At 43.0% G+C, this 72,089-nt stretch overlaps 3 protein-coding genes across 3 annotated transcripts; 2 read left to right on the top strand and 1 right to left on the bottom strand.

Annotated features, from left to right (window-relative positions):
* LOC8071608 (probable apyrase 3) lies at window positions 31,845–35,700 on the bottom strand. Its single transcript, XM_002449312.2, has 8 exons — window positions 35,383–35,700; window positions 34,055–34,183; window positions 33,905–33,961; window positions 33,656–33,748; window positions 33,010–33,215; window positions 32,832–32,923; window positions 32,288–32,686; window positions 31,845–32,148 (listed from the first exon to the last, which is right to left on the bottom strand). Exons 1-8 carry the CDS (start codon window positions 35,659–35,661, stop codon window positions 32,018–32,020), a joined length of 1,386 nt encoding a protein of 461 aa, XP_002449357.1. The 5' UTR covers window positions 35,662–35,700; the 3' UTR covers window positions 31,845–32,017.
* On the top strand, window positions 36,744–38,746 carry LOC110435406 (polyubiquitin-like). Its single transcript, XM_021460917.1, has 2 exons — window positions 36,744–36,832; window positions 37,948–38,746. Exon 2 carries the CDS (start codon window positions 37,949–37,951, stop codon window positions 38,594–38,596), a length of 648 nt encoding a protein of 215 aa, XP_021316592.1. The 5' UTR covers window positions 36,744–36,832; window position 37,948; the 3' UTR covers window positions 38,597–38,746.
* On the top strand, window positions 48,626–70,849 carry LOC110435407. Its single transcript, XM_021460918.1, has 2 exons — window positions 48,626–49,049; window positions 67,826–70,849. The coding sequence occupies exons 1-2, from the start codon at window positions 48,887–48,889 to the stop codon at window positions 68,137–68,139; spliced, it is 477 nt and encodes a 158-aa protein (XP_021316593.1). The 5' UTR covers window positions 48,626–48,886; the 3' UTR covers window positions 68,140–70,849.

The raw sequence follows: 72,089 nt of genomic DNA, 5'->3' as shown, positions 1-72,089 counted from the left end.
GCCAAACCCTCATACAAGGTTTGGAAGAATCGGCTGACCTGATCTGGATTACCCTCTGTACCAGGCAGAACTATGACAGCTTCGCCAAAGTTCAAGGGAGCGCGTGTTGCTGATTCCTCTTCGTCCAGCACGTGGTTCTCGGCTATGTCCCTTGGAAAACACTGTGCGAACAGGTCAAACTCAAGGCACTTGTGCAGATGGAGATTGAGCCACATGTTGATGAACCACCAGGGAGCTCCCAAGTTCCCGATAGACTGACCGAGCAAGAGTTTCCTAGTCACTTGGTGAAGGAGGTGGTAGGCTGCACCAAGCAGGTATCGGCCGAGGGGAAATCGGCCACCATTGGCCAGATTTTCAGCTGCCGCTAAGTGGACCGAGGTTGGTCCTGCCGATCGCCCGCAAAACACGAACTTATCTAGCCACATGTTCAGGAAGCAGGTCTGTTCTTTTACATTGATAGGGCCTGTCTGTCTATATTTCTGAATATACCCTGACCAGCCGCCGATGTAACGGGTTTCTACCTTGGCACTAGGCTTGGTGTCGAAAAAGTGAGTGCTATCGGCAGAAGACACATCCAGGCCGGTAAGCATAGCCACATCGGCAAGAGTAGGGGAAGCAGGGCCATGGCCGAAGACAAAGGCATTGAGCGTGTCTGACCAGAAGTATGATGCAGCTATCAGCAGTGACTCGTTTCTATGCATATCGGCAATGGACAACCTAATGCATTGATCTAGCTTTCTCTCACCCCACTGGACTTCATTTGAGTTGCTGACCCTCAAAAACCAATCTGTCCATCCTACAGTAGGGCTAGGCCAGGAACGGAAGGTGTCCTTCCATAGATCCAAAGAAAAGTTCTCGGCCCTAAAAGGAATCCTATTGGTTTCTATGTTAATGAGATTGGTTGGATCTGGATCCCCTAATGGGCCAAGGCATTGGAGATGTGGTTGATCGGTGGGGATGACAATTTTATTGGACAATTCCTAGTGGTTTTGGAGGTAGAGAAGGAAAAACAAAGAAAGAAAAAAAGAAATATTCAGTAAGATGGATTGCGGATGAACAGGGGTGCGAGAAAAAGTACGGAAGATGGAGTGAAGAACTGACCTCCGGGACAATGAAGTTGACGGCCATCTTGTCTCGGGAGGACGATCGGGGGCTCCGGAGTTGGTGAAGAAGAGGCTTCGTCGGGGATCTTGGAGACCTTGAAAGGCGCCGCCGCTGGGAAAGTAAGGTTGGAGTGGTGGAATGATGTGATGGAGGAGGAGTACCCGAGAAGGAACTATTTATAGGACAAAACGGGCAAGGGCAAAATTGACTTATCTCTTCGCCGTATCCGTGAAATCCGAGGGTACTCAGGAAGATATGGTAACTGTTCGTACGGTAATCAAGGGATTGTGCAGGCGATTTGACAGGAAGTGGTCATTATCCAGAGATATTTTACTGTGCGGGATCTCCTGGTCGGTCCATCGGCAGCGTCTTGTAACGGTCATATTGCCGATGAGCGAATAAAGTCGAGATAGCCGTTTGGGAAGATAAGATACGGGTGTCCTGGTCAGTACATCGGCAAGTCCCAGTAACGGTAATATTGCCGATGCGCGACTAAAATGGAAATGTCCGTTTAGGGAAGTTGAGGATTTCGAGGGATCTGCGGAAGGATAGGATCAGAGTTGTTCAGATTAAGGCTGTCGGTTGCCAGATTAGGAGCATTAATTGCGGAAAAAGGCATCATTACTGCAGAGAATTTTGGAGCATTAATGATTTCATACTCCGAAATTGGGGGGCATGTGTTGACACCATTTTTGGGCACGTGTCCATGATCGGTAAAGTGTAGATCGGCAAGATAAGGCGGTAGTGCTTGGTCTACAGGGTAGGTTGCCGATGGAGATGGTTGCCGATGGAAGGATGGTTGAACGTGACTGAGTCCATAGGTGATGATGTGCCTGTGCCGATGGCTGCGATAGGGGAGTCTGCCGATGATATAGGGGAAGAGCCTAGGAGTTGTCGATCGGTTTGAGGAGGTGTTCCAGTTTGTTACGGGGGGATAATTTTATATTTTCCTTAGTTATTTAATCGGTCTCTATACGGATTCTGTGTAATTTGGAATTCGAGTTCTAGTCGTATCTGATTGTAGCTCTTTGAACAGGGTATAAATGTAGACCCTAGGGCCTTGTAATGAGACATCTATCAATCAATCAAACACAAGTTTTTACTCATATTCCAGCATCTACTTTTTCGACGACTTCGTCATATTTTCCTTTTTACTATGAGTTCTTAGGAATTCGTCGACTTAAGCTCGATGTGTTCTCGAGTTCCGCGTGAGTACCTCTTGGCCGTGACATCCGGGCGCATCGCTGTTGTCGGGACCAAAGTATTCGAGTTACCTTCCTTACCGATAGTAAGGTCAAATCGGCTGGCACGCCTTAACGTTTAAATCAGGTATTAGCCCTTTGTGTTTGCAGATCACCTTTTGCATCAACAGTTGTTGACACCGTTTTTTGAGCACGTGTCCATGATCGGTAAGGTGTGGATCGGCAAGAGTAAGGCGGTGGTGCTTGGTCTATAGGGTGAGTTGCCGATGGAAGGATGGTTGAACGTGACTAAGTCCATAGTTGATGATGTGCCTGTGCCGATGGCTGCGATAAGGGAGTCTGCCGATGATATAGGGGGAGAGCCTGGGAGTTGCCGATCGGGTTGTAGAGGTGTTCCGGTTTGTCAAGGGGGGATAATTTTAATATTTTCTTTAGTTATTTAAATCGTTCTGTATACGGATTTTGTGTAATTTGCAATTCGAGTTCTAGTCGTGTCTGGTTGTAGCTCTTTGAACAGGGTATAAATGTAGACCCTAGGACCTTGTAATGAGACATCTATCAATCAATCAAACACAAGTTTTTACTCATATTCCATCATCTACTTTTTCGACGACTTTGTCATATTTTCCTTTTTACTACGAGTTCTTAGGAGTTCGTCGACTTAAGCTCGACGTGTTCTCGAGTTCCGCGTGAGTACCTCTTGGCCGTGACATCCGGGCGCATCGCTGTTGTCGGGACCAAAGTATTCGAGTTACCTTCCTTGCCGATAGTAAGGTCAAATTGGCTGGCACGCCTTAACGTTTAAATCGGGTATTAGCCCTTTGTGTTTGCAGATCAGCTTTTGCACCAACACATCTTTTGGCACGCCCAGTGGGACCGATTCAAGATCAAGATCAACATGTCAACCTCTGAGTTTGATCAAGAGAACGTTATCCCCGTGACGGAAGCCAATCTCAAGGATGAGCAGAAGCAAGCTATTGCTAAGGCCATGGAGGATTACAAGCAGCAATGCCTGAGGTCCTTCAGTATGAACAGAAGCGGTGAGGTGATTCAGAAGGATGCACTGCCGACACCTCGGCAGGTTACTTTTGAAGCCAACCATGGCAAACTTCAAGAGATGGTTGACAGCGCTATCAACCATGCTTTGATCAACCAAGCTGGCGTATTGTCTAACACGGTTTTCAATGCCGTGGCAAGAACTTTCAAGGAAGGACAATTGCCACCAGATTATGTGGGCCCCTCTTATCATCAGCCAGGGTCACCGGTGGTCACAGCTCCATCGGCTGCTACAGCCGCTGCGGGTTCACAAACTACTGTTCCTCCAAGTACGTTGGGAGTCACAAATACGCAATCTACGCCGATGACGACTAATCCGTAGACTTCAGATGGGCAGATTAAACTCGCTACAGATCTGTTGGCATCGGCAATGTCAGGATTGACTCTTCCTCCTAACTGGTGGGGTTATGGTATGCCTCCAGAGTTAACGTCGGGTACATCGCAGACAACTGACATGAGAGGCAAGACTCCTATGGCATCGGCACCTCCCAATATGCCGATGAACCAGAGTCCCCGGTATACTACAACTACTACTGCAAGGCCTCACACTGGGAATTCTCAAGCTCCAATGTTCCAGATGCCTAACGCATCGGCAGACTCGATGCCGGTGCAACAGAGGTTTATGACTCAACCATGGTATGTTAGTTCAATGATGATGCCCAATTACCAGTCATCAGCAGGGCCTATGCCGATGAACGCTAATAATGGATGGCTTGGGCAGCAAGTCTTTCCGCAAACGCCCCAACAGAATCACCAGGCCACAGGGTTCCAGCAAGGACAGGTCTATCCCGGGTTCCAGAATCAGGGGATCCCTAACCAGCCAATGAATCTCGGGCAGCAAGTCGGTGGACAGCAAATTGGCGAACAACAGCTTGGTGGTCCACAGATTGGGGGCCAGATGATTAACCCAATGTTTCATGCACATCGTGCACCACACCGACACGCAGAGGCTTACCAGCAGGTGCCAGATCCGCAACCGCCCCATCGGCAAGATGCCGATGCGTACTGGGCCGATAAGATTGCTGAAGTAATGAGAGACCAATTCGGGATAAAGCCCAAAGTCAATACTTACTCTTATCGGACACCGTATCCTCCCGCATATGATTTGATCCCGCTTCCTCATCGGTACAAGGTACCGGATTTTACCAAGTTTTCTGGACAGGATGACACGTCGACCATGGAGCACGTCAACAGGTTCATCATTCAATGCGGAGAAGCTGGTAACAGGGACGAGTTTAGGGTTCGCTTATTCTCGTCATCGTTGTCTGGATCGGCTTTCACCTGGTTTATATCGTTGCCTCCCAATTCAGTGATTACTTGGGCCGATCTGGAGAAACAATTCCACAAATACTTCTTTTCTGGAGTCCATGAGAAGACGATCACCGATTTAGTCAAACTAAGGCAACGCAACGATGAATCGGTTGAAAGTTTTGTGCAGAGGATACGGGAGGTCAAGAACAAATGCTATAGTCTGGTTCTGGATGATCGGCAGCTAGCCGATTTGGCTTTCCAGGGTTTGTTGCCACACATCAGGGATAAGTATGCCTCTCAGGAGTTTGAAAGCTTAAGTCATTTGGTGCAGAGGATTTCTGATCAAGATATCAAGCCTTTCGAACCCAAAAGAGCATGGAACAAGAAGGTATCATTTGTTGATGAAGCAACAAGCTCAGACTCTGATGAGGAACCAGTCATCGGCTTGGCAGAGTGGGTAAAAAATAAGAAGCCGATGTCTTGTCCTTTTGGACATAAAGAACCAGAGAAGTTCGCGTTTGACACCACTAAGGCCGATAGGATATTTGACTTTCTACTTCAGGAAGGTCAGATCAAGCTGTCTCCTAATCACGTCATCCCATCGACCGAGGAGTTAAAGAGGATGAAATATTGCAAGTGGCACAATGCAACTTCTCACGACACCAATGAATGCAAGGTTTTCAGACAGCAGCTGCAATCGGCTATAGAGTCTGGGAGAATCAAATTTGACAGTTCCAAGACCCAGAAGCCGATGAAGATCGATCAACATCCTTTCCCAACAAACATGTTCGATACTAAGGGAAAGGCCAAGGTCTTAACATCGGAAGCAGCCGAAAGAAGTGCATCGGTGGATCCTCAGCATCAGGTCACTACTGCCGATGCAAGAGGAAGAGGCTTGGTCCAGGAAGGTACCAGCTCAGGGAGGCCTCCCCGATCTAGCATCATTATAACCCACAGAAGACTTCGGGAGAATTGGCAACAACGTGAAGATCGGTACCGGCGCCAGCAAGAGGACTATCGTCGGGAAGAGGAAAGGCGCCGGCAAGAATGGAATCGGCACAGGGATCACTGGAATGCCCGTTCTTCATTCATTGCTGGGAAGAGAATATCAAGCTTCCTACTGTTAGAGATTGCCCTGAGTGCAACGGTTATGATCGGTATGATAGATTCGATCGGCGCTATCACGATGATAATCGGCGATCTAATGGGCCGATCAGAGGAAGAGCATCTGTTCACGATCGGCTGGGGGGCAGGCTCAGCGTGCATGATAGGCTTGGTGATCGTGTTCAATATTTTCCCAGGAACTAGGAAGAGCTCGAAGAGATGGCTAATGCACGGGTCCCCGACGAGTTCATATTTTACAGGGATGCCAATACGCATCGGATGGAGTCAAGGGAAAGTCGTCGCCCGGTGGCAAGGCAGCAGCAACTTCCTCCATGGTGTCCAGAGGGGTTGACCAGGACACAGAAAAGGAGGCTGCAGCGCGAAAGGCGAGAAGGTTTAAGCAAGGGCAAGAGTTCTGGCCAGTCTGGGGATCAACAGCAATCAGATCCTAAAGGGGAAGGTCCGTCGGCAGATGTCAACATGGTCTTTATGTTGCCGATGGAGTTCCTTGCGCCATCCAGTGATGGTGAGTTAGAATTCTCCGACCAGATAGCTCAATTGGCTCTGGACCCGATGACAGCTATCTTCGAGAAGCCTGCCGATGATGAAAGGCAACATCTCAAGGCCCTGTTTGTCAAAGGAAGAGTTGATGGGCAGCCGATGACCAAGATTCTAATTGATGGTGGGGCTGCTATCAACATCATGCCATATGTAGTGTATCGGAAGCTTGGAAAAGGGGATCAGGACTTAACCAAGACCGATATGATGCTCAAAGACTTCTGATTAGAACATGTTCCTCAACTGCATAATGAAGAGGCCAATCGGTTACCTCAGCATGCCTCGGGATATCAGCCTATGATTAATACGGTGTCTGCAATTGGTGTCGATGATTGGAGAAAAGAGATCATTGACTATTTGAAAGATCCATCTAAGAAAGTTGAAAGGCGGGTTTGGTTTCAAGCTACTAAGTATGTGCTCCTCGAAGATGAATTGTATTACCGAACTATTGATGGGATTCTTCTCCGATGCTTGGGTGATGATGAAGCTAGAAGTTTGATGGGAGAAATCCATGAAGGGGTATGTGGAGCACATTAGTCGGCTTTCAAGATGAAGTGGATGATTAGGAGGAATGGATATTACTGGCCGACCATACTTGAGGATTGCTTTAAGTATTTCAAAGGGTGTCAAGGCTGTCAAAAGTTTGGCAATATTCAAAGAGCACCCGCATCGGCTATGAATCCTATTATCAAACCTTGGCCGTTCCGGGGAAGGGCTATTGATTTGATCGGCCAGATTTATCCACCATCTAGCAAAGGGCATAAGTTTATTCTGGTTGCCACCGATTATTTCACTAAATGGGTCGAAGCTATTCCTTTGAAGAAAGTCACATCGACCAATATGATTGATTTTGTAAAGGAGCATATTATTTACCGATTTGGGATTCCTCAAACGATTACTACCGATCAAGGCACTATGTTTACATCAGGGGAATTTGACGAATTCGCAATCGATATGGGAATTAAAGTGTTAAACTCTTCTCCTTATTATGCTCAAGCTAATGGGCAGGCCGAGGCATCTAACAAGGGAATTATCAAGCTTATCAAACGAAAGATTGAAGATAATCCTAGAAAGTGGCATACATTGTTGAATGAAGCCTTGTGGTCATACCGGATGGCTTGTCATAGATCGACTAAAGTTTCGCCTTATCAGTTGGTGTATGGGCATGATGCAGTATTGCCTTGGGAAATTAAGGCTGGATCTAGGCGATTATCTTTTCAAGATCAATTGGCTGCCGATGATTATGCTACTTTGATGACAGACGAGTTGGATGATCTAGCAGGGCATCGGCTGACGGCTTTGATGAGTATAGAAGAAAATAAGAAGAGAGTTGCTAGATGGTATGACAAGAAAGTAAAGGCTAAGGAGTTTGCCGATGGAGACTTGGTATGGAAATTGATTTTACCGATCGGGACTAAAAGTTCGAAGTTTGGGAAGTGGTCTCCCAATTGGGAGGGTCCCTATCGGATAAGACGATCGGCTCCTGGTAACGCCTATATTTTAGAAACTCTCGAAGGAGTTGAATTTCCCAGAGCATTAAATGGCAAATATTTAAAGAAGTACTACCCCAGCATATGGGTCGATGCATAAAGATTTAAATGCCGATAACACTCCTATCAGCTGGATTAAAATGTATCTGGGGCCGGACTTAATGTTTCAAAAGTTGCCAATAACAGTCCTATCGGCTAGACTAAAACATCAAGAAAACTGGAAATGCAGAGAAGCAAAGATGTGTCACCGATGAGAGCTTCATGAGTTCAGCAGCGCCTGGATCGCCGATATGGCGCGCAGCCGGATTTGGTTGGCTTCTTCTATCTCCTTCACGTCGTCGTCGGCAGAGCCCTCTATCGGCTTCAGTTTCTTTTTCAACTGCAAAGCTCTGCGACCATGGGCGTTTCGTTCTTGTTCAAGAAGCTTGATAGTCTCTGGCAGTTGACTTTCTTCCTATTGGGCTTGGGATAAGGCATCCTCCACCTGCTTGATCTCTGCCAACAGGGCTTCCCGTTTTGCCGATAGGTCGGAGATTTTTTGCTTCAGTGCATCTCCTGAAGACTTCAAGGTAACGATGTTCTTGTGCTTCTCATCGGTCAAGAGCTTCTCCTTCATCATCTCCTCAGAAAGCTGGGTCTGAGCGGCTCTATCGGCAAGACGCCGGGTGGCCCTCTGGTACTGCAGCTGATGACTTTCCAGGTGTGTGGCCTGAAAAAGGACTTCCTCGGCATCGGCAGGAATCTGGCCTCTGAGAGTCTTGAATAGAACCCTGGCAGGGTCAGAGTCATCGACCAGTTGTGTCGTATCCTGATGGAGGAGAGCCGATAGTTCTTCTAGCTTGGCCCTGATCTCTACCGATGCGATCCCAACTGCCCGGGAGGAACTCGCTTCCTCGCCTTCGTCCTCGGAGATATCAATAGCGAAGGAGAATAGGCTGTCAGGAGAATCCTATTCCTGAAAAGGAAAACAAAGTGAGTTATTCTATGGTCGGAACATCGGTAAATAATATTGATGGAGATTGGGTGACTTACTTGCTTCAAGGCGATCTCTTGCCTTTGACCGGAAGAGGCCGATGGAGCCACGGGTTGATCGGCCAAAGTTGCCGATGGAACTACATCAGCTGAAAATTGACGTAAGTGGTTATGAGATGGAAAAATAGGTTCATCGGCATTAACTTTGTAAATGTGTTACCTTGAGGAAGGGCAGTACTTGTCTAAACGGAAGAAACCACCGATGCTATAATGGAACCTGCTGGATCGGCGGCTGGTTCATGAACATCAGCCGATGTGTCTTCTGGCTGAGGTACTTCTTGTTGAGGTTCTTCCACCTGCAGTGCTTCTTGCGTTGGAGGGGAAGATGGTGCTTGCTGAGTCTCTGCTTCTGGAGGAGAAGGAGAAGATTCCACCGGAATGGGAGATACCGGAGGAGGAGGAGTTGCCACTTTCTGGCGCTTTGTTTCTGCCCTGGTACTCTTGGTACCCTTTCTCTTTTGCTGGCTGGACTGGGGGGCATCGGCACCTTGGCTCTTGGTTCTTGCCGATGCATTGGTTTGCTGTTACAAAAAAAGGGGGAGAAAGAGAATCTGTGACTATCAATATAGCCGATGTAAAAGTAAGATCGGTATGAATGAAGAGGTTTAATTGTTACCTTAAAAGCCTGTGCTAGAGCAGAAGCGGCTACCGATGGTGATGTCTGAGTTCTTCTGGTGGTGACTTTCTTGAGGCGTACGCCTCGATGCACGATAGCGGCCAGGATAGGAGTGTTATGGCCGATTGAAGAAATTGGACCTGATGCAAATAGATCAATCGGCTTACCACTCCTGCTGACTGATGGAGGGATGTTGTCGACCTGTAAGAAGATACAAAGAGTAAATTACCGATGGAAATAAGGGATGAAAAATTGAAATATCAGTTCGGAGTACTTACGGTGCCATCAGGAACTTCATATTCGGGGTCGATCATGCCACGATATGTGAGGGCTGACCTGCAGAACAGATGTTCCTTCCATTCTGCCCACCACTGCTTGTACGCCTGAGTGATGAAGGCGGCTGGAACCCATTCTGACAGGTCTACGTCGGTATCGGCACTTGAGGGCAGTTGAGCCACTCGGATCCATTCAAGGAGACGGGTGATGGCTTCCCTAGGTTTTACTACATCGGCATAACAGAGGGCAATCGGCAGCTGGCCGAAAGCTAATTGACGAGCTAGTGCTGATGGGTTGTAAAACTCGTAGGTCTGGATGGAATTTTTCCCACTGCCAAAGAAATTCACCGGTATGGCTCTCGGAGTGATCAGTGCCATCTTTACTTCATGATCCGTATCAAGAGCCTCATTGAATGGATTGAAGACTAGAGGAAACATGGAGTTTGGGTCATCATAAGCTAACCATGCTCGTTCATCTCTGGTAAAACCTTCATACAAGGTCTGGAAAAATCGGCTAACCTGGTCTGCATTGCCCCCTGAGCCGAGGAGAACTATGACGGCTTCACCGAAGTTCAGAGGGGCACGTGTTGCCGATTCTTCCTCGTCCAGCACGTGGTTCTCGGCTATGTCCCTTGGGAAACGCTGTACGAACAGGTCAAACTAAAGACGCTTGTGCAAATGGAGATTGAGCCACATGTTGATGAACCACCAGGTACCTCCCAAGTTGCCGATAGACTGACCAAGCAAGAGTTTCCTAGTCACCTGGTGAAGGAGGTGGTAGGCTGCACCAAGCAGGTATCGGCCAAGGGGAAATCGGCCACCATTGGCCACATTTTCAGCTGCTGCTAAGTGGACCGAGGTTGGTCCTGCCGATCGCCCGCAAAACACGAACTTATCTAGCCACATGTTCAGGAAGCAGGTCTGCTCTTTTACATTGACAGGGCCTGTCCGTCTATATTTCTAAATATACCCTGACAAGCCGCCGATGGAACGGGTTTCTACCTTGGCACTGGGCTTGGTTTCGAAAAAACGAGTGCTATCGGCAGAAGACACATCTAGGCCGGTAAGCATAGCCACATCGGCAAGAGTAGGGGAAGCAGGGCCGTGGCCGAAGACAAAGGCATTGAGCGTGTCTGACCAGAAGTATGATGCAGCTATCAGCAGTGACTCGTTTCTATGCATATCGGCAATGGACAACCTAATGCATTGATCTAGCTTCCTCTCACCCCACTGGACTTCATTTGAGTTGCTGACCCTCAAAAACCAGTCTGTCCATCCTACAGTAGGGCTGGGCCAAGAACGGAAAGTATCCTTCCACAGATCCAAAGAGAAGTTTTCGGCCCTAAAGGGAATCCTGTTGGTTTCTGCGTTAATGAGATTGGTTGGATCTGGATCCCCTAATAGACCAAGGCATTGGAGATGTGGTTGATCGGTGGGAATGACAATTTTGTTGGACAATTCCTAGTGGTTTTGGAGGTAGAGAAGGAGAAACAAAGAAAAAAAGAAATATTCAGTAAGATGGATTGCGGATGAACAGGGATGCGAGAAAAGTACGGGAGATGGAGTGAAGAACTGACCTCCGGAACAATGAAGTTGACGGCCATCTTGCCACGGAAGGACGATCGAGGGCTCTGGAGTTGGTGAAGAAGAGGTTTCGTCTGGGATCTTGGAGACCTTGAAAGGCGCTGCCGTTGGAAAAGTGAAGTTGGGGTGGTGGAATGATGTGATGGAGAAGGAGTACCCGAGAAGGAATTATTTATAGGACAAAATGGGCAAGGGCAAAATTGACTTATCTCTTCGCCGTATCCGTGAAATCCGAGGGTACTCAGGAAGATATGGTAACTGTTCGCACGATAATCAAGGGATTGTGCAGGCGATTTGACAGGAAGCGGTCATTATCCAGAGATATTTTACTGTGTGGGATCTCCTGGTCGGTCCATCGGCAGTGTATTGTAACGGTCATATTGCCGATGAGCGAATAAAGTGAAGATAGCCGTTTGGAAAGATAAGATACGGGTGTCTTGGTTAGTACATCGGCAAGTCCCTGTAACGGTAATATTGCCGATGCGCGACTAAAATGGAAATGTCCGTTTAGGGAAGTTGAGGATTTCGAGAGATCTGCGGAAGGATAGGATCAGAGTTGTTCAGATTAAGGCTGTCGGTTGCCAGATTAGGAGCATTAATTGCGGAAAAGGGGCATCATTGCTGGAGAGAATTTCGGAGCATTAATGATTTCATACTCTGATATTGGGGGGCATGTGTTGACACCGTTTTTTCGGCACGTGTCCAAGATCGGTAAGGTGTGGATCGGCAAGAGTAAGGCGGTATAGGGTGAGTTGCCGATGGAGATGGTTGCCGATGGAAGGATGGTTGAACGTGACTAAGTCCGTAGTTGATGATGTGCCTGTGCCGATGGCTGCGACAAGGGAGTCTGCCGATGATATAGGGGGAGAGCCTGGGATTTGCCGATCGGGTTGTAGAGGTGTTCCGGTTTGTCCAGGGGGGATAATTTTAATATTTTCTTTAGTTATTTAAATCGTTCTGTATACGGATTCTGTGTAATTTGGAATTCGAGTTCTAGTCGTGTCTGGTTGTAGCTCTTTGAACAGGGTATAAATGTAGACCCTAGGACCTTGTAATGAGACATCTATCAATCAATCAAACACAAGTTTTTACTCATATTCCAGCATCTACTTTTTCGACGACTTCGTCATATTTTCCTTTTTACTACGAGTTCTTAGGAGTTCGTCGACTTAAGCTCGACGTGTTCTCGAGTTCCGCGTGAGTAGCTCTTGGCCGTGACATCCGGGCGCATCGCTGTTGTCGGGACCAAAGTATTCGAGTTACCTTCCTTGCCGATAGTAAGGTCAAATCGGCTGGCACACCTTAACGTTTAAATCGGGTATTAGCCCTTTGTGTTTGCAGATCAGCTTTTGCACCAACAACAGTATTCATGTTCTCCTTCAAGTTTAAAGTTATAATAAAAGTTAACATTATCGACTGTCAACAGCAATAAAATAGCTTCTCTGAATTTTATAGGTTTGAATGCAGCAACAATAATATAGTTTGGATATTTTCTGATCAATATTTAACTCAGCTTACAAATCTGATTCTAAAAGCTAGAATCAATAATAGATTATGCCGGTTAACTCAATGAAGTTGATTCACATCATATAATATATTGAACAGGTATAAAATAGGGCTCTAGTTGCCATCAAAACCTATTAACAAAAGGCTTGACTCATGAACCAGCAGGATAGTTCTAGTTGCAACTTCTATCTCGGCATCAGTAGTAATCAACAATAGTGACAACTGTTAAGTCCGCAAACAGCCACAATCTGCTTGCAAATGTCATAGTGAATTCACACAAATAACAGGAGCTATCTTACCTCTTGGTGGGCTGGTTGGCTTCCGGTTCTTTTGCTTCTTACCAGGAGCCATTTTGGATGTCACGGTGGGGCAGACGGCCTAGTTGGAGCAGGTGGGCAGCGTCGGAGATGGATGTGACACGGATCCGCAACCGATGGGGCGTGGAACAACGTCAGAGTGGGAGGGGGAGTAGAAGGCAGATCAAGGGCAGCCAATGTTGGGGGCTTCCACAACCGAGGGAGGGAGGCGGATCAGCAACCGATGGGGGCGTGGAGCAGCGTCGGAGTGGGAGGGGGGGGCAACAGAAGGTAGATCGAGGGCCAGCGACGAGCGGGGGCTTCCGCAACCGAGGTGGTCGTGGAGCAGCACCGGAGTGAGGATGGGTGTTGGGCTTCCGAGGGAGGAAGAGGGTCGTGGAGTGTGTACTGGCTGCGGCAGGGGATGAACCGATTTGGCCTAGGCTTTAACATGTCACTGCAGTGGCAAGATTATCATTCTACCCTTGGCCTAAATGAAGAAGTTCTGGAATATGTATGGGCAAACATATCATTTCGCAACTAAAATTTAGGTGTAGCAGGAAGACACGCGCCTAGGTTTTTGGTGCAGCGGGAGGATACTGCTGGTAGAAAATGGGGGAAAAATAAATAAAAAAGATTTTGATCCCAGGGAAGACCTAGGCTAATCGCCCGAGTAACGAAAGACACGCCTCCTAATCATGCATTTTTTGTGTAAAATCGTGCGCCAATGCGATTTCAACCTAAGACCTCGTCATCGCACATAGCCTCCTCTACCACTCCATCCATCGCTTAGTTGCGTTTATATTAGAGTTTAGTTCCCCACATATTATCCTAAACCGAGCCTACATTGATTATTTGAAGCCCTAAATGGATTCAAATTGAAATGTTGTCAACTACAACGTTTGATAACTTCTCAAGATCTACAACTTTTATATTAGTAGTTTCTCCATCCAATGTCATTTACAAAATTTGAATTTTAAATTTGAGAAATTCAAATGTAGTTTTCGACGACAAGATGATCTCAAATGAAAAAAATTATCAACTATAAAGTTTCATAACTTTTTGAGATCTACAACTTTCATTTTGGTAGTTTTTTCAAACGATGTCATTTGAAAAGCTTAAAAAATCCACAACCAGCATAGAGCTTTTTTTAACTAGTGTTATGACATGGCAAATGTTGTCACAATATACCATTCGACTACCATTTTGACCTTTTTTATGACGTGCATTAATTAATGTCACTAAGTTGAATTGGCTGCAAAACAGATGTCATAAACTAGTCGATTTAGTGATATTTTGGTCAAATGTCATGGCATAGATGTCATAAGATGACACATTTCTTGTAGTGTCACCTAGTCTAAAGGCTAGCGGGTTTCCATAAATTCAACTCACACTACTAGTTTATTCAATATTCTAATCGAATCAACATGCATGCGCTATTCATTGAAGTATAACTGGATCGGCTATTTAGCCGATACAGGGTCCATGAGGCATGAACAAGATCTATCTATTTGATCATAATCAAATTGAGATCTAGTTAAGCTTAACTTAATGCACTCGACAGTGGGGTTCAAAATACAGCTGATAACAAATAATATTAAGCTAAATCTTATTCCAATTCTAGATTAACTATGATCAAATAAATATCTCGAACGCACAACATGTAACAATCGAGATCGATAAACTAGTTGGTGTAGCCTTGATCGACATGGAATTGATAAAGTTGAAGCTTAATCTAATCTATCACATCTCGAGTGGGCAAAATATTGTTATAATAAATAAATTATTAAGTACAAACAATATTGATAACTTAATGAATCTATCAAATTGTCGGTCTGGTAGAGCCGATAAATAGCATAAATCAATTATTTGTAAGAGATTGAAGCAATACAGCCTTAAAAATATGATATAAACCAATAAATAGTTCAATTCAAGTTAAACATGAGATCAAATGATGCAGCCGTGGCAACTAAATGTGAACTTGATAATACTTACAAGCAAACCGAAGGTCGAAATCAATCGATGCAACTCGAATTGTTGAAGGTCGCCGGGGCAACTAAATGTGAACTTGATAATACTTACAAGCAAACCGATGATCAAAATCAATCGATGCAACTCGATTTGTTAAAGGTCTTGCCGACATCTACTTTTACTCGTACTCCTAAGGTTCGTGGCTGGAGACAAAAAGGTCTGTATTTGATATCCTTTACAGTGATCGGGTCTTTGGTATTTATAACCCGGAAACTTAATCATAGGTCCTAATAAAATATGACTCCTAGAAATAAAAAGGTAACTTGGACTCCAATCTCCTGTAATGAAGTCTGACACGTTCTCTTTCTTAACTTGTCATAGCCCAACACGTCCCGATCGACTATCACCGTTCAACCCTCTGTTTAGCCGATCCAACAAACTAGCCATCTCTCCTTCCATAGAGTGACCCCATAAGCAGTCCCTACTCGTAAAAATTTGAGATCAACACATATATTTTTTTGAACCAAAAGACCAGAGCTCCCAGTCCATTAAGAATAAGAGAAGTTCATACAACGACATGACACACCCGCACAATAGCCGGCCTAGCACTTGACTACAAACACACAATCACTGTTGAGCTTTGTGTAAAAACAACAAAGCAGCTTCGACTTCCCACGACATAACTTAACCTACCAACCAAGACACCATCACCTGCAGCCAACTGGCTCAACCAACACACTTAGAAAGACGCTACGACATTGTTGGAATTATAACGGGCTTGGGCCATTTTAAATTAAATGAATCAATAAGTTCTATGGTTCGTAACATAACATAGTGAATATTAATACCATACGGGATATCGACAAAATATTAACTTGACTTATATGGTCCAATTTTATTCATCTATCTATATTGAGAAGTTGAGAAGGTACAAAGGCGTGCCACACACGTGCGCGCTGCCACCACCGTCGGCTAGGCCATGGGTGTAGCAGTCAGTGTGTGTGCATGCCGTGTCGTGCCTTATGTTAGATTCATCTCCACCAACCCAAGTTCAAAAACTAGGCCGGACCCCTTGACCACGTCTTGATCGGGGACGTCCGGCCGTCTACTAGCTGGTGGCCCCCCATCGCACAGTGCATAAAAGAGAGGGCGGGGGCAGGCACGAGACACGAGGCTCATCACTACAGTACCACGAGTCCCCACCTAATCCTAGACCGATCGAGAGGGAGAGGTATGGTTCAGCTACTATCCTCTCGTCCTCCCTTCCTCTCTAGATCCATGAAGTTCTACGTTGTTTATCCTAAATAGAAGTAAATTCCCTACTGATCTACACCTAGTCGATCCACACAAGTCCATCAATGGTACCAGAGCCTACCAAGCTGTGTGGATCCAAATCGGGATTAGAAGAAAAGAAAAGAAACCAAAGAAATCCAAATCAGATGAACACAAACCTCAACCCTAGCCCAAACCCTAACCCTTGATTAGGGTTTCGAGAAAGATTAACACAGAAGGGAGAGACCCGATCCAATCCGATCATAACCCTAACCCTAGCAAGAAGAGGACAGGGGAGGGACCTTCACGGGTTCTTCTCGCCGAAACACGAACCGCTATCTTGCGGGAAGGACACCACCGTAGTGTGGGAAGAAAAGGCTGAGACGCTGGGCTCATCGGCACCTTGGTGCCTCATAGGCTCAGGCTGAAATGGGCACCACCACGGTGCCACTCGACAGCGCCGGGCACTGCTTCACCTGCACGCGTGCTCCGGCGAGGGGTGTCGTGGTGGCACCACCACCTTCTCTCTTTTCTCTGGCCGCCATGGATGACTCTCCTAGTCTCGGCTGTGATGTGGAGAGAGAAGGGGAGAAAGATAGCAGCAAAAGAAAGCCAGTAGGAGGGGAAGCGGCCGGACTTGCTCTGCTCTAGCTCCGGCGGCGGAACCTCACCGATGTTGACGGCCACCTTCGCCACCAGCGCCACCGCCGTCGGTATTGCTGCTTGAGGCACTAAGAGAGAAAAGCAGGGAAAGAATGGCTAGGGTTCTGGGAGGCAGCTGGCTCTAGGGTTTTGTTCCAACGAAAATGATGCTCGGTCGTCAGATGAGAATGGATGGATGAGATGTTTGGGCTAGCTTTCGGCCAAGGCGGGGGTGAGCTTTCCCGGCCCAAGCACAGGTGGCAGCCTGAGCGCGGGAGGCCACGCTACTGCCACTGCCAGTTCAAGGCCACCGAGTCAAGCGGGCTGCCGACCCTTGGTGGGCCGAGGTGGCGTGTTGGGTCATCAGGAGCAAAAGTGGGCGCCAGCGCCTCGCTGGGCCGCGCGTGCTGGGCCGTGTGCTGGGTGTGGAGGTGCACCGCGCGAGGGCACAGGCAGATGGGCCGTGGGCCATTTTCACTACTTTGCCGGACAAAAGTAAAGCAAGAAATAAAAGGATGGCTGCAGCGTGGGCTGGGCCGCTGCTACTATTTTCACGGGCCCCACGCTCACGAGAGTGCTGCCTCTAGGCCAGGTCGTTTCGGCCGAGGGCTGAATTGGCCAATTCAACGGTACAAAGAAAATTCCACTTTAATTTTTTCTAGAAGCAGTTTTCGCCCCTTTTAAAGAATTTAAAGTAATTTGTTTTTTTTTAAGCTAATTTAAAGTTATTTGTTGATGTTTATTTTCTACACATTTTATCGAACGGTATTTTGTACAGAGAACAGTAAAGTGCTTCTAGAAAATACTACTACAAGAGATTATTAAAGTTTCCGCTGCGTACTTGCAGTTCTTTATTTATTTTTCATTGTTAATTTGAACCAAAGAGAGAATTTAATTTTGAAAAATGAATAAAATTATAGATTATTATAATATTGTTATTATTCTAACCAAAGTTGATTAATAGCAATATTATGATGTTATTATTGTTTATTGTCATGCATTAATTATATTTCTGCCCAAAGGTGATGTAGAATTAGTGTAAGAGAATTAATTGTATGTCATAATTTATTTTGAAGAGAAGTCAATAGAATTCTGTAAATTATGATATTATCCTTTTCTGAGAAAAGTTGTTAAATAGCAATGTTATGGCATTGTTTATGAGTTATGTGCATTAATTCAAGGTGATTTAGAATTGATGTAGAAAAATGATGACTTATTCTATTTCTACCCAAAGGTGATTTAGAATATAAAAGGAAAGATTTAAAAGTTTAATGTGCATGTCTTTAACCAGACCACTGTAGGGTTATTTTCATGCTCATTATTATTGATCTTTTGTTTTATATGTTTCAGAAAATGATCTCCATGCTTTCATTCTTGAAGGTAGTGAGAAAAGAGTTGGGTACTTATGACTCAAAAGATAAAAAATGAAAGTTTGCATGAAAGAAGGGCCATTAAATAAGGAATAGTTTCCTCTTTAAAGAATGGCTTGAAAAGAAAGGAATTCAGGGACATTAGTCCAAGAAAGAATATAGAGCAACAAAAGTTTAGTTTAACTTTTATGTACCATCTATGTAAAACAACTTTATTTTTAGTTTCACCGATGAGAGTTGTAAAAGTTATATGCATGTTTAATTTCGACCAAAGTTGAATTAAACATGTTTGTTAAAGAGCTTTCGGATTTATTTCTAAAATTGATGATTGAAAATGCTAAAAGCCAGTTCTGGCATTTATGTCCCTTATAGGGAATTATCTCGCATGGCAGGAAAAGTTTTGGCATGGTACTCATCCTGCACTGTGGGAAAAGAACGTTGCTTCTGACCCAAAAGAAAAAAATGACATGCAAGTACGACTTGCAAAAGTACTGAAGGACTCTGTTGAGTTCTTGAAGTGAAATGAGGAAAGTGTACTCCTAAAAAGATTTAAGAAATAACTCAATTTTACATGACACAATCCTATGAATGAGTAAGCATTCAAAGTTTCCTCATTGTCAAGAGTAACTCGTGGTTTCAAAATTATGTCAATAAAGTTCATGCCACATTTTGAGGGGGAGGATTGAAAGATACTCTTGAAAGATACTCCCCATTCCCTAATTTATAGTATGCATTGAGGGTAAAAGTAATAAAGGTGATCTATAAATGATGAATATTATCATTGAGGGAGTACAACGGTTATAATAACGATACCCCTAAGTAGACAAAGTACAAAGATTCTTAAATCACCATATGGAGTTTCAATAGATTAAACCCAAATAAGAAAGCTAAAGACGGTGTAATCTAGGGAGCATGGTATGTATAGATCTAAGACTTGAAGAGAAGTGAGACTACGTGCTCACTCCATTGATTCAAGATCGATGAATTGCTTAATACCATGTTGATGTTGTATGACTTATACAACACCTGTTGTTGGCTCTTCAAAGAAGATGTACAATGTAAACAAGGATCTTGTGATACAGGAGCCTATAGAATCAATTGCCTCTGGGCAACGAAAGAGCAACAACAGTCCCATATGAAAGAAGTGCTCATTAGAAAAGTCAGTCATTTCTGTTGACTATAAAGTATACGCTAGTAAAGAAATTCAAATAGAGAATCATCCCATCTCATTTGAATGTCATGAGAAGCAATCACTCATCCGAATAGCAAAAAGCTATGAAGGATGAGATTAAAGAGATGAGTACCAATGGTTTTTGGGACTTAGAAGAAGTTCCTAATGGAGCCAAAATAGTAGGCTACAATGGGTCTACAAGATAAAGTGTGACTCCAAAGAGAATATAGAAACATATAGCATGACTTATGGAAAAAGGTATGAACAGGTTACAATGAGTGTTAGTGGCACACTACTGTTGACGGTAGATAAGTATCAATTTTATATCAACAAGAGAATGGAATAACGGCAAGAAATAATCACCAACAATAGAATAGTGTTTCAACTGACAGATTTCCAAAGGTTTTGGTGAATGTCTATTTCTGCAGGGGGTTATCAAGAAATGACTTTTGGAGGCCCACATGTCATGATTACATAGAGAGAAAAGAGATATCTAGCCACGTATTCAAAAGAAGGATCTAGAAGAGTCGGCAAGCCACCAGAACTAAGCGGAACACGAGCGGACCCCGGGTCAGGGCGGCCAAGGGGGGCGCCCGCCCTCTCCCTTTCCAATCACGAGAGAGGCCACGGATCATGGCCTAAACCGACTTAGAGGATCTCTAATCTTCGTCCATTAAGGTTGGTTTGATCCAAGGGCTACGGTTCATCCCACTGGCCTATATAAAGAGGGGTAGACCCTAGGGTTAGAGGAATCAGTTCAAGTTAGAAGTTGATCTTATTCATAGAATTCATTCTCTACTTTCTCCTCTCTAGAGCTCCAAGTTTAGAGGCATAGCTACATAGAATAGATCTAGTTGGAGGCAAGCGTTGCTTGGTTTCCAGATCTATCGGAGAGATACTCGGTAATTCTTGTAATCTTTCTTCTACTTTGTTCTAGTTCATCATTATATATATTATTTCATCTTATAGTAAAATATGACTTTGCTCTATTCTCTTATATTGGATATGACTTTGCTCTACTTGCTTATATTCTTAATTATATTGTTCTTAGTCTATTCTGATTATATGCTTGGCATAGTTGGTTTAGACTTATATTCAAATATATTTTCTTATAGCGCTTGCTCATTAGTACGATGGGTGGGTGGTCGACATTATGTAGGTGTGGTGCCTATATCGTGTTTATCTGCATTTGCATACTATATTCCGAGTCGTGTGGTAGATCGCGGGGGTGATATACCCGTTGAGTCCTTTGTAGTCCACCCTCCGAATGTAGTTTCTATAGACACTAATTATGGGTAGATGATTACTCTGTTCCTGATTTTCCTCAGTAATGTCCATATGTGTAGATATGACCTACTCGCGCTATGATTGCCGAGTATAATTGCACTAATCATAATATGCTAGACTATATAGTTAGAATAACATAGGAAACATCTGAATAGATCATTCTAATCAATGCTAGTGTCATAGACTGGAGTACTCTTGAGATAGCTCGCTATACACACGAGCCAACGCTCCTTGGGCCTAGGACCACCGGAGCCCACAACATATACCAAGACTTCATTAGGCCTAACTTATCTTCTATATTTCGGTGTTAGGCATGCCTTTTTGCTGAATTGACTATCCCGTTGTGTTATCTAGTCATCACCAAGAATATGTTTTTAGTGCTTTGGAGGGTTATCTAGGACAGCAGCCATTTCGGAATAAATATCGATTGGTTCTCATTCACCGCATTCTGGTTGCCTGTCCAATTCTTTCGGTCCTTCAATACCGTTCCAGAACTTAGACTTCTGACATCATCCCTTTTAATATTAGCTAGGCCTAACACAGCCAAATTAAAGAAACATAGATACAACCATTTGTCTCTTTTTTGAGGAAACAGTGGGGAAAAACCCCCCACCTTTCTTTTTCTTTTTTTCTTTTATTTAAACCAACAAAGAAAGACAAGTACAAGTACAAGTACAAGAGCACGAGCTGTGCTAAAAGAGCTAAAAGAGCTAACAAAGCTCAGAAAGAAAAGAACAACAACTTTAGGAGATACTCTTGAGCCATAAAAGTAAGGAATCTATTCGGCTGGGTTTGGATTTGATACAAATCAATCCAAATTCATGCTTAAAATGAGCTTTCCAGTTAGCCAGCGAGCAGGTCTTGCCATCGAAGATGAGGTTATTTCTGTGGCACCAAATGGACCGGCAGGCAGTAATCAAGACTTCCATGAACACTGGGTTACCAAAGCTAATTCTTGTATCAATGATCATGCCAAGGTGGGGAAGGTTCAAGTTCCACGTGATGCCAACAAAGTTCCAACACGCTTGACTGAAGGGGCAGATAAAAAAGAGATGGTACATGGTTTCCTCCACATCCAAATTACAAATGGTACAAGAGTAGTGTTGACGGTCCTTAATGCTCACATTTAACCATCAACTAATCATAGAAAAGGATCCAAATGCAACCAACACCTAGACTTAGAGTTTTATCTGACAGAATTCCACAAGTTTTGGTGTTTGTCTATTTCTGCAGGGGGTTATCAGGAAATACGGAAGAAAGGCCCACACGTCGGGTTTACATAGAGATATTAACGTGCCGCACAATTATCTACCATCTAGAAGACTCCAGAAGCCACGGGACCGAAGCGGAGGCCGAGAGGGCTCTGGCACTGGGCGCCCGCCCTACCTTACTGGGCGCCCGCCCTCCCCCCTGGACCAAACAGAGTCCAATTCGGGGACAACGCTCCACCGACCTAATACTTCAAGGAAAACCACACGATCAATGTCGGTTTGATCCGACGGCCCAGATTCACTTGAAGGGACTATAAAACCAGACCCCCTAGCCCCTGGAGATCATACCTCTTCTACAGAATCAAAGTTAGGGTTTCAATTCTTCATCCAAGTAGAGAGGATCTCTCTAGTTCTTCTAGTTCTACCTCTAGTTCATCTAGATCTAGTTCTAGTTCATCTAGTTCTAGTTCTAGTTCCTCTAGTTCTAGTTCTAGTTGTAATCTAGAAAATAGGGAGAGAGAAGAGGAGAGCGGAGGAGGAGCCGGATCTGTCGGATCTTCCTCAACATTATACTTTTGCAGCATCTGGTTCGTTCTTCATCGTTCTCTAGGTTCTTCAATTCATAATTCCTGAGTTCTTTAATTACTTTTATTTACATTCAAGTTATTTATTGGATTCCCGCTTGCATCAAGTGCTCTAGTCTTTATAACGCTAGAGTAGTAATTAATAGATTAGACGTGGTGTTTAGTCTTGCAATTACCTGAAATTGCACCCAATCCTGCGGATTGTTGTGGTAGCCTTAGGGTAGTGACAGCCCTAACGGTCGACGTATTCCACCATGTTCGGATCGGTGTTTGTAGGACCGTAATCAGACCTTCCTAGCCCCCTTCTCATCTCTTTCTGTGGTTAGTGCTCTGATGTCCCGATATAGATAATCTTGAAGTAATTCTTTATTCTTAGATCAACTAGAGAACTCTCATGAAACTTCCTCTCTTCCCACCAAAAACAATTATATAGTTATCCTTGGGCGATCTTGATTCTTAATTAGTACACTCACGTTCCCTGTGGAAAATCGATACTCTGGAATACTCCCGGGTGAAAGCTACATCGGTATCCGTGCGCTTGCCGATTTTTCTGTTTGCGTTTAAAATACCCAACAAGCTTTCTGGCGCCGTTGTCGGGGAACGGTAGCTGTGCTAGTTTCGAACCAAGTCGTCCGTGTATCCTTTTTCTTTTCCTTTTTTACCACACTCACCTTATCATTTTCACCGTACCACATGGATTTCACTCTAAGCATTAATGAGCATGGAATTTATTTCATAGCCACTTCATTTACTCCATGCTCATATGCAACATCTTCACAATCCATTGGTTTCTCCAACATCACCACATTCGAGATCTCCAACCCCCTCTTCCTTTCTATTCATAAAAACTTTAAAAGGGCGGTTGTCGATGCATATGTCTATATTAAATATTGCAGATCTCGTTGAGTTGATCTTGATATAGGTCAGCGTTGGAGGGGAAACCACTTCGCCGACATAAATTGATGGTTTCCCAAGGACAAGCTTAGTGTCCTAAAACAAGCACCGATCAGATCGTAACATAAGCTTTTAATTATTTGCAACACTACCTTGTGTATTGAGCATATAAGGATAATTGTAAAAAAAATTCCTTCGGGTATTCTTGTCACTAACCTTTCTAGGATTGGAGCAAGAAGATCGGATGAATGACAAGCACAAGGTATGTACAACCAATCATCATACAACATTGAATTAAATTCATCCAAACTTGAATTTTGCAAAATTCAAGCTTGGGGGAGTACTTTATATAAAAACATCATTTGCCATGTTGCTATGTTGGTTGTCCCTACCTTTGAGACATGCTCAATTTGTTAAATAGTAATCACACTACTTGATCTCCACTTGAGTAGATCTCTATAAAAGCCATCACTCTACCTTTGTTTATCCTAGTAAGTGTTAGTTTGGAAGTACTGTACATACTTCTATTGGTTTTTAAATTAAGCATGGTGCTTAGGTTAAACAGCCTTCCTTAATCTAATTAGACATGGAGTCTAGTTTGGTTATTGAACTAAAAACTGCTTGTGTAGACATTGGTATATTTTGTTGGACTAACCCCTGCAGGAAAACTTTCAATATCGACCTGGGAAGTCCTGAGATAAACTCACATTGGAGACAAAGAGAGACACACATGAAGTTTAACAATTTACACAAGGAAGGCATAGCTCACAAGAGATGATCCATGGAGGGTGCCACAAACACAATGCACAACCGCTAAGAGAGGAAAGCTTCCACAAGGTGATACTGTACCATCACTCTTCAAGTAAGGTAACATCTTAAAGTACTTGACTATCACTTTTATAAGCTTCTCCTTGGTTCTGGCATTCACATGAGTAAAAGAGACAAACATGTATGATTTACAACTCTAGATTAACCAACCCAATCGATTCAATATGTTTAGTCCTTCCACCTTTGTGATCCCACACTCTTAATCATATTAGCTAAAATGTTGCACACTCAATCTTTGGAAGATATAAACAAAACATATATATAGATAGATTATCTTTCCATAAGGTTGAGCAATCTAATCTGACAAATGTTAAATACTACACTCATGATTTTATTATCCATCAACTTTGTCTTGCTCACTATGCTTGAGGTTAGAGAAGAACAAATACACTTTTGGTTCTGTTGGTGTTTTCCACCAACAGGGCCCATGCACTTGATCTCTGCCTTGTCTCTATGAGTAGGTACACTTTGAGCAAAATATGAAGGAGTTTTACAACTCCCAGACTCCACCAAGTGAAGAACCTAGATATATGAGCACACACACACTGGAGATACTGGACACTCAGGCAATCACTGCCCTGAGATGCTTGAGGACATAACTACTGGAGTAACCCTATAGTGGAAGTAATTACTGACCTTCTGCCGGTCAAGAGAGACAACCCAGGACGCCCTGTCATCCCGATCTCCATCGACATGGTGGACTTCCTAGAAGCACTCTGCGACTTTGGCTCCAGCATCAACATTATGCCCAGGACTTTGTGGTGATAGAGACTGGTACTGATGAGAGGCACCCATCCTAGGGAGGCCATTCCTGAACACTTCGGGAGCTGTCATCTACGCTAGTGCTGCCAAGATCAGTTTCTACATCAAGGGGAGGAAGGAGACGTTTTACTTCAAGAACAAGACTACACAAATCTCAAAGCAATCCCGACATGAACCAAGGAAGAGGATCAACAGGGGGAACAGGAACAAGCAAATGTGGACCGAGTCAGCTAAGATGGTCACTGCAGTTCAAGGAGGTCAAGATCGTCGACTTAAGTCACCGTCCCTGACCAAAAAGGACGACCCAGTCACCTATCAGCTCCTATTCGGAACCATGCCTCTAGAACCGACATACATTCAGCTTCAGATAGCAGATCAGACATTCCAAAAGGTTGAAGATTTTTAGGTTATTGACATGGTAGAAGACGAGTACGATCCAACCATCATCCTTGGAAGACCGTTCCTCAGCACCGTTAAAGCAATCATATACATTGGAACTAGAGAAGTCCACATGCACTTCCCCTTAGAAAAGGTACGCCACTGTTTTACTGACCCTAACTATGTAGTTGAAGACTCTAAGCAGGTCAGGACAAGAAGAAGACGACGCAACCGCAACCAGAGGAGGCAAATTATCAAGGACGGATGGGTGGACTATGAAGGAGAAGTGGTAAGGTCTGAAGACAAACAACTTGAACAGAACTATCCTGAGATGACCGTAGCACCGAGTCAGGTGTGCAGAGAGAAGATAGTTATACATGAAGAGGAGGCACCGCCGGAACCACCGACTACGCCATCCAGCGAATCCCAGGACGACTCCCGTTCGGAGGATTTAAAAACACCGCACGCCTTGCCAAGAGAATTCAAGGATCAAAGAAGACTAGCAGACGAAGGACATCCTAATCGCTGTCAGGGTGCTGCTGACATTCAAATACACCTCCGCCACCTGCTAGCTACATCAGAAGAAATTATGTCAAAATCCAGCTTGGGGAGAGCATCCCCATTTATCCAGCTAAGTGTTCTACTCATCTTTATACTTTACTCAAATAATAAAAAGATGCATAATCATAAAAACCCAAATAAAGATTTTGTGCTTATATATATATATATATATATCTTTGCTTAGTTTGCTAAATAGATAAATAAATAAAGTTTGCTATGAACCCTCATGATAAGCTCTCACATGGAAATGATGAATAGTTGCTCTGCCATGACTAGTTCTCAAAATTGAAATCTCTCTCAAGTTTAGGCATGACTGTTATTAATTAAGATTTGTTCTAAACCTGAACTTGTGGGGAGAGTACTTGATCTAAAGTCTAAGTCGTTAACGGATACGATATGGGAAGGTTGAGCTACTGTTTATCTGTTCCTAGAGATGCTAGAATTCTGGAGAATTTTATCTTTGAAAATCTTTAAAATGTTGCATGATGAGTTCCTGTATGATGAGAGTTTAAATTCCTACCACAGCCATATATACATGCTTGTTAGACTATGAACCACACATTTACTTTTTACTGCCTATGAGCATTGAGTGTGGTCAAGCTGTGTAGACCCTTAGGAGCTTGTCATGTGGTTAAATCAAGATTCACTTGCACGTTCACTCACACATGCTACTTCTACTCCAGAAGTACCATCCACATATATCCATCCATTTCCATCTCCAGAACCACCCAAAAATATTCTACTCCTAATCCGGGAGAGAATAGCCAAAAACATTCTCCTATTTCTGTTTTTCCCTGTGAAAAAAATGCTCAAGTTATCTTGGTTACTACCACTTGCTATATTATTTCAGGAGATGAGTGCTCTAAAAAAAAGAAAGAATGCGAGGAAATAAAAAGGGGCAAGTGCCCGGAACCTCGAAAGAAAGAAAAAGTGAGACGAGAGGTAAAAATGGACAAGTGTCCGACAGTAGAATTAGGGGTACAAGATACCCACCTGAGAGAAAAGAAAAAGAAAATATAGAGCATCTCATTCTCCTCAAAAAGTTTCAAAAGAGCAAGAAAGGTATGTATCCCCTCAAAAGAGCATAAGTAGAATTAGACTTCCACCATTGTTATCACCATCATCACCATACACCATTCATTCGCCACACATGCACATCTTGATTTGACTTATTGACTTGTTCTTCTGGATCCATGGTTTGACTATGCAATAAATGTCTTGTAAGTATGTATTAGTTGTCTCCCACCTATGAGCTCCAGATATCAAAAGCCTTATTAGAGTAGGGTGAGAGAGAAGGCAATGTCACTATGCCTTATACCAAAAATACCACATACTTTGAGAGAAGGCATATACCAATACTGCCTTGGTAAGGATCCAGAAATACCACAAAAGAGAGACTAGAGAGAGTCATACAAGGAATCTCTGAGTTTTATTTGAAAATCTGCAAAAACTCCAGAGCTATAGTTGATCAAGAACATTAGACATGGTGCTTGACTAGACCGTTCTATCTTTTAACTGCTCAAGACACAAGTGACGGTTACAAGCCCCATGGTGAAAGGTAAATGAGTAAGTTTTAAGTCTTAACAGTTTACTCTAACCTAGAGATGAGATCTTGTTTGAACGCATGTATATCTTTAAGTTATGAAACCACTGCAGAAACTCTTGAGTTCATCTTTGCTCAGGGACGAGCAAAGGTTAAGCTTGGGGGAGCTTGTTGACGGTCCTTAATGCTCACATTTAACCATCAACTAATCATAGAAAAGGATCCAAATGCAACCAACACCTAGACTTAGGGTTTTATCTGACAGAATTCCACAAGTTTTGGTGTTTGTCTATTTCTGCAGGGGGTTATCAGGAAATACGGAAGAAAGGCCCACACGTCGGGTTTACATAGAGATATTAACGTGCCGCACAATTATCTACCATCTAGAAGACTCCAGAAGCCACGGGACCGAAGCGGAGGCCGAGAGGGCTCAGGCACTGGGCGCCCGCCCTACCTTACTGGGTGCCCGCCCTCCCCCCTGGACCAAACAGAGTCCAATTCGGGGACAACGCTCCACCGACCTAATACTTCAAGGAAAACCACACGATCAATGTCGGTTTGATCCGACGGTCCAGATTCACTTGAAGGGACTATAAAACCAGACCCCCCTGGCCCCTGGAGATCATACCTCTTCTACAGAATCAAAGTTAGGGTTTCAATTCTTCATCCAAGTAGAGAGGATCCCTCTAGTTCTTCTAGTTCTACCTCTAGTTCATCTAGATCTAGTTCTAGTTCATCTAGTTCTAGTTCTAGTTCCTCTAGTTCTAGTTCTAGTTAGTTCTAGTTGTAATCTAGAAAATAGGGAGAGAGAAGAGAGAGCGGAGGAGGAGCCGGATCTGTCGGATCTTCCTCAACATTATACTTTTGCAGCATCTGGTTCGTTCTTCATCGTTCTCTAGGTTCTTCAATTCATAATTCCTGAGTTCTTTAATTACTTTTATTTACATTTAAGTTATTTATTGGATTCCCGCTTGCATCAAGTGCTCTAGTCTTTATAACGCTAGAGTAGTAATTAATAGATTAGACGTGGTGTTTAGTCTTGCAATTACGTGAAATTGCACCCAATCCTGCGGATTGTTGTGGTAGCCTTAGGGTAGTGACAGCCCTAACGGTCGACGTATTCCACCACGTTTGGATCGGTGTTTGTAGGACCGTAGTCAGACCTTCCTAGCCCCCTTCTCATCTCTTTCTGTGGTTAGTGCTCTGATGTCCCGATATAGATAATCTTGAAGTAATTCTTGATTCTTAGATCAACTAGAGAACTCTCAGGAAACTTCCTCTCTTCCCACCAAAAACAATTATATAGTTATCCTTGGGCGATCTTGATTCTTAATTAGTACACTCACGTTCCCTGTGGAAAATCGATACTCTGGAATACTCCCGGGTGAAAGCTACATCGTTATCCGTGCGCTTGCGGATTTTTCTGTTTGCGTTTAAAATACCCAACAAGTAGCTGGTGAGATGCATATTTTTCCTCCTCAGCAAGTTTCTGGTACTAAGACGGTCTTTGAGGAGTAGCCAAAAGAAGAACTTGTGTTTCCCAAGATTATCGCCTTTCCACATCCATTCAAATAGGGGTGAAGCTTGGTGATTCCCAAGGAGCAAGTTGTAAGCCTTCTTAGGGATAAAAGTGGTGGACAGGTTCTAGTGGTATGTCCAACTATCTGACCTATCAGTATTCCAGTCGATTGAGTTGAGCAAGTTTTGCAGGGTCTGGAGTTCCTCGACAGCTTCTTGAGACAGTGGAAGAAAGAAGTTGGAGCTGTCATCATTCTGCATAAATTGAAATATGGAGCACTTCTTCCTCTTGGCAAAGGAGTATAATCTTGGGAAGGACTCCATGAGACAATTGGCTGCCCACTAATCAAACCAGAAGAGGATCGAGTAACCGTTACCCAGATGGCAAAAATTCATGCTTCGGTACATAGAATTCAGCTTCAGTGTATCTTTCCACCAGAAGGAACCTGAAGGATGTCTGGCATGTGGTGGGGTGTTATGGTTTTGATAGAGCTTGTCCCAGGTTAGTTTAACCCAAGGAGTATCAGCTTGATTATAAAATTTATCCAAGAATTTCAACAAGAGGGCTTTGTTCTGTTTATTGATATCAATGATGCCTAGACCTCCATCTTTCTTGTTTCTATAGGTTGCTTCCCAGGCTGCTAGGCATTTCCCTTTCTTGTTAATATCCCCTCCACTCCAGAGACAGTGTTTTCTGTATTTGTCAATCTGTTCGATGACCTTTGGGGGTAGGAGTAGGGTACACATATAATAAGTAGGCATGGCTGAGAAGACCGAGTTGACCAGTAAAAGCCTACCATGATAAGAAAGCATTTTGTTAATGCCAAACAATCTGGACTCAATCCTCTGAAGCAGAGGTGCAAAGCTTTGTGTTCCTAGTTTGTAAATACTTAGGGGGAGGCCGAGGTAAGTGAAGGGCATACTTTCAGTGAGGCAACCAAAAGTATTAGCAAGATGAAGGAGTTTAGAGTTATCAACATTGAGTGGGACCATGAAGTACTTGTGATAGTTGACGTGGAGGCCACTAGAACCAGAAAAAGATCTAAGCAAGCCTTTGAGATTGAAAATTGTCCTTGTGTCCGCAGGGAGTATAAGCAGTGTATCATCAGCATACTAAATTATGGGAAAGTACCCCCCAAACTCATCCGAGATGGGGTGCTTAAGAACACCATTATGCCAGGAAGCATTGCTAATAGTCTGTAGGAGATCAGCAACAATCACAAATAGAAGAGGTCATAGGGGATCTCCTTGTCTTACCCCTCTGCGGCATTTGAAAGATTTCCCTGATACTCCATTCAGCAGCACAGAAGATATGCCAGAGCTGAGGATCATTTCAATCCAATCTAGTCATTTAGGTGGAAAACCTTTTGACTTTAAAATTCCAAGATTGTAATGATGCTCCACCTTAGGCCTTTTCGAAGTCATGTTTCAGGATAATAATTTATTTTTTGGATTGGTGATAGACATGGAGGAACTGAAAAGCCCAGGCAAGACAATCTTGGAGTCCTTCCTTTGATGAAACCATATTGATTAGGGTGCACAACTTTGGTGATTGTTGTTTGAAGTCTGTTGGAAAGAAGCTTGGTCAGGCATTTCAGTGAGTAGTTTAATAAGGAGATTGGTCTATAGTCACCAACATCTGTGGGGTTGCTTCTCTTGGGTATAAGTGCTGTGTAAGAGGAGTTCAGACTGCTGATGTCAATGGCAGAGGAGTTAAAGCTGTTAAGATATCTCAGGAAATCCTCTTTGATGATGTGCCAGCATTTCTTAATGAAAAGACCGTCGAAGCCATCAGGACCTGGTGCATGACTGTTAGGAAGATCTTTTATAACAGACTCAATTTCCCTCAGTGGAGAACTCAGCAGAGAGTGAGGACAAGTTCTGACTCTGGAGAAGAGTGGAGAGGTTATAATGGATACCATGAAACTCACTTGTGCCCAATCTGTTGGTGAAGGCATTCCAGAGGATAGCAGCTTTTTGTTCATGATCAGTGACGAGGATATCTCCATCTGTTGATAGGCTTCCAATGTATTTTCTGTAGTTGTTTTGGGTGGCCATAGCTTGAAAAAAGGAGGAATTTTCATCACCTAGGGTGACCCACCTGATAGTGTTTCTTTGTTTCCAATATTTCTGTTTGCAGTCTAGGTGATGGTTTAGATGCTTCTTAACCAGAATTCTAAATGCTGATTCCAGGGGGAGAGACTTCTTTGATCCTCTAACCCATCTAGGAGGCTGAGAGTCCAGTTAGAGTTGAAGATAAGTTTGTTGAGGTTGGATAGGTTTCTGCTCCATTTCCTAAGGCCAATCTTGACCTGTTTGAATTTGGCAGCAAGGGTTTTTTCTGCGTTCGAATAAAAAGGAGTAAAGTTCCAGTGAAGATTGACAGTTTCTAAGAAGCCAGGAATGTCCACCCAAAAATTTTCAAATCTAAAGCCAAAGCTTTTAGGGATATTGTTCCCAATGTTTACAACGAAGGGGGTATGGTCGGAAACTGGCTTGGACAGAAGCTGAACATTGGTAATCGGGAAGGAAAGGCTCCAATGGGAGGAAACGAGTACCCAATCCAGTTTGATTAGAAGTGGATCATCCTGCATGTTACTCCGCGTATACTGCCTTCCACTGAAAGGCAAATCAAAAAGGTTGATATCCGAGATCAAGTCATTGAAAAGTTGCATTTCGGATGGGTTTCTCCCTGGTTTATTTCTATTTTCAGGGCTCTGTATAGATTGAAATCTCCAAGCAGAATCCAGTCCTCGAAATCAGATGAGTCAAGATTGATTAGCCAGGTGATAAAAGCAAGCTTGCTATCAGAATGTGCTGGTCCATAAACATTTGTTAGATGGAAAGAGCTTTGATCAAGTAAAGAGGTGATTTGTCTCTTCATTACATCAACTGTAGCACATTCTTTAAACATCATTATTTTTATCAGACACTGTGTTAAGCATTATTGATCATGCGATTTGGTTCAGCTTCTGGGACGACAAGGTTTCTATTGCATCGCCTAGCGGCCACGCTGCGTCAACGTAGTATTCTCCGTACTTCACCTTTGTGACCAGCGTGAACTCTTTGCTCGGCTCCAAACCTGTGCGAAAAAAATTGCCTATGTTAAAGTTTACAAAGTTTGGCTAAGAATAAGAACTAGAATTGTATTTCTTTTCCACGAATGTGGTAGTAGTTAATTTAACGATATGCAAGCTAGCTACATTGCTACTCCAACTCACCAAAGCCGTCCACAAGCAGTGTGTACTCGTAGACAAGGTCCATGCAGAGGTACTCCGTGTCCCAAGCATTGGGGTACGCAGCTTTGGCATCGTCAATGCTCAAGGAGCAGACCTTGAGCGCAGCATCTGCGAATGCGGCCGGAGTGCTCTTCCCATTCGGCGCGTCGCCGTCGATGATCCCGACTTGCGAGGCCCTGTCGTAGAAGTAGGACGCGACGTAGAGGTCGGCCTGACCGGCGCCACCGCCTCCGTTCCACACGCCATTGAAGGTGCAATTCTTTGTTTCGCAGTGCGCGCCTAGGTTTAGCGCTGCAATTGCTTCGTCTCTACACGTATGATAGGATGCGCCTTCTGGTGGGGCTGTTGCTTCATATTCCTCACCATTGTAGGTGTATGTACCTTTGTTGAAGTCGTAACAGTTGGGGTTTTTCAGTGTCATGACAGTGCAAACAGAGTATGGTTTAATCTATACTCAAAATTCGTTTATCTTCATGAGATGTCGACGTGCAAACAGAGTACAGTTATTCCTAATTACGTCACTTACCACTGAACCCACGCAGAATGCAAGGACTGAATGGTCCATTGTTCACCTTCAGAATCTCTGCACGAGCGGCTAAAAGTCCATAGTGCAAGTAACTGCGCAAAGCAAATATCATGCCCGGTTAATTTTACCTTCTCTAAAATACACATCTATCATAAGTATGAGAGTAAGGATTCGAAACCTGTGCACGTAAAGATTGTACTGTTTTCCTTTGAGGTATTCCTTTGTAACATAAGGGTCCTGCCCCTGGGGCACCACAGGAGCGTTTGCAGACGCTTCATCAGAGATGGCATAGGCCATCTGCACTGATCCACCTCCAAGGTCAACCACACCTATCGTATCTGAAAAGTCCCCACCTAACCTTCCCAATAGGTAGTTCAGGGCGACCTGTAGCAAATAGTAGTGCAGATTTATATCCACAGGGGCCAAGGCCGTCAACATGTTGAAAAACTAACTTGATAGGGGAAAGTGAACGAAGACATCTGCAATTCATGCCATATACTGGGTCGCATATATAGACCAATATAATTAAAAATTAATTGCACGCATAACTCTAAGCACATTATTGGACTGTTAGCCTTTGGGAAAGTGAAGACTCCTCTCACTTGGAAGCTCAGGCACTACTGGGCGTATAGATTTCAAATAGGAGTAGGTGATATTAATTTCGTTAAATGTGCTAACCAAGATTCGAACATGAGACATCTGCATTGATGCCATATTGAGTCTCATATGTAAACCAATATAATTAATTGCACCCAGAACTCTAAGCACATTGGAATGCATTGACAGTTCCATTCTACTAGTAGTGCTATACTATACCATCTTACCCATAGGTAAGATCCCTCCTGAGATCCCTCGAGGACAGTGATCCAATTTGGGTTGTATTGGAATTTGCTCTTGCTTCTGACAAGATCACGGACCTGCAACAACATATATATAGGCACTATTTATCAGAAGTTTTTATGTCTATATAGTATGCTGACGATAATGTAGTGGGAATGAAGTTCCTCGCAAAAGAAAGATAAGTAGTTGGAAGTTCCTCGAAAAGTAAAGATAAGTTGTGCTGAAATTAATACCGCTTCAAGAATTTCTTCCGATTTCTCATCTCCAATTAGTCGTAGCCCAGCAGTTGCCTGCAAATTTGATAACTCGAAATTTGTAAATGTTCATCATCCTCCCTAAGGAGGGATTGATAAAACTTTAAGCTTGTTTGTTGTATCAATTACACCAAGTTTAAGGGGAGTTTTGTGTTGCAGCCACGTAGGGACGACACTTTGAGCTTTCTCAAGCAGAGGAGCGATGGACTTGGCAGCCTCTTGGGGTTCACCAGCATACGCACTAAGCCCAGGCTTTACCTGCATTATTATGATTCGAGAACATGTTAATTTTTCATTTTTTATAATACTAATGATACATTATTTTAATTTTACATTTTTTCTATGTTATGATAACTCATATTTTCCCATTCCATAAATCCAACAACCTGTTAACTTTAAGTAGAAGTTCAATGGATGAATTCCAGTTAAAGAAACTAGGGCCATCAACCTTTACTCCTACATTGGCTAGAATGTTATGAGACAGTATTAGATGTTATTCTTTATATGACTAATAAATTATTTATATTAATTTGCATGTATTCCTTTTTGCTCAACTACTAAAACATTTGCCATAATATATACTTTATAGTTTGTATCCAGTTTGTCAAAGTCTTATCAACTAATAATCTATATGTTTTTATTTATATTCATATTTTTCATGAAAAAATTACGGTGCTTATAAGTATTGCTAGCGCTTCATTAGGAATTATATTGATTTATTAGTTGAAGAATGCTTACAAGTTTAGTAATTATATGAATAAACTCAACCCTCCTAATTATGCAAAATGAACTAATTTTACACCGGAATCCCTTTCAATATGTATGGATTAAAAGGGAGTACTATATTCCCAAGAAAAGTCTTAGGGGTTAGTTTAAATTATCTTTCATAATGGTAGAGGTTGGCAAGTTAGGTACAAATATATTAAAAATATAGGTGAGTAATTTAGATGTAAATTTATGTGGATTACTTTGTATACTTTTTAAAAAAAGCAGAGGTGGGTAATGGTTTTTATAATACAGAATAGGAGTGAGGTCTAAAAAGTTATAGATGGAATTACCGTTGACTGATTTACTATGACAAAAAATACTATAGCTGGCACAAAAAAGTACGCTGACAAGACAAGCGAACAGGCTCTCCAAATGAATCCCGGTGACGACGATTAGAGTATACCAAATTAAAGGGCAGTGTTTTTTATTACTGGAAAAAATTATAGGATTTATTTTTTTTAGCGTGTCTCGTTAGTCTAACAAGTATTAGCAAGATGAGCTTGCCCGTGGTTTACCACCCATACGAAACTCCTCTTCTCCTGCAATCCAAACGCCATTAACAGAGGAAGAAAGAAACCAATCTCTCTGTCAATCCAGTATGCTGTTTAATTTCTTTATTCAAAAAAACACGTGGTGCTAGATGGAACTTGATGATGCCTTATTCTCTAATAATTATATATAGCACACACCTGTGCGAAGAACTGGATTTCATTGCCGATCTTGACGAGGTCCAACTGCTTGTCGAACTGGAAGACGTGCACACGGCTCCCCGTGCTGCCGCCGTCGAAAATGACCGCGTACTGTGCCGTGCCCTTCTTCCCTGCTGGATTACCTGCAGCCTCGTTCGTCGCCAGAGACCCTGCCTTTCGGCCAAGCACGGAGGCACCGCCGGACACCACCGTAATAATTTGGCACGACAACGAGAGAAAGAGCACTAGAACGGCAATGTCACCAGCAACGTGAGCCATATTGCTGCTAGCCTGCTACTAGCTAGATAGCTCTATGGCGATTTGGCGATGGATGGGTGCACTTATAAAGAACTAGAACTAAGCTAGTGGACCTTTTCTCAAAGCAACCCCGTGTAATATTGCATTGACATTAACAATCCGGAAACGGCAGGATCAATCTGATTTCATGTACTGGTACAAAATATATGGCAAGTCCATGTGGTTCGTTGAATTTATTCTATTTTAAATGTTAACTGGTTTGCTCCGCTGGCCAGCATCAGTAATTTGTCCTGGATATATTGAAAATCTCCAAATTGTTATTTATTGGCTACATGCCTACATGTCTTTTTCACCCTTTGTTGTGATCCACCACTACGATACTAATAAGAGAATATATATGGACGCATATGGTAGGTACATACTCACAAGAAATTGGCACATGGGGAACGTGGATGTTGATGTCTATCTATCCAAAATAAAATACAAACCATTTTGGAGGTATCCGCCTGTCTCCATTTTGAATGGGAAGGAATATGCATGGCCAGGACGATCTGCATACAAAAAAATAGCTACATTATATATATATATATATATATATATATCTGCCGGCCGCTCTAGGCACACGTGATGCTGGGCTTCGTCTTAGTGCCACCACTATGCCAGAAAAATAAATTAGTGCACGGCTATACAATCATCAAGACGTGAAAAAAAACGCATCACTTATATATTGTGTCTTGGATGTGAATGGACCAGTGACATGCATGTAAAATGCGGTGAACTCATCAGTGACGCTTTATATAGCCAAAAGTTATGAGCACGATCGAGGATTTGTCGGATTCAGCAGGTTGCAGGTATGTCCTGGATACAGCCGGTGAAACAGCAATACGCTACTAGTCTTTTGGCAGTGACGAGATTGATGAGCAATCCTAATCCAGGACGGCACCGATGGTGTGTAGAGGAGTACTGGAGTGGTGGGCTCCCAACGCGAAAAACTAAAGAAACCGGCCCATATATATCGGCCCGCTTTAGTCGACGGGCCCACGTGACGGCGATTATAAAACGCCATCTATCGTCAACCCTAAACTCTTGCAGTTGCGGTTGCTCTCCATCATCTCCCTGCGCTGGCTCTCCGGCGGAAAGCGAAAGCACCCACCGATCCTTCCTAGCAACAAACATCTTCGTCGACTTTAAGGTTGTATTCGCGATCTGCTATCTTTTTGCCTATCTCGATCTACTACTAGCAGTACGTGTCTCAGTCCTATTCGTGGTGTCGGTGATCTCTATGCTTATTACAGTCACAGTACGTATCTCAACTAGGATTACCGGAGCATTGGCAGGAAATCTGTGGCTCATCTCATATCATCTAATGGATCTTAATTAGGATTGATTAGCTGTTTGATCTATATATTTTTTTTCTTATGCTACCTGTTTGATCGATCTGTTGGATCTCTGAGCCTACACGCAGCAAATTTGTGACTGCAGATCTACCTTTTTTCTTCGTTTTGCTTTAATTATAGTTCTACGAGTATGTAGGCTAAATAAAATATATGTGCTGTTACTTTTTGTGGCTGGTGGGAACTGTAGGATGTATATATGTTCAGTTTTTTCAATTTGATATAGACGTATTCTAGAAACTTTGAAGTGTGCACTAGCTGCTGTAACGTAGAGTGTTCTTGGCTAATTATATGTGGCATTCGCTCTGGTTGTCAAATTCTATTCTTATACTATAAAAAATTTATTTACAGTTAAAGGGGCACATATGTATGCATATTCACATAATCTCTTCGATGTACAGAACTGAGTGAACCAAGATTTTTTTTAATGATTTCTAAATACTTAACACTGTATCCAATGTAGGTTTAGTCCGACACCTTGTTCTGTATATATAGACAATAATGCTTATATGCAGTAGAGCTTGTTGCTTCTACGTTTAATTTATTAGACAACGAGTTCTTGCATGTACTATGTGTTGCAATCGTTGTCATTTCTGCAGCGGCGGAGCATGAAGTAAAAAGAAGCAGGGGCGAGTCGCTTGTGTCTTCTGAACTGGGCAATTAACTTGTGCCGTTTTAATCATAGACCGTTAGCTTCTGGCGCTTTAACTTGGCAATTAGTATTTTACTGTGAGCACTGCAAGCCTTCAAATGGACAGACTAGTGGCTGGTGAATTTGGTGTTAAAAAAAAAAATCTGATCTGCTGCCTAGTATATCGCCTCTACGCGATGCTCCGCCACTGATTTTCTGTGTGTCGTTATATATTGCCTAAATAAAATTTCTCTAAAAATTGTGATTTGTGTGCTCATTCAGGATGTATATCTTTGTGAAGAGCTCCATTAGCAGGACAATCCGTCTCAGGGTCCAGCCAACTGATACATTGTCCACTGTCAAGGCAAAGATCCAGGAACAATACTACCTTGCCTTTGATGGAGAGCAGCTAGACGATAACCTTACGTTGGCTGATTATGACATCCAGAATAGGTCCACACTTGACCTCGAAGAAAAGATGGAAATTTATGTACAGGAGACGCTGTTAGGCACAAAAATCACCGTTGAGGTAGATAGCTTAGATACCATTGGTAACGTCAAGGACATGATTGAATCTATAGAGGGCTTTCCCAAGCATCAGCAGTGCCTCCTCTTTGACAAGAAACAACTAGAGGACAACAGCACCATAGCTGACAACAACATTTGCAAGGAGGCCACCCTTCTCCTTGTCCTCCACTCGTCTCCAAGAGGTACGATGCAAATCTTTGTGGAGACGATACTCAGGACCCTGGCTCTAGAGGTGAACAGCACAGACACCATCAGCAATGTCAAGATGATGATCTATAAGAAGGAGGGCACTCGGCCTAACAAGCAACGCCTCCTCTTTGCTGGCCAGCAGCTGCAAAATGACCGCACTCTTGGAGACTATGGCATTAAGAATGAGACGACCCTCCATCTGGTGCTCTGCTGACTGTGTGGTTGTTGAGCGAGGAATGCGGTGCGGAGATATTCAACAATTAATGACTAGTATTTTGCTGTACTCTTCTTTATTTACAGTATATGGTTGGTGTGTTAACTTTGATTATATTGTTGGACGTTAGTATTGCTCCATTCTTGTTTCTTTCTTTTCTACAAGTGGTACTGCCGCTGTGTTATCAGTGAAACTTTCACTATTGCAGTAGTGTGTTAACGTGTGAAATCTTATATCAAGAACTAATCAGATATATATTAGTTGAATGCATTCTTTAAAAAAGATAGTTGAGAATGCTTTATTTCCTCAAGCTTCTAGCTATTTGCAAGCCTCATTGTCAACGGCTGCAGCGAGCTGTGGTAGCAACGTGGCCACCACTTACGATCGTATCGTGCTGTGGCTGGCGTAAAAGCTCTTGAGGGGCGAGGTCGGTTGACAAAAAAAATCTATGACGAAGGCACCTATGGTACCTATCACAGATTCACAGATTTATATTCATATGCTGAGAGCCTTTGTATACCTAGAAAATTGCACATAAGAATTCATCTTTATTAAAATTAAGCACTAAAAAACAATCTAGATCATCAAATCTAATGGCTAATAATGAAAACTTGATGCAAGGCTTCAAACTGGAAAAAAAACCTACGCTAATTTCATCCCACATGAAAAAAGGAAAGAAAAAGACCAACGCGCCGCGGGACATCTCCCGTGCAGTGAGGCCTGGTTTAGCTGTGAAAAATTTTTTAGATTTCAGCACTGCAGCACTTTCGTTTGTTTGTAGTAAATATTGTCCAATCATAGACTAATTAAGATCAAAAGATTTGTCTCGTGATTTACAGACAAACTGTTCAATTAGTTTTTGTTTTCGTCTACATTTAGTACTTCATGTATGTGCCGCAAGATTCGATGTGACGAAGAATTTTGGTTTTTGTGGTGAACTGAATCCACCGCCAACCGTCGTGCAGCCGTGCCTCTCACCCAATCGCCGTGCACCCGTGTGAGGTCCGCTCCGTGCCGCTCCAGGCAATTGACGAGTGCCGCGCGAGATCGGTTTTGGCCTCCACGCGACATCGGACAGCCGCCTAGCCGCCTCGTGCTGAAGTATGATCGTGATTAGTTGCGGCAAGTTGGCAAGCAAGGTAATTTGAAGTATATATGTGCCGTATTCTTTTGTTTGTTCCAGTACACGCGCATTTGAAGTATATATGTGCGGTATGTCTCTAAATGTTTCTCTTTTCATATCTTATTATACTCTTATAAAGTTAAACTCCACTAGAAATTTCTCTCAACATGTAAGCTATCCACATCAACAATCTACTAAAACTTACAATTATAGCCAACTAGCACATGTAATTATGATAGTCATCTCTTTATCTACTAACATGCATTTAGCTGTTCATATTGATGTGTCAAATCATTCAATAAAATTAATTTAAAATAATTTCATTCATATAACTATAAATATAAATAGTCTAATTTTTTATTAAATTATTTGAAATTCCCGCAGCAACCTTATGATTGCTTGTCTGGTAATTTTAGTATGACGTAGATGTGATTTGAATTGAAACCCGTGGGTGCTAATTCCTAACACTTGCTGAGAATAACAGGTGAGTTGGCAAGCAGATGGCGACCGCACGTGAATGACATTGCCGCAGATTCAATAAAAGTTTAGGTCAGGAGCACAACAGCCTCATACTATTTTTATATATATATAAAAGGCAAGGATATATTCTACTATACTTATTTTAAAAATATTACAGAAGTGTATTTACCTAAGCGGCGCCACAACCATGTACATGTCCAAAACAATAAAGATGAATTCGATCGTGAACTATTTGAACCAACACACGATGATTGGGACATTATGAAGATGCCATGGAAGGCGGCCATGGATTGCATAACTAAAACTTATACGATGATGATGGAGGCATTCAGCGACATGCGCAAGGTACTACGACGATATCTATACCTATCTATAAAGAGCCAAAAAATTTCAGTCTGGCCCCAATATTTTCTTCCGTCTCTTGTCCCCGTTCTGTTTGAGGAATCGGTCGCCTCCTTCGTCCAAACGTTTCTAGAAGAGCAAAAAGAAAATAAAAAAGTTTCTAAGGTTCCCAATGCAAAATCTCCTATTACTTTTCTGCCGTAGCCTCTGCCATCCGTCCGTCGGCCAATCAGCCCAGAATCGGTATGATTGGAAGAAAAAAAGAATAAAAATTTTCCTAGGGTTCTCAATATAAAATCTCCAATTTACTTTTCTTTTATTCTTTAAATCGGCTAAAAATTGATAAATACGTAGTAATTCATAGAAAATTCTAAAAATTATAAAATAAATTTTGTTCAGCTCCACATATGTAGATACATACAGTAAACAAAAAATATCACAAATTTTAGTATTTTTTTGTTGGAAATACTTGCCTATGCTTTTTAGTGTAAAATTAAAATTATAGTTATCTTGCTCCAATTATTATAAAAATTTTATGGTAGCCTATTTAATGTGATGCTTGATTCATTATTTCATAGCAATCCTAATCTAAATAAAAAAAGCTGAAAATTGATAAATGTGTAGTAATTCATAGAAAAATCTAAAAATTGTAAAACAAATTTTGTTCAGCTCCACATATGTAGATCCATGCAGTAAACAAAAAATATCACAAATTTTAGTACACTTTTTTTGTTGGAAATGTTTGACTATGCTTTTTAGTGTAAAATTAAAATTGTAGTTATCTTGCTTCAATTATTATAAAAATTTTATGGTAGTGCTTAATTCATATTTCATAGCAATCCTAATCTAAATAAAAAAATAATGCTAGCATCAAACTTCTCATGTTTTAATATAATAATGAGGTATATTAAGAGGTAATATTAGAGTGAGATAAGGTTTAACTAATTTCTATTTTTATTATTAAATAAATATGTCTTCAAGCTACATATTATTGTAAATATTAACTATCTAATACCATAAATGTTATTGTTATCAATAAAATAAATTATGGACTTTAAATTTTATAAAAAGGATAAATATAAATAGATATGTAACATTATGTCATCACTTTCTAGGGTCATTTGATATTTTTCTTCCGTTGCAACGCACGGGCATATTTGCTAGTTTAATTTATAAATCATGTTACAAATCTAGCTTAAACAAATATGTGTTTGCATATAGCATATTTTGTATTAATTAAATTAATATGATCTCTACAATGTCTCGCCAACAGATCATGATTACGAGTCATATCGCGTACTTCCAGAGGACCCAACTACAAATAATGTGACAGATGATGATCCATATAAATTCATCTACCAGAACCTGCCACAAAGATATATATTGAGTAAAGTCCCTGACTGCAATTACTATGGTGCGATGAGGTTTCGGTATGAGGCATCCGGTTTTGTTGTAGAAAAGAAAAGGTACAAATACATATACCAGATGTTCCTGCAGAGCTAAGAAGGTTATTGACAAGTCAAGTGGATGAAAATGCAAAATATTTCAGGAAGCGTATACATTATCTCAACTCATGTTTTGCCTTCGCAAGCCTAGGGTTTATCCTTGACCGCAGATATAACAATCCACGAGGGATCGGTATTTATACATTTCGAATTCACGGTGGTTTGTACCACCGTTTGGACCGCCTGGTGCCAGGTGGCCACGGTACTCGGCATCTGCAGCTCTACTTTTATGATACAGAAAATGAGACCTTGTCACATAGAGTCAAAAGGACCTCTGTCTTGATATCAACCTAATCTGAAATATCCTTGCAATTTTGCAGGATAACTCATATGTTCATACTTTTAGAAAAAATAGTGCTTTCTAAACTTGGATGACTACTAGATTGAAGTCAATACGAACATCACGCCTAACTAAAGAAGGTATAATGCCCCAGCAGCGTTCTAGGTTGCTGCTATCTAGATGGAAGGGAATGATCCACATAGGTGTTTTGATAGGAGTGTGGTTGTATATGGCAAGACCGATTGTCGTCCGCAGTATGTCTGAGTATATCTGAGCATACCATGGTTGTTATGACCCATTAGCCTAAACAAAATATGAATATTGGTAATCACTTATAATATGTTTCATCTTTGTTATCAGAAAAATAGTTATTTGATTTCGGTATACAACAAATAAACAAATGCTCTTCTCTAGAAATTTGGGAGGCTTTCTTGTATACAATTTCATAAAGTTTTGGGACGGCATAAGATTGCCAGTGATCAAACTGAGTTCGAATTCTTGGCCGACATTTTCACAAGTCGTGCAAATGAATGTTTTGATAGGCAGATAGATGATCTCTAATACATGATTAAGAAGTTAGGCAAAATGTGACTTACATGTTGAAAGGACCTTGTTTGGTTTTGGTAATTGAGTGACAACTTAGGTGGACTAATAGTGTTTATGTGAGATACACAGGAGATTAGTCCACAGGTGATGATGTGATGATAGAGGAGCTCATTACATATGAGACATGACATGGAGTCATGTGACCAAGGTGGAGAAGATCAAGATGAGGCTTGGCTTGATGGACCGGTTGCAAGAGTGAAGGGCAAGTCGGAGGCTTTGAAGCAAGGGACCGCGTGTGACGGTGAAGCTTGAGCAAGACTTGGCGCCGATGGACCGAGGCAACGGTGAAGAGCAAGTGAGGTCAAGATCGATGAACCAATACGGTCACGTGATGATATGAAGTGGATCATATCATTTGGCGATTGGTTGGTGCATGCGTTGCATCAACAATGGAGGAGATGAAATGGAAAGCGCAAGGCAAAGGTATAACCTAGGGCTTTTCCATTTCACCGGTCATAGGTGTGTAGAGAAGTTTATGACCGGATTTAGGATAGATGGCCGTACTATCAAGAGGGGAAAACTTGTTTGCATATTGGTCATCTAGTGCCACTTGAGCGATCTAACTTTGCATACGTGTTAGGATCGAGTGGCGTGGCAAGTTTGAGAGGCTAACTCCTTTGGGAAAATGTTTGTGAAAATGCTAACACACTTGCACATGGTGGTGTACACTTGTTGGTGTTAGCACATTTGGCGATTGGTTGGTACATTTGTTGGTGTACACTTGTCGGCGCTTTTCGAGAAAATGAAGTGCATATTTTCTATTGCGCCGGTGGGAATTTTTGGAGAAGTTGAGAAACACTCACCGGACGCTGGTATTGGCAGCACCGGACGCTGGTCCAGAGCGTCCGGTGTAGTGTCAGTGGCGCAGGTGTGCACCGGACGCACCGGAGTGAGTCCGGTGCTTAGCGTCTGGTGTGCGGGTGGTTTGGCGACCCTCTCTGCGCATGAGTCCGGTGAGCACCGGACGCTCAGGGTGCGTCCGGTGGCTAGCGTCTGGTGACCTTGCGAGTTTGCGGAGCTCTCTGCGCACGGGTCCGGTGTGCACCGGACGCGTCTGGTGTGATGCAGTAGAGCGTCCGGTGGTGCTGTGCAGGCGCGCGTGCACAGTAGCCGTTGGCGGCAACGGTCGAGTTCAAACGGCTAGTGACACGTGGCTGACGCCTGAGCACCGGATGCTAGGGGTTGAGCGTCCGGTGGCTCCTTGTGAGCGTCCGGTGCCCACGTGTTTTGCCCAGTGAAGGGGCAACGGCTAGTTTAGCCCTTGGGGCTATATATAGAAGTGGTGGCCGGCCTTGGCTGGTGCTGAGCACCCTTGGGACTTAGTGTCCATGCTTGGGGAGTGCTAGTAAAGCCTCTAACTCACATATGCTTGATAGTGATCATCCGATTGTGTGAGTGAACGATTCTAGTACGTTGCATTGAGAGATTGCATCGAGTGGCACTAGGTGTTCGTGTTGCAAGCCGGTTGTGCTTGTTACTCTTGGAGGTTGCCACCTCCTAGACGGCTTGGTGGCTTGTGACTCCGTCGAAGCACGCAAGGAGATTGTGCGGTGCTCCGGAGAAGAGATTGTGAGGGGTACGGTGCTCACCCCGCAGGGATCGCGAAGAGCAACTCTAGTTGAGCGAGACGTGAAGAGCGACAAGTGGTCCGGCCGGGTCAAGTGCTAGAGCTTGTGGTAAGCACTCCACGTGGGAGAGTGTGACTTGCGGGTCACCACTAGCAAGAGGACCGGCGGCAACCTTGGAGCTTGTCTCAACGGGGACGTAGCTTGGTGGCCACCAAGTGAACCTCGAGAGAAAATCATCGTGTCAACATTGTTCTTCCCGTTGGTTTGCAAAGTCCCTAACACAAGCTTGTTCTTACTTTCATATACTTGTGCTTGTGTAGTTGCTCTTGTAATTAGTTAGCTTGTGTAGCTTGCTAGTTACCTTCTTGCTTGTGTAGCTAGAAGTAGTTTCCTTACGTGACTAATTTAGTTTGTGTAACCTTGTTAGTCACATTGCTTAGTTTGTGTAGCTAAGTAAGTTGGGCTCTCTAATTTGGCATTAGTTGCCTTGTTATTGAGCTTGCTAGTGAGCTTAGGCTTTGTGCGCTTTGCCTCACTAGTTTGTGTAGGAGCTCCCCCGGTTTGCAAAGTACTAGTTGCATAGGTTTGTGTGACCTTGCGTCTAGTTTTGGTTACGTGAGCTCTTGCTAAGGTAACACCTTGCTTGCTTGTTTAGGATCTTTTCAAGGTGCTAGAGAACTTAGATAGAGAGGTGTAGTCTTGGCTAGACCGATAGTTTTAATTCCGTATTTATTTCGGTTAGCCGGCGTAATATTTTTTAGAAAGAACTATTCACCCCCCCTCTAGTCCGCTATCTCGACCCTTCACATGGTTAATATGAGAAATAACTTTACTATGCAAAAGTGATCCCAAATTGTGTACATGCTTAAATACAATTGTGTAAAAGTTAAACTATACAAAAAAATTTGGTTGTTTTCATGAGCATCAACAAGATAAAGCCGTAACATTAGCACGAGCATTTACTAGTACTAGAATAGGTGGCCATGGGTATTTTTTTTCTCGGTCGGCAGTGATCAATACGGCGCTGTATATCGGGAGATATTAAAAGTCACTCCAAATTGGAGGCACCACAGTAATTGAAGCCTCAGTGGCCTCTCGTGTGCTCGACGTACACATGTCTCCGTTGTCCGCTCCTTTAGAAACTGCTCGCAAACACACACGCCCGTCCGGTCCATCCTCGCGCCCCTGTTTCATTTTTCAGACAGCCCCCTCCACCTGGGTTGAAGCTCTAAAGCTCCCTTCTCATTCTCCTCTCCCCTTTCTCTATCTTCTCCCTACTCGCCACCGTTGTTGGATTCGGGAAGCCACAGAGCTCCATAGCATTGACGGATACGACAACCAAGAAGGATCGAGGGAAGCTGCGCGACATTAGTTGTTGGACCTGATGGACATCCGCGTCGGCACATGCGTGTAATCTAGCAAGGTGAGTTCCTCTGCCTCCGAATCTGATGTAGTGGCCCGGTTTCATCCCTGATCTGTGAAGGGAGGGATGTGGTGCGACCTCAACAACTGCCGATCAGGCCGATCTCTAGAAGCCTGTGGTACGCGTGCGGCGAGCTTTGGCAAGCAGGTGAGTGGAGGACTCAGCTCAAGCTCCTAGATTTAGATGCAGACACATATTGATGACATGTAGATTTTGTGTTTTCATATTGGATCGTGTAGGACACAAATGCCTGAGCTTTGAAGACTTCATATTGGACACAAACACATAGATTTAGTCTACATGTGAGCTTTTTGATGACTTTGTATTGAACGCAGAGACATGAATTTGGTCTATGTATTAGAACCGGGTGAAACACGAATGTGTATTGATTGAATGGTGTATAATATCCCTGGAAATCTATTAAATGACCATTTTATATATATTGCAACACCGGTATTCATCAAGTCTATCTAAGGTGGATATGAGGGAATTATTATTTGCAAATGTCTACTTTAGATATTAGATAAACTTCCGGAACTGCTAGCGCCCGGACGTCCGGCGCCAACAACGCGTCCGGACGCCAAGCCCCCCCCACCCGCGCCATAGAAAAGAAAAAAAAAGAAAATCCCATCCGCCTCTAACCAACCCACCTCTGCCCCACTCATCCTGCACAGAAGATTGTTTCTTATCCGCTCCGTCCCAACCAACTTACCCCTGCCCCGCTCGCCCCACACAAAGGACCGCACTTCGTCCGTTCCTCGCGCAATGAGCCCATCCTCCGCCCCCACGAGCATGGGATCGCCGCTGCCTCTCGCTTTGTTGGCCCCTAGCAGATCTGCCTGCCGCTAACTTGTCCCTACAACCTATCCTCATACTTGACGCTGCAACACAATATATATAATAGTGCAACAACAGCTGACATACTGCTACAACAAACAAGTTGAAGTAGTTGAAACATCATAAACATCGTATTACAACAAACAAGAATAATTGCTACAACAGCATGCAACAACTGCTACAACATACAGATTGAAGTATTGGATAGAACAGCTGAAACACCATAAATATAGTATTACAACAACAAAGAACGGTTGTTGCAACAACATGTAACAACTAATACGACAGCATATGTTGAAGCATTAGATGGAGCAACCGAAACACCATAGGCATAGTATTACAGCAACATCGACCAACTGTTGCAACAACATGCAATAACTAATACAACAGTGCAGATTAAAGCATTGGATGGAGCGACTAAAACACCATGGACATAGTACTACAACAACACCGAACAAATGTTGTAACAACATAAAACAAACTACTACAACATGCAGACTGAAGCAACTGAAACAACATCTCAGAACACAAAACTGCAACAACGACTAAAACCTACTGCAATGTCTAGATAGAACTATTGCAACAATGACGAGATCTGAACCCGAGAGCTCGCCGAAACCCTATCCTACTGCAACAGCACCTGAAAAACATACTGTGAAAAACCAGAGAACACCATTACAACACGTACGAGCACTGAATCCCAAGAGCTCGCCGAAACCTTGGCCAACACAATATCCCGTAGATCTAGATCCAGAGGAACAGGAGGATAAGCAAGAGGTGGAGGAGGAGCAAAGGAGGGCTCAGATCCAGATCCACAAAAGGAAGGAGAGAGGGAAAAGGGAGAGAAAGGCTTCGGATCCAAATCCCTCTCCACCTACCTCGTTGGAGCCGCGTCGTTGTCTCCATCTCCAGATGCATAGAGGTCACGAGAGCAAGGGAGAAAGAGCAGGGAGGAAGGGAGTTGCGCTGCTCACTGAAAGCTGCCACCGTCGTGCTCTACTCCGGCGCCATGGAGGGCGTGTGGGTCGCAGCGGCGGGGAGGGAGGGAGAAAAGGAGGGAGGAGGGGCTCGCGCATGGCAGAAAGTGTCGGCGCATGGTGCGAGCGGTGGAAGTGGCAGCGAGATGTGAGAGAAGAGTGGAGATGAAAAAAATGAGTGGATGAGAAGGCGTGGGGGAGCAACAAAATGAGTGGACAACAACGTCCGGACTGACGGACGTCTTACAGATATCATTACCGATAAACTTCTTATATCTTATTAGATTTTTTTTATTTTTTAGGAGATTGATTTAATTTCTCACGAAAAGAGTTTGTTCCTCTTTTTTTTTGTGTATGAATATGTGCCTGATCTGTTTCGTCGATTTCATCAATGATTTTCTGTGTATGGATATGTATGTGATCTTTTTTTGTTGACTAAGCATGCCAAATTCCTCTATTTCAATTTGCCTGATCTATTTCAAACGGAGATTTATTTATGGATTTCAAACCATACACAGTTTTTTTTTTGTGTGAAGCATACACCAATGCACCGTAGGTGCTTTCGTAGACGACTCGTTACCGGAGCTTGCTCTCAGCCTAGAGAACCGAGCCTTCTTAATTATTAAATATTAATTAATCTTTAATTATTAACTATTTATTAATTATTAACTATTAGTTATTAATTAAAAACAGGGGTGCGCCTCCTTTGTGTCAAGTTTTTTTTACACCGATGCGCCTATTTATTTTATTTTATTTTTGTCGTGAAGGCTCAAGCGGTAAAGACCCTAATAATAAAAAAATCCTACTTATTTATTTATTTATTGTTAAAAAAGAGCTCAAGGATAAAGTCGGTATAACGAAAAAAAGAGCAGTCGGTTCCGACTCCTCTTCTTCCTCCAGGTTGGCGCCGCGCGTGAGGGATACGCAATTCCCACCAGAATTCCGCGAAACCGACTCTGCGACTCATCCCCGGGCAATAAAACCCTAGCGTGTCGGCGCCGCCGCCTCCTGCCTCCTAGAGCAATTCGATTCCCGCATCCCGATCCCGATCTCCCGACCACATCTCCCCGCGCGCGCTCCGCGATCTCGACCCGGCGGCTCCCTCGATCGATTCCGGCGAGGCCGCAGGTGCTCCTCCCCCCTCGCCCGATGTCCGCAGGTGCTCCTCCCTCCTCGCTGGATCCCCTCTCCTCTCGAGTCGTCGCCCCTTCGGCACCTGTTGCGATGCCGAGCCCACCTCCGGCCCCACCCACGCCGGCGGCGGATGAGAAGCGTCCCTCACTGTCACTGCCGTTGAAGATGAAGCGGCTATTTCCGTACGCCGTGAACTGCGTGTTCGGCCGCACCTGGGTCATGGCTCTCGTCGGGCTCCAGTTTTGCATCTGTGTCGGCAGGGTCGTCTCTTTTACCACAGACCCAGAGGTGGCCCGCGTCTGGGTAACCATCTTCCGCTTCTGGCTGTACCTCGGCTTGGCCGCCATCGTGCTCATGGCGTGCGTGGACATCGGTAACTACGTGTATGGGGTGTACGCCGTGAAGTTGGATCCGCCACAGCAGCAGCCGGCAGTGGCAGCAGTGCAGCTCGCGCCTCCACCTCCGGAGATGGACATGTGCTAGACTGCTAGGTTTGATAGGTGCGTTTGATTGCTGGCGCCAGGTGCGTTTTCTAACCCGTTCTTCAAGTCTCTGTGTACTCGCTGCTTACAGTTACAGGCTCTCCTTGCTCAAGGTACATGCCCTCCCCTTCCTGGCCCTATCTTTGATTCAGCACTTTTAATGTCGTATTGCTTAATTTTGCAGCTACGTATCTGAAATCTGAAATATTAAGTTTTGGAACAGAAATTATCTGGATTTTAGGTTCCATACATAGTATAGTTGTCTGTGGCCAATATGATTTGGTGCAGATTTCTTTGCTTGTGCTAGACAACCTGTTTTCAATTTGTTTAGGCATCACGATGCTTCAGGTGCTTCAGGTTAATTGGTATGCTTTTCAAGTCTATGCTCAATCTATCTTTTATAAAGCAATGAATCTTCATACTTCAGTAGTTGCATGGTGGGAGCATTTAAGTGGATGGGAATTTATTATTTTCTGTCCTAGTAGTTTTTTCCTTGTTTCTTTCTGCATTTTCTGTTCGTTTCATTTGTGATAAACAGGCTTTATGATGAAGGATCAATGGGAAGCACCAGCGTGCTAAAAAGGTTTTGCTTTCTCTTGCCGCACCAGTCGAAGCATAGATAGATGGTGGCAAACATTAGTGAAAGCACATCACTCGACGGCTGGAGCTGAACATGACCATCATGGAAAAGTGGAGGAAAAGAGCAACCTATTGAGTGCCATGATAACAAAGATGCCAGCACACTAAATCCAGATAGAACAACAGCTGGAGATACTGCAAACCAAGTGGGAGAAGACCCAATTTTTAAGTTTTTAACTGCAATAGTTATTACTTTTGTGCAGTTTGAAGTTTCTCATTTGCAATAGCTACTTTTCATTTCATAGTTTGTTCAGTACCTTTAGGAAAGATTGAATAAGATATGGTTTTTATGTCTCTAAATGAATTTCCAGTTGCCATTGTCTCTGAATGAATTTGCAGTTGCCACAATTGAATTGTTGTGACTTCCTGACTGGTGTTGAGTCTCACACAGAGTCAATCTGCAACATGCTGCAAAATGGAACAGCTAAGAATTTCATTTTCCCTTATTGTGCACATAAAATTTAAACGAACTGATTATTAATACAACTAGCCAGGACACCGTGCGTTGCCACGGTAAATCAGAAGAAGCCAGCAATTGGTACGAAGAATATATTCATCCATACAACATCCAAAAGAATAATTATGAGAACTTAATATAGCTCACTATTGTAAGAACAAATGTTGGAACTTAGTTTGTAACAGACATTAGTTGTTGGACCTCCATCAGATAATTAATTATCAAGTTCCTGATCTATGTGACTCAATGACAATGGTTGGAGAAGGTGTTTGCTAGAGATTAAAAGAATAGTGGCTATCAAACCAGAAATCACAGTGATTCTGTTTGTTGCTGAAGGATGGCACTTGTAAGGCCAATGTGGAGATGGCATGCGGCTCAAGAACCATTGCTTATGAAATCTAAGGATGAATTAGAAGAGCAAACTGTAGAAACAATTGTTGCCGCCAAAAGCATTAACCGTCACTTTCATAAAATATATAGGTCTATAATGATTCAAGCTGGGAAGGTAAAACTTGTTAAAATATGCATAAATAACACATAGGAATGCAAAATTTGCAACAAAAAATCCTTTGAGCATTTCGTCAAACAATTGAAGGTAAGTGCAGGTAAGTGCAATAGAAACAACAGCTAGGTACTTCACTGTGCTTACAGAGGAAGTAGAACTGAGGAAGACTTGAGCACAGGGCCTCTAGAGGCGAGGATGAGCAACCGGTCAAAGCGGCTCCCACGGTAGTGGCGGCGTGCCCATCGCACGAAGCAGATGATGCGCTAACACAGCTGGCACAGCATCAGAGGCACACCGTTCCAGGCAGATGATGGTGTGGCGGCAAGGCAGCCAAAGACACGTGAGGAGGAGGCGCACAACAGCGCTGGTGCGTGTTGAAGCAGCAGAGAGCAGAGTTTTTTTTTTCATCTATATTGCATCGGCCTTCCTTTGGAGGAGCCTGGAAGGATCTGTAGGCAACGTGAAGTGCATTCAAGGCAGCCATAGATGGGCAATCGAACGGTAACAAATAGCTGGCGACGTGGCCTCCTGTGGGAGCAGTAAATGGTGTACGCAAATAAGGGTAAGGGTAGATTGTACTGTGTGACAGTAATTCTGTTTTATGTTTTGGAATCAGCTAGTCTGATTTAGGTCAAAACTGTTAATCTGGTAGTATTTTCTTGTTAGTGATGTTGATAGCTAATTTAACATTGAGTTTGTTTGACCTTTTGAATTATTATTTTGCAAACCTTCAGGTTTGGGGAAAAAGATGGAGATGATGTGTTTGTTTTGGTACGTGTGTGCAGTATGTATGTGTTTTGGTACATGTGTGTGGTATGTGCCAGCTGCATTTTCTAACCCATTCATCAAGTCTCTGTTTAGTATTTACTTGCTTACAGGTGTTGCTACTCTCCTTGCTCAAGGTACATGCCCTCTCTTTTCAGACCCCATCTTTGATTCAGCATCTTTAATGTCGTAACTTAATTGTGCAGCTAAAGTATCTGAAATCTGAAAGATTTAGTTTTGAAACAGTATCTGGATGTTAGGTTCCATATATAGTTGTCTGTGGCCCATATGGTTTGGCACAGATTTCTTTGCCTGTGCAAGACTTATGCTTCCAATTTGTTTAGGCAGCACTAGAAACTGGAAGATGCTTGAGGTATTTCTGGTTTAGCTATTAAATGGTATGTTTTTCAAGTCTTTGTTCAATCTATCTTTTATAACGAAACAATGAATCAATAATTATCAATGTTGTGGATGATTGACTTGCTCGTCAAAGATAACCCTCCTTACAGCCTCTTGCTGTTGATAATAAAGTTGTTTTTCATAAAAAAAAAAGATATTGCTGGTGTAGGTTATGCTCTCCTTGTTGCTAGAATCTGGGAGCATTTTGATGTTGCTGCTCCCTGTGTTGTATTTCTGTCAGTGTTAAATTATACTGTGGATTGTTCTGTTTACAATTCTACCAAGTGTATGTTGTTTTCTTAGTTTCTTTTGCTAGTACAGTTGTTGACTGGGTGCATTGTGTGATAGTTTCACTGTGTTTTACCATTTCTTGATTTTACATCATGTAAGTTCTTTTGTCACATGACCCATCTTTTAGCTGTGAATTAAATGTGAATGTCTTGATATATTGCAAAATGTACTTCATATATTTAACAACTTGACTTGATTACAAAAGATCATGAGTCCATGTTGAATCAGTACTATGCATCTGAACATTGTTAGAAGCGCAATCCTTTTCTAGAAATTATTTCAATTGGGAAGGATGCATTTACTTGGACCTGTCAACTTATGTTTGATATCTAATGTCATAATGTTCAAGTGCAGGTTATGTCCAACAGGATGAATGACCTGGTTCAGGCTGCGCACATAGCATTGACGAAATACAAAGGCTAGATTGTTTGCTAAGACGGCCTGAATCCTATGACGCAGATTCATTTTCTTTATATGTAGTACATTGCTCCTCTTTTATGGGAAAGCTGATGGTTTGAATGTCGCTATGGGCATCAGATTGCAACCATTGTACTATAGGGCATAGGCATGCATATTACATCAATATTATTTGAATCACTTAATAGTTTTGTCAGGCTGCAAAAGCTGTAGCTTTGAATGGTAGTATATATATGCATATACCTGGCTCAATGGACTTGCAGTACCGTGTACACGGGAACTACAGTTGTACATGGACTGAGTGAGTTGTGTGTAATCTAAAAGTATTCAGCTTGTAATGCGTTGGAATCTCTAATCAACTATGTGTAACTTGAATTCTAAGTTGTTTTTAGGGGATCCATTATAGCAGTCGCTGCTGCCACTGCCTTTGCGGCATCGCCCAACATGTATAGCAGTGGTTAAATATGAGGCGGAACCCATTGGACTTGCGTCTTGGGAGTGCTTATGATAGCTGTTTGCACCAGAGTTGTTTGTATATAATGTACATATAATCTGTATATAATTGGCTCGTATATAGCGTTTCTAAATAGATACTACTCAAAACAATTCAGTCTTATTGGCGTTTTATTTGAATGTGCTTATTGAATTCAGAGACCATTCAGGCAGTAAAGTATTACAATCCAGTATGTACAGATTGTCTGTAGCCTACCTCTGAGAAACAGTTTGTGTCTGTCAGTGATAACTCACAAGTAAAGCTTGATCTGTTTTGTCTGTAGTTCACCCTAAAAATCAAAAAGTTTTTAAGATTTCTTGTCACGTCGAATCTTGCGGCATATGCATGGAGCATTAAATATAGATGAAAATAAAAACTAATTATACAGTTTGCCTGTAAATCATGAGACAAATTTTTTAAATCTAGTTACTCTTTAAACCCTAAAAACGAAAATTCTATAGTGTCAAAATCCAAAAAATTTTAGATCTAAACAAGGCCTGAGTTCCTGGGTATTACTGCTCAAAAGAGTGTCAGTGTGATACAAATCGGTATTATAGGCCTCTCAAAAAATAGTTTTCGCCTGATAGAAAAAGTCAGCATGTGAAAACCATGGTTTCAGGATTATGGCACTGACTAGTTGATGAATCTGTTCAATAGTTTGAACATTACTCTTGTTCTTTCATGAGGCTTTTATATGTATACCATTATAAAAGTTAATAATTACTTATAAGTTATTAAAAAAGTTGAGTTCTCACAGATGCTACTGCTCTAAACTCTTTTGCCCTTCATGTCATTTCCGTCAGATTTGGCTCTAATGGTGTCATCAAACCGTGAGTGTGAAAAGTTAAAAATACCCTAATATGTAATTAAACTCTTTGAGCATCTTAATGATATCCAATGAAAAAAACTCAGAACTATAAAGTTGTAGATCTCGACAATATCAATAAGTTTTGCATAAAAATTATTTTCATTGAATTCCAGACAAAAAATATATGATTTGATATGATTAATATGTCTTAGAAAAAAATATTATTTTATACAAAATCAAATAAAATATTTTTTATATAAATATTGTAGATCTCAACGAGATCTACGACTTTTTAGTTTTGAGTTTTTTCATTTAAGATCGTTAAGATACTCAAAAAAATAATTGGATATTTAAACATGAGGGTATTTTTTGACTTTTCGTACATGTAGTTTAACACCGTTAGAGTCAAATGTGACGGAAGTGGCGTAGAGGGTAAGAGAGTTCGGAGCAGTGGCACATGTGAGAGCTCAACTTTTTTAATGGCTTGTAGGTAATTACCAACTTTTTATAATGGCATACATGTAAAAGCCTCTTCTTTCACGCTTCTAATATAGAGCCTGTCCGCTTGTCTGAAAAGTCATGGTTGAAAATAATGTTCGCTAATTTATTGAATATTGTTTGTTAATTTATTGTGAGAGAAAAACACTGCTGGCACACAGAAAAAGTACGGTTTATAAAGCAAGCGGTGCTATAAATGACATGGAGATATCACGTGTTAAGACAATCAGTGTTATATGGATTTGGAGTGCATGTAAAGATGAGCATGCAGCTCGTGGGCTAGAGGCACGGCCCAAAGCACTGCGATTTGGCACGACATGGTCTGGACCCTAATCGTGCTTGTGTTGGCCCGAAGCACACAGCGGGCCGTGTTTGGGCCGACCCCTTGGCTTGCCAGGCGGCACAACCCAGCCCGCTTTTAATGGCAGGCCGGTGTTGGCCCGGTAGCAGGAAATTTGTAAAACTTAAGTATCAAGTTGTGTGACTTATAAAACTTGTGACTTGTGGCTTGTGAAATGTGATCTATGAAGTATATTATGTTCTGTGAATTGTGAAGTATCAAGGTATGCGAGTTGAATATGATTTACTTATGCTTTTGTTGAATTATGTATTGAATCTGGTGTTTTTCATATAGCGGGCTATGGGCCGGCCCGATGAACTATTAGTCCTCGTGCTCTTCAAGCCAGCCTGACCTAAAAATCAGCCCATGGGCCGTGCCTAGGCCGTCATGCAAGCATGGTGACCTGTTGAGGCACAGCCCGACGGCACGACGGGCCGTATGGGCCTGTGCCATGCTAGACCGAGCCGGCCCGTTGCTCAACTTTAAGTGCATGTAACATGTGAGAAGCACCAAATTCAAAGCTAGCCTGTTCGCTTGAACATATCGTGCGAATCTACCCGTTATTCACTAGTGTTTTTCTCTGACATCAAATCAGCCAAAAGTACTTTCTGTCATCGCTTATCACCACGAAGGACTACAATCAAACAGGATTGAGTGTCCTCGGAACTTGTATATATTTCACCTTCAAGTCCATACAAAAGCAAGGTAATAAACAAATGTAACATGATCCAGCACGCAGATAGATGCTAGTGAACTTAGCAAGAACTAATCAAAGCATCACTTGACTGAACAGAGCTAAAGCATCAGAATTGCATCAACAACTCTTCCGTCAACGTTCTCAGCATCTATCTGTTCAGTTGCCATAGTCCAGTTGCCATGCCTGCCACCATCCACAATGTTCTCAGCATCGTAGGTTCTCAGTCTTGGCCCACTGACTAGCTGGATGTCAAAAATACCTTCCTTCATGGAATATCTCTAAGACAATATATTATATTATTGTCAGCAGCCATCTGGATTCATTGATATCGTTTATCCTTACCATGTGTGTCATCACCTGCAGAAGTCTCTCTATGGTATGGAACAAGCTCCTCAGGCCTGGTACTAGTGGTTCACTACTTATATCATCCGTATCTTGGGTTTTGTTGCCTCACCGTCAGATTCTTCACTCTTTGTCCTTCAGCGGAGCTCTACACTTTGCCTACATATTGCTCTGTCGATAATTTGACAACTTTCACCATCGAACTCCTTCAGGATATTATTGGTCATCTTTGTTTAGAGTTCTTCATTACTGGTCTTAGTGATCTTCATTTTTTCTTGGCATTGATATCTGTCGCTTTGCTGAGCGCCAGCATGTAGTTGATCTTCTACAGCATGCTGGTATGTCTAAATGCCACCCTACTGCTGCACCTATTGACACCACAGCCAAACTGTCTGTTGCGTATGGTTTGCTAGTTGTTGATCCTATAGAGTTTCGTAGTCTTGCTAGGTGGGTCCTTAGGTATCTCACTCTGACTAGACTAGACCTTGCATATGATATTCAACAGGTCTGTCTCTACATGCACGATCTCAGGGAATCACACCTCCATTTCATCAAACGCATCCTGTGTTATGTAAAAGGTACTCTAGACATGAGTCTTCACATTTTAGCTCACTCGCCACTGATGTCTCTCACAAAATATTCAGATGTAGATTAGGCTAGCTGACCTGATTTCTGGCGTGCCACATCTTGCTACTGCCTTTACCTCGGTGTTAACCTTGTCCTCCTTGTCTTCTAAGTGGTAGACTATGGTATCCCGTTCTAATGCTGAGGCTGAATACCGTGTAGTAGCTCACGTTGTTGCAGAGTATTAGTGGCTTCATCAGTTGCTAGATGATCTCTATTATCCTCTTGATAGTTGCTGCAGGATCTCCATCATCCTCTTCATAGCACCACCATTATCTAATGGGACAATGTGAGCGCTACTCGTGAGCTTCTGGAGAGGAAAGGTATGGGTACTTAAGAAGTACATTTGCGTGTTGTCACTTGGAGACCGATGGAACGCCCCATCTTTTCCTACATTTGTCCCTTCCGCCATATCCTGTTGGAATTTTTTGGGCTTGGCACAATGGCACGTCTTATTCAAGGTGAATTACTGGCCACCTTTTCTTCTTTCAAGTACCAGATCCAACGGCCTTTCTTTAGGGATATTAATATATTATTGTTGCTATGTGCTAGGCAATTTGGTCATCCAGAAATGACATTTTTTTAAAAAAAAAATCTACAACATTCAGTGGCTTTGTGGAGAGGCACCCTCAGGAAACATCTTGCTCTAATTAAGCTACGAGCAAAGTCCAGATACCAACCTTCGTTAGATAAATGGCAAGATGTCGTTGTGTAATTTTTCTAATTCTCATTGTCTCTTTCTTTGTTTCAAGAACTGGTGTTTTTGTACTGTCCGTTTTATTAGTTTTAATAAATTCTAATAGAGGGTCATTAAATAAATAGTGTCTAGACATCGTGTATATCTAAATGTGTAGCAAAAACTACGCATCTAGGAAAAACAAGATGTTTTATGATTTGAAAATGAGAGAGTACCTTTGCTTACTATTGAAAATCAAAGTCAAAAACAGTATGTGAATATAGACTTTGAATGGTGGCCAAATTAATGAAGGAGGAGAGAAATTTCAAGAATTCAAACACTAAAATCTTTGTATCCATTCTCTTTGTCCCCTATAAATAGAGGGTCACTTTCATGCTTGTAATACACATCAGAAAAGAGAAACAAAGAAGCAGAAAGACCACACTCTTCTCCCATCTCTCTGTGCGCAAATATCTGTAGAGATGTGTCATCAGCACGAGTTCTACCGAGCTAAGGGCAAGCAGGTGAGAAATCGATCCATTTGGTACTCACTCTTGTACTCTATTGTTCATGAACAGACACATGCACAATAGCACACACAAAGATCAAATCGTCGCCATCTTGAAGATGAGCAGCACGAACCGCCGCTGTCCCGAAGACGTGCGTGCGAATCCGGCAAACCCGTCCCCTACAGGGACGTGAAAAGGGCTGGCCGCGGGCGCCGCGCCGCCGCCACCGCGTGCCGTCGCGCCGGGCCGGCCGCGGGCGCCGCACCGTGCGCCACCGCCACCGCGTGCCGTCGCGCCAGGCCGGCCGCGGGCGCCGCACCGCGCGCCACCGGGGCCGCGAGCCTAGCCGCCAGCCGCCGGGAGGCCGCGCCTGGCCGCGAGCCGCCGCCGGGCCGCCACCTGGGCTGCGCCGCCCGCGCCTCTGGCCGGCCGGCCGCCGCCGGGGCCGCGAGCCGGGCGCTGGGCCACGCCACCGCGCCGCAGGGGCCGCGGGCTGGGCAGCCGCGGGCGCCGCGCCAGGACGGCCGCAGGCCGCGTTGGGGTGCCGCGTCCAGGCGCCCCTGGACGGCCGCGCCCTGGCCGGCCTCGCCCTCGAAGCCGCGCGCCCCCGGCCAGCGCGCCAGGCCAGGCCGGCTGCTATGGCCCCCATGCCCATTTCCTCCCTTTCCTGTCTTCTTGAAGAAGATAACGAAGAGAGATTAAGAGGAGAAAGAAAATGGATAGGGTTAAGGTTTACCCTTCCCATTTATATGTCCTTTGGGCAAATCTGGGCCGTCCATCGCGATGGACGGCCATGGTTGATTGGGCCGATCTGTTTAGCCCATGAAGGATAAATTTGGCTCGTTTAGCCCATTTAGGATGGGTAGCACAGACTATTATTATTTGCGTAAAATAGTGGCCCGAAGCCCACTATAATACAGAAATATACGGCCCGAAGTCCGTAAATCATGCGCGGCCCGAAGACCGCCATATTCATTTATTTATTGTTATTTTGCTGTTATTTATTTTCTTCAATTATTGATTACATTTAATACCATATATTTACTTTATTGCAATACTTTACGTTTAATTACGAAGTAATCCTGAAGATTACACCTGGGAAATTTATATATAGTCCTGAAGACTATATTAAGTCGTAATTCTGAAGATTACGCACCAACATCTACTAATCCTGCGCATTAATTGTGCAGGCATGTCGGACATCGCAAAGAGGGATTTCGAGATGCTCGCCGTGGATGGCAGCAACTACCTCACTTGGGCGACCGACATCGAGATCAGACTCGATGGCATGGGCCTCAATCATACCATTGTCCAGCCTGAAGCTGGCAAGGATGAGCGCACAAAGCAGGATAAGGCAAAGGCATTGCATTACCTGCGACACCACCTTCATCCTGACTTGAAGTGCGAGTACATGATGGAGAAGGATCCGCTAGTCTTGTGGCAGTCCCTGAAGGACCGCTTCAGCCAGTAGCTGACCATTGTGCTCTTCAGAGCACAACAAGACTGGATCAACCTACGCTTCCAAGACTTCAAGTCTGTGGCTGCGTACAACTCCACCTTGCACAGAATAGTGACCAAACTGCGTCTATGTGGCCAGAAGATCACTGACGCTGATATGATCGAGAAGACTCTGTCCACCTTCCACCCCGGCAATATAGTACTTCAACAGCAGTATAGAAACTCAAGGTACACTAAGTACTCTGAGTTGAGTGAAGTACTATCTGTTGCCGAGCAACAGAATGGGGTTCTCATGAACAATCATTCCGCCCGGCCTACTGGTTCCATAGCTGTGCCTGAAGCACATGCTAATGTTGCTGAGAGTTCTCGCAACCGCAAGAGGGGCCATGGAAAGGGAAGGTGGAAGGGGGAGAAGGGTGTCATGTTCAAGGTCAAAGGAAAGGAAAAGCCCAAGGGTAGGTTCGACCCCAAGAAGGAAAGAGGTGACCACAGTGGGGAAGAGCAAGGCGATTGCTATAGATGTGGAGCAAAGGGACATTGGTCCGTAATTGCCGCACCCCCAAACACCTCGTTGACCTTTACCAGCAGAGCAAAAACAAGAGTAAAGGTCAACATGAGTCTCACTTCCTCACTGAGCCTGAAGCTCGGCCTGAGAAGCGCGACGACGGGGTCGTCGATGCAAGTGGAGGCGTCCGAATGGACGAGAGTGAGGACAACCTTCTTGATGACTTTGATATATTTGGAGACCTGCAGTAATCTCCAAAGAGTCATTTTAGCGATGCCCACATGTACTAGTTTGGTCATGTATGCTCCTAAAGAGCATTTGTAATGTAGTACATGATCCAAACTGTTGTAACGTTTCCCAGGAATTATGTAATGTTGTCTTTATGATAATGCATGTTTTATGTTAAATTCTGTTTTCACTTTATGGTATTTAACAGAGCCTGTGGGACCCGATGGCGGAAGCGGAACTCTGTCTTGTAGACAGTGGTACCACCAATACGATACTAAGGGATACTAGATATTTCCAAACATTAACAAAGAAAAGTGGAAATATTATGACCATTGCCAGAAGCAATGCTCATATTGTGGGCAACGGAAGTGCCACACTAGTTCTCCCTATGGGTACTCAAATCTTTGTAAAGGATGCACTGTTGTATCCCGACTCAAAGCGCACGCTTTTGAGCTTCAAAGATGTCCGTGCGAATGGTTTCCATGTAGAAACTAAGATCGAGCAAGGTGCTGAATACCTGTTGATCACTAAATTCGACGGGTACCAAAAGCGAGTGGTGGAAAGGTTCCCTTCATCGCCAATGGGTTTGTACTACACGTACATAAAGCCCACAGATGAGTATGTTGCGATGAAGACCATATTCAGAAACACAGAGTCGTTTCGAATATGGCATGACCGCTTAGGTCATCCTGGGTTGGGAATGATGAGAAGAATCATCAACAATTCTGTTGGCCATGATGTCAGAGGCTTCCCAAATCCTGAAGATTTTATTTGCACCGCATGTGCAAAAGGGAAGTTGATCACTAGACCATCCCTCCTGAAGATTAGGGATGAGTCACCTGTGTTCCTACAAAGGATACAAGGTGACATATGTGGACCTATCCAGCCCGTGTCGGGCCCATTTAGGTACTTTATGGTACTGATTGATGCATCTACCAGATGGAGCCATGTGGACCTGTTGTCCACTAGAAACCATGCTTTCTCCAAGCTCATTGCCCAGATAATCAGGCTAAAAGCAAGCTTCCCTGATAACTGCGTCCAGTCCATTCGGATGGATAATGCTGGTGAGTTCAGGTCGAAAGCTTTTGATGATTATTGCTTAGCCTTGGGTATTAAGGTAGAGCATTCGGTACCATATGTCCGCACACAAAATGGTCTAGCTGAGTCCTTGATCAAGAGGATCAAGTGGATTGCCAGACCGTTGCTGCAGAATTGTAAGCTGCCAACTAGTTGTTGGGGCCATGCGGTGTTGCATGCTGCAGCACTGATCCAACTCAGGCCAACTGCATACCATGATACATCCCCCTTGCAGTTAGTGCGTGGGAAAGAACCAAGTATTTCCCATCTGCGAATATTTGGCTGCGCAGTGTACGTGTCAATACCACCACCTCAGCATACTGCAATGGGACCCCACCGGAAGTTGGGAATATGTTGGTTATGTGACTCCGTCCATAATCAAATATTTAGAGCCTATGGCTGGGGATCTTCATACGGCTTGGTACGCTGATTGTGTCTTCGATGAAGACCATTTACCAGCATTAGGGGGAGATAGGCATCTAGAAGAATACCGAGAAATTGAATGGAATGCATCGGGGATGCAATCCTTAGACCCACGCACTAGCGAATCTGAACTGGAAGTTCAGAGAATTATTCATTTGCATGGTCTTGCAAATGAGCTGCCAGATGCCTTCACTGATCACAAAAGGGTGACTAGGTCGCATATACCTGCAGTAAATGCGCCGGAGAGAGTTCACGTACCCCTAAAGGCTACCAACTCTACAGTCTCCCCTAATCCTAGGAAGAGGGGGAGACCTCCGGGTGCTCAAGACAAGGTCCCGCGGAGACGTCCGTAGAGGCGACGGTCTGAGACACTTGCACCACTCGAAGAATCAGTTGAAGAAGCCTGACCTGAAGTCGAGAATGCCCCAGAAGTGGCAACTCAACCTGAAGTTGAGGAGGTCCATGAAAGACACCATCCTGAAGATGGAAATCCCAATGCGTCGCGCGCACATCATAGCATTGGAAGATCAGAACGCCCCAACTCAATCGTTACGGGAAATCACGATGAGTGGGAGAACGATCATGAAGAGATCGCCACTAACTATGTGGAATCGGGAGAGTCATATCATAGAAAGACCACTATTGTCGACATATATTTTGCCTCAAAAATTGCTGACTCAATGGATCTGGATCCAGAACCAAAGTCCATGATAGAGTGCCGGAAGCGCTCGGACTGGGATAAATGGAAAGCAGCAATTGAGGCTGAGTTGCGCTCGCTTTGCCAAAGAGAGGTTTTTGGGCCTGCAGTCCCAACGCCTCCAAAAGTCATCCCTGTAGGATGCAAATGGGTCTTCCTCCGGAAGAGGAATGAACATGGCGAGGTGGTAAGATACAAAGCGAGGCTAGTGGCACAAGGGTTCACGCAGAGACCCGGCATCGATTATGATGAGACTTACTCTCCTGTTATGAGTGGCATAACGTTCCGATATCTTATATATATGGCAGCTAACTTAAATTTGAAAATGCAGTTGATGGATGTTGTGACCGCATACTTGTATGTGTCACTTGATTCGGAAATATACATGAGAGTCCCTGAAGGACTCAAGATCCCTGGACCGAATCAAAACCGCAACATGTTCAGCGTCCGCCTGCAGCGGTCGTTGTATGGGTTGAAACAATCTGGAAGGATGTGGTTCAACCGGTTGAGGAACTTTCTCCTGCAGAGAGGTTACATCAATAATGATGATTGTCCCTGTGTTTTCATAAAGAAATCCAATGATGGATTTTGCATAATCTCCGTCTATGTCGATGATTTCAACATCATCGGGACTACAAGGGACATTGAGGAAGCAATGGCTTACCTCAAGGCGGAGTTTGAGATGAAAGACTTGGGCAAGACCAAGTTTTGTTTGGGCCTGCAGCTCGAACACCTCCCTGAAGGAGTATTTGTACACCAGTCCACTTATACTAAGAGGGTACTTGAAAAAATCAATATGAGCAAGTGCCACCCTCTTAAGACCCCCATGGTGGTCCGATACCTTGAAGCGGATAAGGACCCATTTAGACCAAAGGGCGATGATGAGGAAGTATTGGGACCCGAAGTTCCATACTTAAGTGCCATTGGAGCACTAATGTACCTTGCAAACTGCACTAGACCAGACATTGCGTTTGCAGTAAATCTGTTGGCAAGGTACAGTGCTGCCCCAACCAGGAGACATTGGGTTGGTGTCAAAACCATCTTGAGGTACCTACAAGGTACACAAGACCTTGGTCTATGGTTCCCGAAGAACCAAGCTCCAACCATGGTGGGATATGTGGATGCTGGCTATATGTCTGACCCGCATAATGCCAGATCACAGACTGGTTTTGTCTTTCTCTGTGGTGGTGCAGCCATTTCCTGGCGGTCTGTAAAGTAGACCCTAGTTGCCACATCGACCAACCACTCAGAGATAATCGCTCTGTATGACGCTACACGAGAGTGTGTTTGGTTTCGACGAATGATTAATCACATCCAGAAGTCATGTGGTTTGAACGTCGCTGATACCCCCACCATTATCTATGAGGATAATGCGGCTTGTGTTGCACAGATGCACATGGGTTATGTCAAGAGCAATCTCACGAAGCATATTGCTCCAAAGTTCTTTTATCCCCATGAGCTCCAGAAGAGCGGGGAGATAAATATCCTGCAAGCTAGATCGTGCGATAACCTCGCAGATCTTTTCACGAAATCTCTACCCGCCTCTAGCTTCTATAAGTGCATTCATGGGATTGGTATGAGGCGGCTTAGAGAGTTGCAGGGTTTAGGGGGAGACCAGCCCCAAAGACATAATCGATGATCGTGGTCCTGAAGATCACGAGTCGGTCCTGAAGACCGACCTGAACATCAACTGTTGTACTCTTTTTCCCTTGATGAGTTTTTCCCACTGGGTTTTCTTATGTAAGGTTTTTAACGAGGCAACAGGTGCAGCATAAGCGATGCATGTGATGTACTCTTTTCTCCTACCCTTTTTTTCCGTTGGGTTTTGGGGGGAGTTTTTAACGAGGCATACACATAGCATAAATTTGGCCAAGGGGCAGTGTTGAAAATCAAAGTCAAAACAGTATGTGAATATAGACTTTGAATGGTGGCCAAATTAATGAAGGAGGAGAGAAATTTCAAGAGTTCAAACACTGTAAAATCTTTGTATCCATTCTCTTTGTCCCCTATAAATAGAGGGTCACTTTCATGCTTGTAATACACATCAGAAAAGAGAAACAAAGAAGCAGAAAGACCACACTCTTCTCCCATCTCTCTGTGCGCAAATATCTGTGTTCTGAGTGCATTGTGAGCAATCTAGAGAAGTCGATTCCTAACACTTACCTCTGTTTTCAGTTTAGAATAATTTTTTTGGGCTTTGTATTATATGTTGTGATCATTTGACTTCTATATGCAAATCAAAGAACAATATTGAATAGGTGAAATCCATGGTTGGTGAAGTCGTGGTTTGGTGTGTGGTAAACTAGATACTCCTAGTAAGTGTTGGTATATCCAACGACCCTTTTTTTCCAACGTGCCTAAGCACGTTTTTCATTAAGTAGAAAAGAGTTTGGTACAGGTAAAACACAGCGATGGTAATCCAAGGTTACCGAAGCGACACAAGAGCTCACACACAGTCGTAATTACCCTAAAACAATGGAAAGAGACTAGATACACACGGCTACAAGAGTGCCAGCAAAGGGGTTTTAGCTTCCTAAAACCGGCAAGGCACCAAGCATCAGCTTCCTCCCTGATCTGGATGCCCAATTGTGCCGCAGAGGTTGCAACTCTATTGAAGGTCCTTGCATTCCTTTCCTTCCGAAGCAACCATCCGATGAGGAGAAATAAGAAGTCGAAGCCTCGTTGGATAGGTTTGGAAACTGTCTTCCGACTACGGATCCACCACTCCAAAGCGACTCCCTCCTGCACTATGATGTCATCCGCCAGATGTAACCTCCGGAGCCACGGCTCAAGGTGCAGGCCAACAAGATGTGATCCATTGTCTCAGCTTCTTGGTGACATTGCAAATCGTGTCGAAAGCCTCCGTATATATTATGTTTTTTGACTCATTATTGTCCCTATATATAGGTAACCTACTAGGGCGCGCTGCTTGTACGTTTCTTCTATATTAATAAAAATGTTGCATAGTCTCATGCTCGTTGGTTAAAAAAAAAACCAATTTGTTTGTTTTGCGAACCCAGATCAAATCTTAATGGAAGCATTGTCTTGTTGAACAACAAGTGATGTACCTCCGACCCTTGTAGCTCGGACGCTCGGCCATAACCATGCCAATGGGAAAGGAAAATAATGGAAATTTTACAATATTTGGGAAGATGAACAAGTTTAGAACTAGTCAATTGACCTAAGGTTTGTGCAGTTATCATATAGCTACAAGTTTGTTCCATTGCATCTTAATCGTTTGAAATAAAAAGATATAGTTGTTAATCCATGGAACGAGCATCACTCGATGCATCTGACATATTGAAAGAACATCAACCACTTAATTTATTTTATTTTATTTTTGTTGTTAAGGCTCTTGGGGTAAAGATGCTAATAAAAAAAATCATATTTCATTTGTTTTTGTCAAAAAAAAAGGGAAAAGCTCAAGGGGTAAAGACGGTACAAAGAAAAATGCAGCCGATTCCGACTCTTCTTCTTCGTCCAGGTTGGCGCATGACGGCGTGAGGGGAGCTTTTTACCTGTATGCCATTATGAAAGATTGACCAAACCAGCAGACTACTAAAAAGTTGTTTCGCACCGCTGTGACCAACTTCATCTTCGACTATACCCGTATGCCATTCCGTCTCAGTTCCGTTTGTTTTGTGACGTTCAAAAGATCAGACACGTGGGTCCCATGTAGAAAAATGTCCTTCTTACCCCTGAGTCCATAACCCCCACGCGGAGGCCGTGCTCGTGCTGCTTTCCGCGGGCGCTGTTCCTCCGAGGCGAGGGAGTCGACGACATTCAGGTGAGTACGTTACTTTTCTTTTTTTTTTCTTATCCTTTCTTTATTTAACTTTTCTTTTCTTTTCTTTTTTGTATCTATTTTTTTTCTTTTCGTGTTTCATGTCGCGGGATCGGCTTTCTTTCGTTTTCCATTTTTGTTATTGTTCTCATTTCTTTATTTTCCTCTTCGTTTATATTTTTATTTTTATTTACATTTCTTTTTTGTTTTAAGTGATTATTATTATTATATTAATTTCCATTTTATGTTTCTTTTATTTATTTTTTTCTTTTCTTTTCTTTCCGTTTTAACATTTTATTTCTAATCTTGATTTTTTAATTTTATTCTTTTTTTGTTTCGTGTGATTTTTCATTATGCTAATGATTTTTATTTTTTATTTTTTCTCTTTCTTTTTTTCGTGCATTATTCATTTTTTTATTTTATGGTCTTGTTTAGTTCACCCTGAAAACCAAAAAAAAATCAAGATTCTCTGTCACATCGAATCTTGCGGCACATGCATGAAGCATTAAATATAGATGAAAAATAAAAACTAATCATACAGTTTAACGGCTAAAACTTTTTTAGTTTAGGTAACATCAGATCTGTGACCTTTTGTTTTGCTGGTTTGGCGTAGCAATACGAAAAAAACAAAAAAAAAAATTCATGATTAGACAGCAGGTGCCGGCGTGCCGCTGCTTTCCCATGCATCGGACGGGATGTCTTGCCAATTTCAGTGCCAGAGATCAGGGCTTTGTTTAGTTCCCAACAAATTTTACAAAATTTTTCAGATTCTTCATCACATCAAATTTTTAGACATATACATAGAATATTAAATATAGACGAAAATAAAAAATAATTACACAGTTTGGTCGGAATTGACAAGACGAATCTTTTGAGCCTAGTTAGCCTATGATTGGACAATATTTGTCAAATACAAGCAAAAATACTACAGTGTCAATTTTCCAAAAAAATTTTGGAAACCGCAGAGGCTCACCTAACTTTTAGGGCACCCAGATTAAGGTATTATTTAGTTCAAAAAAAATTACAAAATTTTTCAAATTTTCCATCAAATCGAATCTTTAGACGTATTTATGGAGCATTAAATATACACGAAAATTTGACACACGGTATTTTAACCATACACCATATCCTGCATTTACCATGGTAGTATCCAAAATAGGCCGTTAGTGGCACACGGTATTTTAATTGGCTCGTTCATAGCGGTATCCAAAATTGGCAGTCAGTGGCACTGGGGACAAAAAATTTTTGTTGTCGAGACCAAGTAGCCCAGGGGCATTCAAGTCTATTGCCAGACCACTTAACTGCCGTTAGACTTCAAAATAGACGGAATGGCACACGGGTATAGCCGAAGATGAAGTTGGGTATAACGGTGCGAAACAACTTTTTAGTGGCTTCCTGGTTTGGTCGATCTTTCATAATGGCATACAGTAAAAAGCTCGCGTGAGGGATACGCCACATCAGAATTCCACGAAACCGACTCGTCTTCCCGGGCAATAAAACCCCAGCGCGTCGGCGCCGCCTTCCCCCCCGCCTCCCACAGCAATCGATTCGATTCCTGCAATTAATCCTGATCTCGATCTCCCGACCACAGCTCCGCGCGCGCGCTCCGCGATCTCGACCCGGCGGCTCCCTCGATCGATTCCGGCGAGTCCGCAGGTGCTCCTCCCCCCTCGCCCGATGTCCACAGGTGCTCCTCCCTCCTCGCTCGATCCCCTCTCCTCTCGAGTCGTCGCCCCTTCGGCACCTGTTGCGATGACGAGCCCACCTCCGGCCCCACCCGCGGCGGCGGCGGATGAGAAGCGTCCCTCACTGTCACTGCCGTTGAAGATGAAGCGGCTATTTCCGTACGCCGTGAACTGCGTGTTCGGCCGCATTGGCCGCACCTTGGTCATGGCTCTCGTCGGGCTCCAGTTTTGCATCTGTGTCGTCAGGGTCGTCTCCTTCACCACAGACCCAGAGGTGGCCCGCTTCTGGGTAACCATCTTCCGCTTCTGGCTGTACCTCGGCTTGGCCGCCATCGTGCTCATGGCGTGCGTGGACATCGGTAACTACGTGTACGGGGTGTACGCCGTGAAGTTGGATCCGCCACAGCAGCAGCCGGCAGTGGCAGCAGTGCAGCTCCCGCCTCCACCTCCGGAGATGGACATGTGCTAGACCTGCACGTTTGGTAGGTGCGTTCAGTATTTGTTTGATTGCTGGCGCCAGGTGCGTTTTCTAACCCGTTCTTCGAGTCTCTGTGTACTCGCTGCTTACAGTTACAGGCTCTCCTTGCTCAAGGTACATGCCCTCCCCTTCCCGGCCCTATCTTTGATTCAGCACTTTTAATGTCGTATTGCTTAATTGTGCAGCTACGTATCTGAAATCTGAAATATTAAGTTTTGAAACAGAAAATATCTGATTTTAGGTTCCATATATGGTATAGTTGTTTGTGGCCCATATGATTTGGTGCAGATTTCTTTGCTTGTGCTAGACAACCTGTTTTCAATTTGTTTAGGCATCACTAGAAATTGGAACATGCTTCAGGTGCTTCTGGTTAATTGGTATGCTTTTCAAGTCTATGCTCAATCTATCTTTTATAAAGCAATGAATCTTCATACTTCAGTAGTTGCATTGTGGGAGCATTTCAGTGGATGGGAATTTATTATTTTCTGTCCTACTAGTTTTTTTCTAGCATCTTGCTTTCTATATTTTCTGTTCGTTTCATTTGTGATAAACAGGCTTTGTGATGAGGGATCAATGGGAAGCACCAGCGTGTTGAAAAGGTTTTGCTTTCTCTTGCCGCACCAGTCAAAGCATAGAAAGATGGTGGCAAACATTAGTGAAAGCGCATCACTTGACGGCTGGAGCTGAACATGACCATCATGGAAAAGTGGAGGAAAAGAGCAACCTATTGAGTGCCATGATAACAAAGATGCCAGCACACTAAATCCGGATAGAACACAACAACAGCTGGAAATACTGCAAACCAAGTGGGAGAAGACCCAATTTTTAAGTTTTTAACTGCAATAGTTATTACTTTTGTGCAGTTTGAAGTTTCTCATTTGTAATAGCTATTTTGTATTTCATAGTTTGTTCAGTACCTTTAGGAAAGATTGAATAAGATATGGTTTTTATGTCTCTAAATGAATTTCCAGTTGCCATTGTCTCTAAATGAATTTCCAGTCGCGACAATTGAATTGTTGTGACTTCCTGACTGGTGTTGGGTCTCACACAGAGATCTGCAACATGCTGCAAAATGGTACAGCTAAGAATTTTATTTTCCCTTTTTGTGCACATAAAATTGAAACGAACTGATTATTAATACAATTGTACTGTGACAGTAATTCTGTTTTATGTTTTGGAATCAGCTAGTCACTTGATTTATGTCAAAATTGTTAATCTGGTAGTATTTTCTTGTTAGTGATGTTGATAGCTAATCTAACATTTAGTTCCTTTGACCTTCTGAATTATTATTTTGCAAACCTTCAGGTTTGGGGACAAAGATGGGGATGATGTGTTTGTTTTGGTACGTGTGTGCAGTATGTGTTTGTTTTGGTACATGTGTGTGGTATGTGTTTGCTTGCTGGCCCCAGGTGCATTTTCTAACCTATTCTTCAGGTCTCTGTTTAGTGTTTACTTGCTTACAGGTGTTGCTACTCTCCTTGCTCAAGGTACATGCCCTCTTTTTTCAGACCTCATCTTTGATTCAGCATCTTTAATGTCGTAACTTCTTAATTGTGCAGCTGAAGTATCTGAAATCTGAAAGATTTAGTTTTGAGAAACAGAAAATATCTGGATGTTAGGTTCCATATATAGTTGCCTGTGGCCCATATGGTTTGGCACAGATCTCTTTGCCTGTGCAAGACTTATGCTTCCAATTTGTTTAGGCACCACTAGAAACTGGAAGATGCTTAAGGTATTTCTGGTTTAGCTATTAAATGGTATGTTTTTCAAGTCTTTGTTCAATCTATCTTTTATAACAAAACAATGAATCGATAATTCTCAATGTTGTGGATGATTGACTTGCTTGTCAAAGATATTGCTGGTGTAGGATCCTCTCCTTGTTGCTAGAATCTGGGAGCATTTTGATGTTGCTGCTCCCTGCATTGTATTTCTGTCAATGTTAAATTATACTGTGGATTGTTCTGTTTACAATTCTACTAAGTGTATGTTGTTGTCTTAGTTTTGTTAGTAGAGTCGTTGATTGGGTGCATTGTGTGATAGTTTCACTTTGTTTGACCATTTCTTGATTTTACAGCATTACAATAGATCATGAGTCCATGTTGAATCAGCACTATGCATCTGAACATTGTTAGAAGTTCAATCCTTTCCTAGAAATTATTTCACTTGGGAAGGATGCTACTTGTACCATTTACTTGGACCTGTCAACATATGTATGATATCTATAGCGTCGTAATGTTCAAGTGCAGGTTATGTTCAACAGGATGTATCCCGGTTCAGGCAAGTCTTCAGTGACTACAAGTGGAAGACAGCTGCTCAATCATATACGCTGTGCACATAGCATTGTTGACGAAATTCAGAAGCTAGATTGTTTGCTAAGACAGCCTTGAATCCTATGGTGCAGATTCATTTTCTTTATATATCGTAGATTGTTCCCCTTTTGTGGGAAAAAGCTGATGGTTTGAATGTCGCTATGGGCATCAGATTGTAACCATTGTACTAGGCATAGCCGCATAGGCATGCATATTCCATCAATATTATTCGAACTACTTATAGTTTTATCAGGCTGCAAAAGCCGTAGCTTGGAATGGTAGTGTGTGTGTGTGTGTGTACCATGTACATGGGAACTACAGCTGTACATGGACTGTGTGTGTTGTGTAATCTAAAAGTATTCAGCATGTAATGAGTTGGAATCTCTAATCAACTATGTGTAACTTGAATTCTGTGTTGTTTTTAGGAGATCCACTATAGCAGTCGCTGCTGCCTTTGCGGCATTGCCCAACATCATATATTTTGTATATAATTGGCTCGTAAATAGTGTTTCTAAATAGTAAATACTAATTTTTTTTTGTCTTATTGGCGTTTTATTTTGAAGGTGATTAGCTAATTCAGAGACTCCTTCAGGCAGTAGAAGTATTTCAAGTCAGTCTGGACAGATTGTCTGTAGCCTACCTCTGAAAAATAGTTCGTCTGTCAGTGTGTCGAAGCTTGATCTGTTTTGTCTGTCGGTCCGACAGACTGAGTTCCTGTGTATTACTGCTCAAATAAGTGTCAGTGTGATACAAATCGGTATTATAGGCCTCTCAAATAGTTTTCACCTGATAGCAAAAGTTGCATATGAAAACCATGGTTTCAGGATGATGGCACTGACTAGTTGATGAATCCGTTTGACAGTTTGAACATTACTAGTAGTTTCTTGTTCTCTTCTTATATAGTATAAATCACATGGAGATATTACGTGTTCAGACAATCATTGTTGCAAAGATTTGAAGTGCATGTAACATGCGAGAGCGATAGACTCATCCATCAACCATCATATCAACTCGGAGAGAAGAAGACATCTCTACAACCAAACAGGATTGAGTGTCCTCGGAACTTGTATATATTTCACCTTCAAGTCCTTTCACAAATCCTACAAAAGCAAGGTAATAAACAAATGTAACATGATCGAGTAACCACGAAGATAGATGCTAGTGAACTTAGCCGGAACTAATCAAGCATCACTTTTTTTCTTTGACAATAATCAAGCATCACTTAACTGACAGAGTTAAAAGCATCAGAATTGCATCAACAACACTTCCGTCAACGTTGCTTTCTGTTGCTAGGGTCCTAGCGAGAAGCTATGCAGCACGACTACATTGGTTCTTGAGTAAAATTCAACCGTGGTCCTCAAAATTGTCTCTAGGTGTTATCTAGATCCCCAAACTCACAAATGCATTTTTAGCTCCTTAAGGCCTTATTTAGTTCCCAAAAAGTACCTAATTTTTTTTAAAAAATTCCTCGTCGCATCGAATCTTACGGCACATGCATAGAGTATTAAATATAAACAAAAATAAAAACTAATTACACAATTTGCCTATAATTTGTGAGACGAATCTTTTAAGCCTAGTTAATTCATGATTGGACAATATTAATCAAATACAAACGAAAGTGTTACAGTACTC

Source organism: Sorghum bicolor, chromosome 5 (assembly GCF_000003195.3).
Source record: "Sorghum bicolor cultivar BTx623 chromosome 5, Sorghum_bicolor_NCBIv3, whole genome shotgun sequence".
NCBI classification, from domain to species: domain Eukaryota; kingdom Viridiplantae; phylum Streptophyta; class Magnoliopsida; order Poales; family Poaceae; genus Sorghum; species Sorghum bicolor.
Note: the sequence above shows the minus strand (reverse complement) of the source record. Positions and strands in the feature narration are given on the sequence as shown.

Excerpts from the sequence above, each read along its gene's own strand:
- LOC110435407 (XM_021460918.1), top strand. The coding sequence starts at position 48,887 with ATGTCCGCAGGTGCTCCTCCCTCCTCGCTGGATCCCCTCTCCTCTCGA. Across the intron at positions 49,050-67,825 it reads GTTGAAGATGAAGCGGCTAT|TTCCGTACGCCGTGAACTGC; the intron begins TTCCGTACGCCG and ends TGAAGCGGCTAT.
- LOC110435406 (XM_021460917.1), top strand. The coding sequence starts at position 37,949 with ATGTATATCTTTGTGAAGAGCTCCATTAGCAGGACAATCCGTCTCAGG.
- LOC8071608 (XM_002449312.2), bottom strand. The coding sequence starts at position 35,661 with ATGGCTCACGTTGCTGGTGACATTGCCGTTCTAGTGCTCTTTCTCTCG. Across the intron at positions 33,962-34,054 it reads AAACTCCCCTTAAACTTGGT|GCAACTGCTGGGCTACGACT; the intron begins GTAATTGATACA and ends TCAAATTTGCAG. Across the intron at positions 32,924-33,009 it reads TACAATCTTTACGTGCACAG|TTACTTGCACTATGGACTTT; the intron begins GTTTCGAATCCT and ends TGCTTTGCGCAG.